The following is a 72089-nucleotide window of genomic DNA, read 5'->3' on the forward strand; positions in this document are numbered from 1 at the left end:
GGTCCTAGTCCAATTATGAAATTAATTAGGTCCCAATCTAATTAGAAAATTAGTTAGATTAAAATCTTATTGATCCAGGAATTGATTTTTCTCATCTTAATGGATATTAGGGAAGGTTTTGATAATAGGACTTGATCCAATCGAACTGATTATCCAATAAGATTTGATCTAATCAAAGCCTATATAAAACTAATTGAATCCTATTCAACTCAGAATTTGATTTGCATCCCTGAAATCAATTGAAACAAGCCTTGTTATCTAATAGGGTTGCATCCAATCAATCCAAAGCAAATCTAATTGAATCCAATTCAATTAGATTTGATCCAATCTCCATTGCTCAATCAAATTGAATCAATTAACAATCAAATTATTAATTAATTATTTTTTAATTTACCAACCATTAGTAAATAATTTATTGTAATCTTTGCACAAGATTAATCATCAATCACATTGATAATTAAATCATTCAATGATTCATAATCGTTGATTAGACATTTGATCAGATGGTACCTCTATGTGTGTGACCTCATAGGTTCGAACTTAAGCTGGTAGCACAATAATTTCTGTACTAACCAATGTTACCATCTAGCAATTATTTTGGACATTTAGATAGATCGAATGTATGCCCAGCAACACTTTAGAACCCATGTGGATATAGTTACCATATAATTCATCCCTTCGACACTCGTTGCTCAAGGATGATTTTGGATTAAACTGTCAATCCTAGATGAGTGGTCCACATTATGTCTCAACTTTAAAAATTTTATGACTCCTCACTAGGACTACTCGGGCCAAAATTTTGCTGAATTGAAATACAATGATGCATCATCTATAATTTTACTTGAAGCGATCAATCTCATCTTGACTCGTACTCAGATTTCATAAGTACTTGACTGTACCCAAAAATCTTCTGTCATCGAATTAAAAATTTGGATAGTCTGGTACCAAAGCATAGTGAGTTGCTTGCAAGTCACCGAGATAGCCTCAGGTCAGAGGGAGACTTATATCCATATCCCATCAGAGCAGTCCTTGACAGTAGAGTGCTCCAAAAGTGGTTATGCTTAGTGAAATGTACTCCTGCATATCACCCATATGCCATACCTATGTCATCACATGCCTTGGTTAAGAGAACAACCAACTAATATGGCACACAATGATCTACACTCTGTTGGATTTTGATGACATAGTGAAATATAGATTTCAAAATTTTTTAACATGCATACAATAATAAAAATTAAGTTTAACAATTAAACTCATCCATTGGAACTAAAAAAACCCTAGGAACCCCTTGACGATTACAATCAAATAACAAAAATATGCATATGAGGAGAAGACTAGAAGTCATACACCATAATGAAGACCATGAACTAATGATTTTGAGATCTCCACAAGACTCTAAAGCAAAAGTCATCCAACGGTGATCCACACAGGATTGATCAGAGCCCTTCCCAACTCATCATGGTGCGGCAATCTTCTTCCTAAGTGTGATGCCGATAGTCCTTCGCAAGAACTTGATACACCATTGCTTGTATGCCTTCATGACCTCTACTATGACTACTCTAGGAACCCTTTCTTAAAGTATCAGACCACACTCTAATCAGATTTTATATTCAACACATGAACAATCTGATTTTAGGATAAGTATCTCATACTTTCTTTTTTTTCTTCTCCCTTCCTTTCTATTTTTCTCTTCCTTTCCCTTTCTATTTTCACTTCAAATTTTTACCACGTCTTCCTCATCTAATCTTATATCCAAAACAGATTTTTAGATGATCTTTATGCCATATGGGGTGCCCTTTAAATAAGGGATGAAGAGTCACCACATAAGACACAAAGGGACGCCAACTCTTGGCGTCCCAACTACCTTACACGTTCCAAATAAATTTCAACATGGAAACCAAGGGGTCAGGGCATAGAATAAGAAGAGCTTCATCTGTAGAAGGACTCTTCCTCTGTCAAAAAAAATTTGAACGCCATAAAATGGTGCGTGGAATAAAGGGAAAAATTAATTGGCGCAAACACATCCCATGTGCCATCCTTTTCTTTTCATAAAGAATAAATTCTTTATATAGAAACTCTAGGTGTGGAAGAGCCTTCAAGTAGAAGGACTCCTCCACTTCTATGCCAACAATTATCTAGAACCATCATATGGTGCATGGAGGGAAGAAAAAATGCATGGAATAAAAGAAGAATGAAGAGTCCCATGAGAAATGGACTCTACATTTCTCAATGCCATAAATGGTGCGTCCAAATCCTTTCTGGCATGGAGTTCCTTCCTAGTGAAGGACTCCCTCTCCCCTTTCACATCCCACATCTCAAGGTGCCATCTAATGGTGCACAAAATTAATGGGACGTGTGGAACATGTAATAATTTTAAGAAGAGTAAGAAAGAAGGACTTTCCTTCTTAATACCAAAAATAATTGTGATGCCACCAAAATTTATGCATGTGGTTTGACATGGAGGAGGTTGATTCCATGTGGAACACTTCTACAAAACCAGATAAAACCAACTAATAAATTAAATGGTTCAAACCTAATCACATTAGGTCAAGTCAATAAGACTAGGTTAGCACAAACACCATTGCACGGAATCCAATTGGGAACTTGAGTTAATTCATATGTTAGCAATTTAATTAACCCATTGAATTTATAATAAATTTAAATTGATTGGACTAAGATTAAATCTTTATTTTATGTGACCCACTGGGTTCTAAATCTAGCCAGTAGTGGATCCAAATTCTCGATGAAACCCTAATCCGATTGGATTAGGTCAGCTCAAGAGTCCCAATCAACTAGGACTCTTCCTAACTGATTCTAGAATTAAATTTTTTTAATTCTGTCGAGTCCACAAGTTAAGATTAATGTCTAGCAATATGTCATGACTATCTGAAAGATTTAAAATTTGATAGAAATATCAAAATTATCCTTCCATGGTGAGTTACCGTGTAATTCAATCCTTCGATCACACAACATCCTGAAAAGGCTATGGGTATGAAACTATGTCAAACTCAAATACCTAACCATATGTATCTCGATCCAATGATGATGACTCAATTGATAAACTAATAGAAACTATTTTTACTGTTCATCCCTGTGCTGGCTAGAAACTCTTAGAGTCACCATCCTATGAGATCACATAGGATGTTCTCTCCTCCTACAAGGAGTGATCGATTTCTTATTGACCACTCACAACCTTCATGCATACTTCACCATACCCAGAATATCTCACACACATCTGAAAGTGGTGTGCTAGAGAATAAACCAAAGTAAGGGTCCATGCACACAAGGTACCATGGTGATCTCAGATCAAAGGATCACATGCACCACTCCCACTGAAGAATCATCTATTGACATGCTGTAAGGCTCCATCAGATGTTCTTTTGTAGGTCAGTTTAGTAAACTCATTATCTAATGAGCACCTATATCTTTGTATTAGTGTCACCACATAAGTGGTTGTGAGATCAACCACCCTCTCCGTCAAGCATACATAGGATGTACGAATTTTACCAGAGTCATTGATCCCCGACTCGATAATCCAACAACTGAGAATATTTTAGGTTAGGGCTATCAAGATTTTAGATTTTATCGACATGATCTCATCATGGCCCTAAAATCATTACCCTAATTTATGGGTTTATCATAATCATATATAAAAAAATGATACAGCAAATGATAAGACATAATACCTCATATAAATAAAATAACTAATATCATGCAAATGATCAAGAAGATAATAAAGAAAAATTTCATCGCATCCCCATGCAATTGGCTTGTAGGGCACTATTCTTTCAATCTCCCACTTGCACTAAAGCCAATCACCCCAATACTTGATGTCCATACAATCAGGGTGGTGATTACACTACTACTGTGTAAGGCTTAGTGAACTGATCCTATTATACTATTCTTTAATATTAACTCATTTATGATCATTCATAAATGAGATGAAAGTGCCTAGGATGTGCATGGATACTCGGTGAGATGACACCCAACTTAATGATGAACCCTTCATCAGACACCTTTCCTAAGCAATTTGTACTAACAACATTTAACTGAAACAAATACAGTATGCTGTTTGAAATTTTTTTAATTCACTGCTCCTCTAGTACATCTTAAGTGCTAGGAGAATACTTTTCACAGTTTTCAAAAGATCATATCATGGATTAGCCCAAAATCAATGATTATACATAAGGTATAATTCACATTAGGCTTGGTACATTGAATGTATAGGTAAGTAAATACTTTTATACCCATTCATGTTGAATCCTTTCAATATTAAATTCTATGTACCTAGACTGGAACAAACCTTGCATCCACTTACATATATCCCTATAGATGTCAAATATATTGGACACTTAATCCAAGTCTTTTTTCCATGAAAACTTCTATGATAAGCAAGTTATTGATCGAGTGCAATATCAGGACTACCTTCTCAATATGCTGTATGTCCCCACATACATAACCAAGAAGTTAGTGAAACTCTCACTTATTTTCTTGCACATACATAGGTTCATTTATATTTGATAAAGTCAAACATCTTGACTGTCCTATCAAAAATAGAAGTACCCACTCCTTATAAACTGTCTGAATTCATAAAAATATTTGCCCTCCCACTAGAGACAATTTCTCTAGATGGTGTGTGGCAATAGCAAGAATCTGAATAGACATTTCTGACAGCAACCTGTTGGGTCATACCCATAGGTGCTTCGACCATAGTTCACATTTGGTTAATGTACAGGGAGTCAATTTTGGATGTCAAAGTTTCTGGCCAACTGTCAGAGTCTCTACTAATAACAATCTTTGAATGGGTCAAATAAAAACATCATTTACAATGATGTATAGTGTACTGCCATTTACAATGACAAACTCATATTTTGAGTGGTATATTATACACTAAGATTGACTTTTCAATGAGGAGGTGTGTATCATGGTCGTGCCTCATCACTGGGCATATCTGGTTGAGGATTAACTTGTGGACACTCCACAGGTTAAGATATGATAATTTAAAGGTCTTGAACTTCTCAAGTTCAATTATCCTTCCACTGTTTCTTTTTAAAAAAAATATTTTTTCTAAAAGGTGGCATACCTACTGACAAAACATCTTTTTTCAAGTAGGATGGTAGAAATAGTATCACATACTATTCTTTTAGGATAACCTATAAACTAATAAAAGTCTGTTCTAGCACAAACTTATGTACATCAACTCTTTTCACATAAGTTGAGCAACCTATCTTTTACCTTTTCTATATCTCATATGGAATGCTTGTAACATATTTTTATAGTGTCTAATGCATATAGCAATTTCTAGAATATTTCTCAGAAAGAGATAATAATATTTGTGAAGCAGTTTATCATATCACATATGAAGTGTCAATCTCTGGATCAAAATATTATTAGCCTTTCAAACATCCATATGTTCAAGACCTAATACCTTGCTTGCCCTGAGATATGTGACCATTACATATTTATTTCTTATCCTCATCAACATGAAGAATATCATTGAGTGATAGAAACATAAGACCATAACCATAAAATTTATCAGAAGGAGAGTAATTTTTACTTTTAACATTAATTTAAAATCTATGTTATAATAACATAGGGATTGAAATAATGTTTCTGATAAACAATGGTCTATTAGTTTCTAAATAAATAGATTTCTACAGCCTTAGCATAAATGGACTATCCATCAGTGCCAAAAGGCAAGTAATCACCTCACCTCAGCTTTATAGGTCCAACAAACACTTTGCATAAGAAGAACCTATATTAGGTATCACATACCTAAAAATTTTAAAGCTGAAATACTCAATGATAATTAATTTGTATCACATATAAACTATTAGCAGATATAACTTTTGCATCCTGCTCTTGCTTCACACTAGTAAGACAATTCTTGTAATTTATTGCTCATCAATCCTGTATCGATATTAGATACCTATAGTGAAGACATTCTTCACCTTCTATTCCTCAACCATTCCATGACATTCGATTAATTTTAAAGATATTCTAAGTAGTGAATGTAATGATGCAAATGTATATATAAGAACATAAACAGAACTACTCATGATGACATGCACAATTTAGACAAAGATTTTTATCTAATTGTGTCTCTCACTATTTTAACGAATTTTATAGCCCTCAAGCATGAAATTGAAGAATCTTATCATGAAGTTTTTAGTAGGGTTGAGATCCCAATTCCTCACAAAATATCTTGTGGATAGCACAACAAGCTCCTATGAGTTCAAAAGTAAGTAACTCTTTACTAATTGCATCTCATGCAACTCTCAACATAACTTTTGTCTCTAAAATACTTATAGTCTTGTGGATAGCATAACAAACTATAGTATTTTAGTTAAGTCGTATCCTTCCATCCTATATGATTATACCTGAATAATACTATCTTTGTGGATAGTACAACAAGACAGCACTATCAAATATGCCATAAGCATCACTAGTTCAACATTATACCAATCACTATAGCAAGTCTTGTGGATAGCACAACAAACTCACTACAGTTTTTGATATATTTTATTGACTTAGTATGAGCTAAATATAAATAGCTTCATTATACACCAAGATAGTACTAAGCCAGTCCCCACTGCAAGTCTGTGGATAGCACAATAAGCCTACTATGGTTCTTGATATAATAGTGACTTAGCATGAAGGAAGGCATGGGTAGTATTTTTAACACTTTGTTATTATGACTTAATATCATTTACATTAGGGACTTAGGTCTCAAGCACATCCTAAACATATACATGCATCATATGCTATGTAAACTCTATTTTTTTAAAAAAAAATTTTAACTACCAGCATATCAAAGAAAACAAATAGTTATGGACTTTAAAAAAATCATCTGAGCCACAAGATGATCTTTGGGTCTAACCCAAGGTGAATTATAGATTGAACCATCTCATGGTCAATCTTAATGTGCCTCTGCTCTCCAAAAGCTTGGTAGTCCAGTCTTCATCACCATGAAGATAACCATAAATGCTTGATCTTTTATTTGAAAATAGAATGAAATAATTTTAATCTATTCTCAAATAATTTTTTTTCTATAATTTTACATCATTATGTAAAAATCCCAATCAACAGTTGAGAATATAGAAAAGAGAGGGACAACTGATAATATAATGCATCAAGGACATCCAGCCATTATTGCATCTCTTGCAAATGCATTAATATAATCAACTAGCATGTAAGCATTCATGCATATATCCATCATATGGATGTTCCATGGTCCATAACAAATCAACATAATATTTTATAATAATTATAAAATATTATAATAAATAACTCATGTTATTTCAATTGCGATATCATTCAAACACATGTCACTTATGATGTTCAAATTATATGGGCATAGGACCTATCTAGGGTTTTCGATTCGGGTTCAATAATTGACCCAATTTTAACTTTTAAGTTAACCATTTATCATTTATTTAAGTTGAGTTGATCAATTCTTAGGTTAAACCTAATTCAATTAGGTTAACTCAGATTTGATCACCCATAACTCAAATCCTAATCATATTAGGTAAATGACAAATTTGATTGACCAAAATTAAACTTAGCTTCTAATCAAATTAGAACAATAATTTTGATTTAATCTATAATCATTAAACTCTAATCATATTAGAATAATGAATTATAGTTAAATCAATCCATCAATAAAAACCCTAATTGATATCTGATGCATCTTTTTCATGATCAAAATTTTTCGGCCCTACGCATACCTTGGGCAACAACCAAGATGATCGACCCACAATGGTGAGTCATCGATAATATGATGGTTGGCCCCTGAATCTTAAGTAAATGCATCAAATGCAAAAACCTTAATCCTTGGCAATGTACATCCATATGCAGCATTCCAAGGCCCCTGCGCATCACATGCACTGAATTTCAATTCTATCGAAAAATAGATAATAGGATCTAAATTAAACTTGTCACACAAGTTTATAAACCATGAAATTTCATATCCAAAGTTTGATCATAAATCGATAATACTTTATCAAAAATAAAAATATATCAAAATCATCAATGAAACATCAATTAGAAAAATTAATTTTGATATAGTTCGAACTGGATCTAATCCATATCACAAAAATAACATAAAATTTGACTGAATCTATCAAGGATGGCTCTAATACCACTGCTAGATTTCGATGATGCAGTAAAATATAGATTTCAAATTTTTTTAACATGCATACAATAATGAAAACTAAGTTTAACAATTAAACTTATTCATCGGAACTCAAAAAATCCTAGGAACTCCTTGACGATTACAATCAAATAACAAAAACATGCATATGAAGAGAAGATCAAAAATTATATACCACCATGAAGACCATGAACTGGTGATTTTGAGATCTTCACAAAACTCCAAAGCAAAAGCCATCAATGGTGATCCACATAGGATTGATCAGGGCCCTTCCCAACTCTTCATGGTGGTGCAGCCTTCTTCCTAAGTGCGCTGTCGATAGTCCTTCGCAAGAACTTGATACACCATTGCTTGTATACCTTCATGACCTCTACTAGGACTACTCTAGGAACTCTTCTCCAAAGTATCAGACCACACTCTAATCAGATTTTATGTTCAACAAATGAATAATCTGATTTTAGGACAAGTATCTCATACTTTTCTTTTTTTCTTCTCTCTTCCTTTCTATTTTTATCTCCCTTTCTCTTTCTATTTTTACTTCAAATTTTTACCACCTCTTCATCATCTAATCCCATGTCCAAAATAGATTTTTGGATGATCTTTATACCATATGTAGCACCCCTTAAATAAGGGATGAAGAGGCACCACACAAGACACCAAGGGACGCCAACTCTTGGCATCCCAACTACCTTACACATTCCAAATAAATTTCAATATGGAAACCAAGGGGTCAAGGCATGGAATAAGAAGAGTTTCATCATAGATGGACTTCTCCTCTACTAGAAAAAATCTGAATGCCATAAAATGGTGCGTGGAATAAAGGGAGAAATTAATTAGCGCAAACACATCCCATGTGCCGTCCTTTTGTTTCCATAAAGAATAAATTCTTTATATAGAAACTAGGTGTGGAAGAGCCTTCAAGCAGAAGGACTCCTCCATTTCTACACCAACAATTATCCAGAACCATCATATGGTGCGTGGAGGGAAGAAAAAATGCATGGAATAAAAGAAGAATGAAGAGTCCCATGAGAAATGGACTCTACATTTCTTAATGCCATAAATGGTGCGTCCAAATTCTTTTTGGCATGGAGTTTCTTCCTAGTGAAGGATTCCCTCTCCTCTTCCACATCCCACATCCCAAGGCACCATTTGATGGTGCACAAAATTAATGAGATGTGTGGAACATGTAATGATTTTAAGAGGAGTAAGAAAGAAGGACTCTCCTTCTTAATACCAAAAATAAATATGATGCCACCAAAATTTATGCATGTGGTTTGATGTGGAGGAGGTTGATTCCCTGTGGAACACTTCTACAAAACTAGATAAAACCAACTAATAAATTAGATAGTTCAAACTTAATCACATTAGATCAAGGCAACAAGACTAGGTTAGCACAAACACCTTTGCACTTAACCCAATTGGGAACTTGGATTAATTCATGTGCTAGCAATTTAATTAACCTCTTAAATTTATAATAAATTTAAATTGATTGGATCAAGATCAAATTTTTATTGTGTGTGACCCATTAGATTTCAAATCTAGCCAGCAGTGGACCCAAACTCTTGATGAAACCCTAATCCAATTAGATTAGGTCAGCTCAAGAGTCCCAATCAACTAGAACTCATCCTAACTGATTCTAGAATTAAATTCTTTTAATTTTATTGAGTTTATAAGTCAAGATTGATATCGAACAATATGTCATGACTATCTAAAAGATTTAGAATTTGATGAAAATATTAAAATTATCCTTTCGTGATGAGTTACCATGAAATCCAATCCTTCGATCACACAACATCCTGGAAAGACTATGGGTATGAAAATATGTCAAACCTAAATATCTAACCATATATATCTTGATCCAATGATGATGACTCGATTGATGAATCAGTAAAAATTATTTTTACTATTCATTCCTGTTCTAGTCAGAGACTCTCAGAGTCACCTTCCTATGAGATCATATAGGATGTTCTCTCCTCCTACAAGGAGTGACTGATTTCTTATTGACCACTAACAATCTCCATGCATAATTCACCACACTCAAAATATCTCACACATATCTCAAAGTGGTGTGCTAGGAAATAAACCAAAGTAAGGGTCCATGCACATAACGTACCATGGTGATCTCAAGTCAAAGGATCACATGCACCACTCCCACTGAAGAACCATCTGTGGACATGCTGTAAGGCTCCATCAGATGATCTTTTACAGATCAGTTTAGTGAATTCATTCTCTAATGAGCACCTACATCCATGTATTAGTGTCACGATACAAGTGATTGTGAGATCAGCCATCTTCTTCGTCAAGCATACATAGGATGTACCTATCTTATCAGAGTCATTGATCTCTGACTCATGATTGAAAATATTTTAGATTAGAGCTATCAAGATTTTAGGTCTCACTGGCATGATCTCATCATGGTCCTAAAATTATTGTCCAAATCTATAAGATTTATCATAATTATATATAAAAAAAATGATACAGTAAATGATAAAATATAATATCTCATATAAATAAAATAACTAATGTCATGCAAATGAGCAGGAAGATAATAAAAAAAAATCCCATCGTATCCCCATGTGATTGGCTTATAGGGTATTATTCTTTCACATTCGATACAATTATCATTCTTATAACAATTGTATCATTTGGTCGTGAGCAGCATTTAAGAACTACATGATAAATCTTTTTTTATCATTTTGGAAGTAGCTCTAAAGACTTCATCATAACATATGAGTTCTATTTAGGAAGATGTATTCTTTATGATGAATCTGCCAGATAATATTTATCAATTTATAATTCATATACATGTATGGAGTGCAATCATCTACAATCTAGATGATTGATTTTGGGACATATTTTTCAACAACTTCTACTTGGACTAAAGCTAATCAGATCGGTATCAAATATCCATCTTTACTTTGAGATCATTGAACTCTTTAGATCCGATTGCTCTAGTCAATGGGCCAGTCAAGTTTCTCTTTCAGTCGATCTTCCTAAGATTTTAGGATCATGATGAGATCACACCAGTGAGACCTAAATCTTTGATAGCCATGACCTAAAATATTTCTAGTCATTGGTTCATTAAGTCAGGGATCAATGATACCGGTAAGACTGGTATGTCTTATATATGCTCAGAAATGAGGGTGGTTGATCTCACAACCATTTATGTGGTGACACTAATACAAAGATATGGATGCTCATTAGAGAATGAGTTCACTGAATAGACCTATGAGAGAATATCAGATGGAGTCTTATTTACATGTCAACTGATGATTCTCTAGTGGGAGTTGTGTAAGTGATCCTTTGTCCTGAGATCACCATGGTACCTTGTGTGCATGGATCCATATTTTAGTTTACTTCCTAACTTGGTTCTTTGATCTTTGTATGGGGTGTTCTGGATATAGTGAAGTATGCATAAAGATTATGAGTGATCAATAAGGGATCAGTCACTCCTAATAAGGAGAGCAAACATCCTATGTGATCTCATAGGTCGGTGATTTTTGAAGTCTTTGGCCAAAGAAAGATGATAATTAAAAAAAAAAAATTAATATATCATCAACTGAATCATCACTTTCAGATCGAGATACAAAATGCTAAGTGGTTGTGTTTAACATGTTTTTATTTTCACAGCTCATCTGGGATGTTGTTTGAGTGAAGAATTGAATTACACGGTAACTTACCACTAAAGGGTATTTTAGTAATTTTTTATCAAAATTTTAAATCTTTCAGGTAGTCATGACATGTTGCTAGATATCAATCTTGACTTATGAATTTATCAAAATTAAAAGAATTTTATTCTAAAATCAATTAGGAAGAGTCCTAGTTGATTGGAACTCTTCTGGTGACCTAATCTAATCAGATTAGGGTCACATCGAAAGTCTAAATCCATTGTTGGCCAAATTTGGAACCCAATGGGACACACACTTTGAGATTTGACTTTGATTTGATTTAATTAGAGTTTAATATAAATTTTATGGATTAATTAGATATGCTAGCACATTGTATTAACCCAAGTTCCTAAATTAGTTTAGATCAAAGTATTTGAGCTAACGTAGACCAGTTGTCTTTGACCTAATGGGATTTGATCTATCTTAATTAGTTTTCTACCCAACATAAAATAGTTTTTAGTGGAGAAGGACTCCTCTGTGCCCACTTGAAGCTATGCCAAAAATAAATTGACACCCTACTCATTTTAGCATGTGAAGATGAAGAGTCTTTCTTCATGAAGATTCTTATCTTAATGCATTGCCTTAATTTCTCAACCTGATCTCTTATGATTTAATACCAATTTAATATGAGAATTTTATGGCACATAGAAGAGCGAGAGTCCTTCTATGTGAAGGCTCTCTTGCACCATAATTCCATATGGTGAATTTATTCACTGTGTGAGAAATTGGAGTGCCAAAGGTTGGTGCCCCTTGGTCCCATGACACGTCTCTTGGTCCCTTATATATATGGGACATCCCACATGGCCTAGTTGTTGGGATTTTGGGTTGAAACCAGATATAGGTGGCATGTAAATCAGAGAAAAAATTTTAGAAAAAATTTGAGAAAAACATAAGGAGAAATTGAGTGGCAAAAGTTGTAAGAAGGGTGGTTAGAGAATTAGCAAGTATTGCTAGTGTACCCTAGGGTTTGAATTTTCCATGTGTTGGAGCCAACAATCAAATTTTAGGTTGTGAGATATCTCAAGAGTATCTTCTTAGCATGATCCTAGTGATAAGTTTGGAAGTAACTGGGCTTTGACACAATCATTTTTTGAGTTCGAAGCTGGCAGTGTTCTTGAGAAGACAAGGCTGCGGTGGTGCACCACTTAGGAAAGACCTTGACCAACTTTTGTGTGGATCACCATTGAAGGACTTCTACTTTAGAGTCCCATGGAGATCACCAATATGCCATTTTTTTTATTTTGATAAAAGTATAAAATTCTATCTCTTTTGCATGCTTGTTCTATTTTGATCGACTTCGGTAAGGTGATTCTAGGGTTTGGGTTCGGCTCAATAGTTTTAATAGTTAAAGCTATTGATTTGTTTAGTTTTAAAATTTTTAAAATCACTTTTCACTGTATGGTTGAAACCCAATAGTGGTATCAGAGCCACCCTTGTCTGATCGATCAAACAAGTGCAAAGTAGTAGCATAGAATTATTCTTGTTCACATATTGCCAAATATTTTGCATCAACTTTTAGCATCGATCTTTAAATTTAAAAATTTATTTTTGACTTTATAAGAATCATAGATTTAAATTTTAATTATTAAATTATGAATTTATGATAATTTAGAATTTATATTATCATGGTAGCTTGATGCTTAAATCGATGTATGGTTAAGGGTGTTATGCATGCCTAATATGATTAGGGATTGTTGTATTTCTTGGATTTGCTTGTCATATGTTATGACTTCAATTGCACCCTTATTTGATTTTTGGCATGATTATATGTTTACTAATATGATTGGTGATTACATGCTGTATTGCATAATATGTAAAGTACATTTTGTGTAGTCGTAGTTAGGATGTGCTGAGATCAGTTCAAAAACCCTCTTAAAAATGATATTAAGTTGTAATATCGGGATTCACTTTTTAATCAAAAATCGAATTCATTTCGATCAATTGGTGTCTAAGAAAGTATGAAAGGTGATTTTCTAATTATGTCTATATGCTGGCCTGGTCAACTTTTTTGGTGTCTAGGAAAAGCTATGGGGGGCCTCTCACCTACTGACTTGGCCAATTTGGTCTTATTGAATTTCGATCTTAGATTGATTAGTGATGTTGATATTACAAAGTTCTTCCTTCAAACTTGATTGATAAAGTATGTCAAGATCTTAGTGAGCTTGTTATGCCATCCACAAGGCTTACTACAGAAATTGACATGATGTTGATCAAGTACATTTTGATGCTTATGATATATTTGAATAGTGTTACTTTATTGTGCTATCCACAAAGGCAACATTGTTTAAGTATGACCATATGGGATTGAAGGGTCAACTTAACTGGAACACTATAGTTTGTTGTGCTATCCACAAGGCTATATATGATCTAGAGGCCAGAGAGAAAAATGTTAAGAATTGTAGAGGTACAATTGGTAAAATATTACCTACTCTTGAACTCATAAATACTTGTTGTGCTATCCACAAGGTGTTTGTGAGGAATAGGGATCTCAATTCCACTTAGAAACATTAGTATGTTTTTTGATTTTCATATTTGAGGGCTATGAAGTTTGATAAAATAGTGGGAGACATAATTAGATAAAAGTCTTAATCTAGTTATGCATGTCATCATGAGATGTCCACTTATATTGTGTTCTTATTATTGTAGATTAACTAAACATATGACATCCTCACTGTCACTTAGAGGCATACTAGATGCAAATAAATTAATCGGACCTAACTACGTGGACTGGTTAAAAAACTTGAGAATTATTTTCACTCAGGAGAAAGTTCCCTACATTCTGGATACACCTGCACCAGATTCACTTGGGAAAGATACTTTTGAGGAGAAAAGGGCCACATACAAGATGTAAAAAGATGACAGTGTGACTGTCATGTTAGATGTGTGCCCTAGATGTCAGATTAGCTGACACATTCTTGTACAAATCTAAGGGCAAATTTATAATTTTGACTATAAATTAATAAATCGGTTATTCTTCTATCACATTGTGTACATTGTGTCTGTGATACATGTTGGAGCACGATTCTGACTCTTCCCATGGACCTTGGGTGCAGCGGAACCAGCAACGAACAAATCTGGAGACTTTTGGACTCGATCGAAGGCCCTTGACAAAATCAGCCTGGTTGCTGTCTTCTTCGTCAGCCTTTCGTTCCAGATGAAGAACGCCTCTAAGATCACCTCTAAAAAAATCCAAGATCTGGTACCCAACCAGATCAGGCCTGGACCGAGGTCTTCCAATTCATAGATCTCAAATCAGGGCATTCTAGATAGGAAAGAAGGTAGATAGAACCAGACCTTGCAGATCTATCCTACTGCAGCCTTTCCTGTAGATCTGTTGATGGAGATCTCATCCGCACCTCAAACGACCTCAGATCAACTCCAGATCTGAGAGAAACTTGTACCAACCTTATAGCAAGAGATTTCAAATCCTGGACCTAATGTTTGGGTGGCTGCAAGAGAGGGAGAGGCAATATGGTTGGCGGCACAAAGGGGGAGGGGCTTAAAACCCTAGTGCCTCCCTTGCTTTTCCTGCCTTCTATGGACCTGGCGGCAAGAAACCCTAGGGTTTCTTGCTCCTGGGGCATGGAGAATAGCTGAAGAGAGAGGAAGAAGAGAGAGAGAGACTTGGGAGAAAAGGTTTTCGTATTCCTTGGCTTAATCAAACTTATACAGTGCATATATATATAAATACAGGGTCAAGTGACCCAAACCCAAAACTTCCTTGACCAACTCTATGGGAGATTATGTTAACCCAAGCCCATGTACACCCATGACTCGATCTAATCTCACCTATCCTGGGCCCAGACCTGGTCCATAAAGAGTTGGTCCCTTGAGGCCCACATAACCTAGACCTCAAGAACCCGAAAGGCCCACAGCCTTTCAACCTAGGGCCCAACTAGCCCTAGAGCCTCCATGAAGCCCTCATAAATGATGGACCTTGGCCTTAGCCTTGGTCCCCTGGGCCTTGGGCACACTACCTGGATCACAACAATCTCCACCTTGGTATCCCAAGGCCTCAACCAGCTCCACTCTGTCCATCAGCCGAATCAGCTCAACACATCTCTGAAAGCTGTCCCGTGGAAGTACCTTCGGAAGTGCATCAGCTGGGTTCTCCTTGGTGTGTACCTTTACTAGCTCTACCTCACCATCATCCACAAGCTCCCTGATCCGATGATACTGAATGTTGATGTGCTTTGTCCTTGCATGATAGACTGAGTTTTGTGCTAATTGAAGTGCACTCTGGCTGTCACAGTGCACTCTAATGGCCTCCTGAGTAAGGCCCATCTCCATCAACAAACCCTTCAGCCAAATTGCCTCCTTAGCTTCTTCTGTCAGTCTGATGTATTCCACCTCTGTAGTGGATAGGGCCATGATAGGTTGCAGACTCGATCTCCAAGAAATAGGACCTCCATACAGGCTAAAGATGAAGCCTGTCGTAGACCTCCGGGTATCCACATCTCCACCAAAGTATGCATCTACATAACTGCCAATCAGCCCTTGAGCCTCCCTGGACATGTAAGAGTATCCCACTGCACCTCCTCGCTATTCGTAGCAGATGCCAACTCCAACTGAACCTGTCAGGTATCTAAATATCCACTTCAGAGCTCTCCAATGCTCCCTACCAGGCTGCGCCATGAACCTGCTAACCTGACTCACTGCATGAGCGATGTCTGGCCTACAATAAACCATCGCATACATCAAGCTCCCAACTCCTGAAGCATAAGGAACCATCTCCATCTCCTAAGCCTCCACCTCAGTCTGTGGTGCCATGGTCTTCGAGAGTCTGAAGTGACCGGCAAGTGGCAGCTCCACCGGCTTTGCTCCCTTCATCCCGAACCTCTCTAAGACCTTCTGTATGTAGCCCCCCTGAGATAGATGCAGCACCCTCCGGGCTCGATCTCTGAAAATCTCCATGCCTAGGATCTTCCTTGCAGGGCCCAAATCCTTCATCTCAAACTCCCAAGATAAGCATGCCTTCAGATCTTGCACAACCTTCCTACTCTTGCATGCTATAAGCATGTCATCCACATACAAGAGTAGGAACACCCTATAACCATCCTCAAGAGACTGAACATAAACATAGGGATCAAACTCGCACCTGAAAAGTCCAATGCTGCGCACATAGGAGTCGAACTGCTTGTACCATTGCCTCAGCGACTGCTTCAGCCCGTACAGTGACTTTTGCAACAAACAAACCTTTCCCTCTGATCTTGGATCCCTGAAACTGGGTGGCTGCTCCATGTAAATCCTCTCCTCCAAATGCCCATGGAGGAACGCCGTCTTGACATCCATCTTCTCCAGCTCTAAATCCTAAGCTGCTACAATGCTCAGCAACACTCTGATGAAAGTATGTCTGACGACGGGAGAGAAGACCTCGCTGAAGTCGATGCCTTCCTTCTGGGAGTATCCCTTAGCCACTAACCTCGCCTTGAATCTGATACCTCCCTACTCTGAAGGCCCTTCCTTGCGACTGTAGACCCATTTGCAGCCAATGGGCCTCTTCCCCTGTGGCAACTGCACCAATCACCACGTCTGGTTCTGGTGGAGAGACTGCATCTCCTCGGACATCACCTCGACCCACCGCTCTCTGTCCTGGCTCTCAATAGCCTCCTGATACGTATATGGATCTCAATTTGCTGTCACCAGGGCATATGACAGTGTCTCCTCGAAGCCATATCGGTCCGATTGCCTGATGGTCCTCTTGGGCTTGTGTAGGGCAACACCGATATCAGTCCTCGATCCAGCTCGCTCCTGCTGGACCTCTCCGCCTCGATCATCCATCCGAGTCCTCTCCACCTGTGGAGACACCTTAGGTAGGTTCTCCACCTGAATGTCATGTCCTCCCATAATACCTGCAAGAGGCAAAATCAAATAGGTAAGCTGTCCAGCAGCACCCTGCTGGACCTCCTCCTGCTGCTCCTCCATGCCTGCTCACCTTCGTAGGACTAACTCCTCATCAAAAGTCACATCCCGACTAATGATGACCTTCTTTTCCAAGAGATCCCACAGCCTGTATCCCTTAACTCCTCGTGGATAGCCTAGAAACACCATCTTGCGTGATCTGGCATCTAGCTTGCTCCGCTCACCAGCTCCAATGTGCACATAGGCCGTGCACCCAAAAACCCGTAGATGGCCCAGCCCAACTATCCTCCCAGACCACACTTCCTCTGGAAGTCTACCATCCAACCTAGTGTGAGGTGATCGATTGACCAAGTAACCCACTGCGTCAACTGTGTCAACCCAGAACGCCTTTGGAAGCCCTGCCTGCAGCCTCATGCATCGTGCCTTTTCCACAAGTGTTCTGTTCATCCTCTCGGCCACTCCATTCTGTTGTGGAGTCCCCTTAACTGAGAAGTGTCTCCTGATCCCACACTCCTCATAGTAGTTTTGGAACTCTCTGCTGGTGTACTCCCCGCCATTGTCTGACCTCAAACACTTCACGCTCCTCCCCTGCTCCTTCTCCACCTCAGTTCTCCAGATCTTGAACTTGGTGAAGACCTCTGACTTCTCTCTCATGAAGTAAATCCAGAGTTTTCTTGAGAAATCATCAATCAGGGTCATGAAGTATCTGACCCCATTCCTAGTTGAAACTGGGGCTGGTCCCCAAACATCCGTGTGTACTAACTCCAGAGGGGCTGCACTACAGGTTGTACTGATGTTGAACTAAACTCTCCTCTGCTTTCCCATCTGGCAAGGCTCACAGATCTCTCCTGTAGCACCATCCTCCAGATCAGAGATGAGTCCTCTCTTGCTCAACTCCCTCAGCCCCTTGTCACCCATGTGGCCTAGGTGGTAGTGCCACATCCTGTAAGCCCCCTGCTGGTCCTGTGCTGCAGCTGCTGCATCAGACTCTCCAGTCACCATAGATCCCTCCATGCGATAGAGATTATTGTCCAACCTCCTGCCTCCCATCACCACCATAGCTCCATTGGAGATGTTTAATACTCCGCTTCTAGCCCTACTGCTAAAGCTGTATCCACTGCGCTCCAAGTAGCCTAGTGACACTAGATTCTTTTGCAGCTCTGGGACGTGCTTTACATTTATCAATGTCCTCACAATCCCATCAAACATCCTCACCCTGACTGTCCCTATCTCAGCCACCTTGCAAGGATGATTGTTGCCTAGAGTCACTGATCCCTCATCTGTCTTAGTGTATGTCACAAACCAAGACCTGTGTGGTGTGTAGTGATGTGAGCACGCAGAGTCTAGTGTCCACTCCTCTGTGTAATGCCTGTGACCATCTGATACCACAAGTAGATCATCCTCCACCTGCTGCCCAGCAACTGCACTCACTGATTCTGAGCCACTTTTTTCTCCCTTCTTGCTCTTCTATAGTGGACATTCTTGCTTGAAATGCCCGAACTCATTGCACTTGAAGTATTTCATCTCTTTCTTTCTCTTCCTGGACTTGGACCGCCCCCTGGACTTGCTTTTGCCTCTGCCTCTACCTATCCTCTCCCCTACTGCCAAACCCTCCTGGGGAGCCCGATCTCTGGTCAACTTTTTCCTTTGCTCATTAGACCTCAGCACCGAGACCATGTCCTCATATTCCAGAGTCTCCTTGCCGTAGAGCAGTGTAGTCACCAAAGAGTCATATGATCCTGGCAGCGAACACAAAAGCAACAAGGACTTGTCCTCCTCATCCAGCTTCACCCCGATATTCATCAACTCTGTGCACAACTGGTCGAACCTCTGAATGTGGCCAATCACATCAGATCCCTCCTGCATTTGAAGACTGTACAATCTCTTCTTCAGCATTAGCTTGTTGCACATATTCTTCCCCATATACATGGTGTGCAACTTTGACCAAAGGCCCTTCGGGGTCTTTTCTTCTAGCACCGAATACAACGCCGCATCCGTCAAACATCCTCTGATCACTGAGCATGCTTTCTTCTCCAACGATGCCCACTGTCTATCTGTCATTCCCTCAGGCTTCTCATCCAAAGCCTGATCCAGATCTGCTTGCACTAGAAGATCCTCCACCCAAATTTTTTACATGAAAAAATTTTTCTTACCATCAAACTTCTTGAAATCGACCTTCATATTACTGCCCATGACTGGATCCAAGCCAAACAAGCAATATAAAATCAAGAAGTGTAGAATATACCTTGATGGTACCTTGCTGAAAATTTTCAGCACTTGGGATCTTCAACTTCTCGTGCTTGAAACCACTTCCTTACCACTGTGGCTCTGATACCAACTATTGGAGCATGATCCTGGCTCCTCCCATAGACCTTGGGCATAGTGGACCCAGCAACAAATAAATCTGGAGACTTCTGGACTCGATCGAAGGGCCTTGACGAAATCAGCCTGGTTGCTGTCTTCTTCGTCAGCCTTTCGTTCCAGATGAAGAATGCCTCTAAGATCACCTCTAAAAAATTCCAAGATTTGGTTTCCAACTAGATCAGGCCTGGACTAAGGTCTTCCAATTTATAGATTTCAAATCAGGGTATTCTAGATAGGAAAGAAGGTAGATAGAACCAGACCTTGCAGATCTGTCCTGCTGTAGCCTTTCCTGTAGATCTGTTGATGGAGATCTCACCCGTACCTCAAACGACCTCAGATCAACTCCAGATCTGAGAGAAACTTGTACCAACCTCATAGAAAGAGATTTCAAATTTTGGACCTGATGTTTGGGTGGCTTCAAGAGAGGGAGAGGCAATATGGTTGGCGGCACAAAGGGGGAGGGGCTCAAAACCCTAGTGCCTCCCCTGCTTTTCCTGCCTTCTATGGATCTGGCGGCAAGAAACCCTAGAGTTTCTTGCTTCTGGGGTGTGAAGAATAACTGAAGAGAGAGGGAGAAGAGAGAGAGAGACTTGGGAGAAAGGGTTTTCGTATTCCTTGGCTTAATCAAACTTATACAGAGCATGTATATATAAATACAGGGTCAAGTGACCCAAACCCAAAACTCCCTTGACCAACTCTATGGGAGATTAGGTTAACCCAAGCCCATGTACACCCATGACTCGATCTAATCTCACCTATCCTGGGCCCAGACTTGGTCTATAAAGAGTTGGTCCCTTGAGGCCTACATAACCTAGACCTCAAGAACCCGAAAGGCCCACAGCCTTTCAACCTAGGGCCCAACTAGCCCTAGAGCCTCCATGAAGCCCTCATGAATGATGGACCTTGGCCTTAGCCTTGGTCCCCTAGGCCTTGGGCACACCACCTGGATCACAACAATACATTCTTTGAGTTAGTAGGAATGTCAATTCATATTTTCAAGAGTTGAAAATTTAAGGCATGAATTTACATAACTAACTCATAAACATCTCCTGACCAAAGGATCATCACGAGGATGGTAATCGATCCAGAAAGTTGATGTATGATCGCTTTCTTAGGGTAGATGTATCTTGAGTCTACGGTGTGAAGACATCGAAGTGAGAGTACAGATATTCATTGAGAACAAGAGTACTAAGCGTGACCACCTCGAGCAGTCATAAGGAAGTCTACCTTCTCATCGATGACTAGCTCGATGTTGTAGTTGTGTATCTAGTTCTTTGATCTGAGGAGCATCGATAGTTCACCTTGAGTGTGTTATAGTTTGACTACACCATAACTTGATCTCCTAGCCATTCAAAATTCTGAGGTGTATGTTGGCTGTAGCATATTCATTGTAGGAACCAGATCGCACCAAGATGAGATCTATCAACCTCGGTAGATGAGAGGAGTAGTCCTATGATGATCGAAAGATCGAGCCCTTAAGCTCATGACCATGGTAGAGTGAAATAATAGAAAAGAGTTTTTCATTGGAGTTTCACATTGGACTCAGATCGATCGATTGATTCATATGACTGATGTTGGGTTTGACGAGTTCACCTTAACCCTAATTCAGTCGGGACTCATGATAGAGGAACTCAATCACATAGGTAGCTGCATCGAGAGGTTCATCTTCAGTTCTGATGGGTTGCCACCATATACTGCTAGGCATCACTGATGGATTTTGGGAGTGATTAGAATGATCTTGATGATCGATCATTCTAATTGTCTGAATCAGAAGAGTTCTGATCCATCAAAAGGAGTTTCGATGATGTCGATGATAAGATCATGACATGTCTCATTACCATACAAAATTTAACCTAACTGGATCACACTAACAAGGGTTAGGATCTGGATGTCATCAATTGGGCTAGCCCAATTGATTTGGATTAGATCCAATAGGTTCAAGAAAATCGTGCTAGCACTCGATTGAGCTTAACTTTCTCCTCGTGTAATCTTTTCTATCTCGACTGAGCCAAATGTGATTTGACTCACCCAGAGAATCTTGAGAAGATTTCTCCCAGTCTAAATAAAGCTTGTCCAACTCAAAAAAATCTTATCTTAATTCATGAGATGAATTTAAGACAACACCTGCTAATTCCTGTCACCTGCCATTTTCATTTTAGGACATCTGTCAAATGTTGACATATGGGTCTTAAACTGAAGAGAGCTCATTGGAAGATTTTTGTGGAATGTCCACATGCCAAAACCACATTGAATTGGGTGTCATAATCAGATTATGGCGTGAGCCCAATTGGATTAAAGTGGGCACCCCAAGTGGATAAGGATGGAAGGTATCTTGATCAACATGGACTCTTGGGTGGCATCTCCCTTGTGCTTATCCATTGTTGGTGCCAACATAGGAGAGAGGGTGGGGGTTCTTATCTGATGTGATCAGATGACATCACTCCATCAATCAAATTTTTTTTGGATTTATTAAAATTTTTTGATTGGTCGAATGATGTGGCACTGTGCAGCGCAGCAGGGTCTATATAAACCCTGTCTGCGCCTAGGGTTTTAAGTTTTTTGTGAAAAACCATCAAATCTGCTGCCCCCTTTCTCTTCTCCACATCCTTCCTGGTGTTCCCTCTTTCCTCTTCATGCCCAAAAGGTTAGGAGTCCATCTGGTGAAGTATCAAGGCATGGTGATGCCTTGAACAGGAAGGCTATAGGACTTCTTCGACAGGCTGCTGCTCCAACTTCAAGAAGACTTTTGAAGATCTTCCTAATCTGATTTAATTCTAATTTTTGGAGCAAAGATTTGTGAGGAGAAGATGATCTAGATCCTAGCTAAGTGGATATTAGTAGAGGCCAGGCAATTGCATGGCTAAATCAAAACCTCAGGATTGCTGCGATCATCTACAAGGTAATCAGATTACCGTTGAGGTATTACTTGTTTCCTCATCCTTTTTAGATTTATTTTAGATTTAATATCAGATATGAAGATTAGATCTAGAGACTTAAATCTGAAATAAATATAAGATAAAATTTTTAAAAATTATTCTGCCCCAGATTTGATGGAATCTGAAAGATCCTACAAGGAAAAAGGAGGTTTTTCTTTCAACTGATATCAGAGCCAGGTTCATGGCTCAGTTTCAGATCTAATTTAGATCTGATTTTTATTTTAATTTATTTGATATTAAAGGATTTTAGATGTCACTTCAGATATGATAGGATCTGAAATCAAAATATTTAAAATTAAATCTAATAAGATCTAACATGCATGAGATGCATGACTAGACTAGGATTAGTTGAATCCATGAATAGTCTTGTAAGTTTATATTTTAATGTGATTAAAATATAAATTAGATCTAATTTATTCTCTATTTTTTTGATGTTATAAATATTATAATTAGATCAAAAAATAGAAAATAAAATTTTAATTATTCCATAAAATTGATCTATTGCATGCCTAGACTAGTTGTAGAATTATTTCAGTAACTTGTCTAGAATAGTTTTTATTTTGAATAGTTCAATTTAAATTTTATTTTTCAGATATTACATATGATGTATTAAATCTAAAAGTATGTTAATTAGATCAATTTTTGATACATGAGATGTATGCAAAGCATGTATTAGTTAGATCTTAAATTATATATGTGATATGTAAATTTAGATCTAACTAGTTTTGTAGTGAAATTTATATTTCTGATTAAGGTGTTCCTCATGGCCGTCCGGTCATAAGAATAAAGTAGGGTTTAAAGATCCTCTCCTCCCATTCAATGGGGTGTTCTTATGACGTATAGGGGTGCTGCGTGTTCATCCTTAATCAGAAATCAAAACTTATTTTTCTGCAAAATCCTAGATCCTAAAACTTTAGGATTTATTTTAGATATTTTGTTTATGAACCCAAGCTTAATAATGAATTAAGATTATGAAATTAAGTTAGGTCTAAAATTAAAAATTTTAGATCTAAGATATTTTCATAAAATTGGGTTCGGGCTTGGGTAGCTCAATTAGGTCTAGCAGTTAATCAAACCGAATTACGAGTTAGTTAGATGGGATCATGAAAGCTAATAATTGACCAGCCTAATAGAATTAAGTTAAGGTCAAGGTTGAATCACATTTAGATGTGACTCGATCAAGTTAAGACCTAATTTAGCTCAGAGGTTAGAGCCTAGATTGTAAGCTAACCCAATTAGTTCTGCTTCGACAATTTGGTGTCTAAGGTAAGTTGGGCAAATTCGACTGACTGGTTTTTATTTGGGAGCTACTCGACTCGAATGTGTTCTTATCGAGTTAATGGAATATCCCTTCCATCGGTCTCACTTACCTGGCCATATATGTCGACCCAATTCTAATTAGAGGTGGCTAACAATTCGAGCTAAGCCATGCCACTAGGTTAGTCATAATTGTTATGACTATGTCAAGTCAAGTTTAAAGAGACCTAAATCAAATCTCCCTAAGAAAATATTAAGTCTAGGTCTTCCACCATTGTGGATGTGCGGGCCCTTCACGGGGTTGATTATTCTCGACTGGATACAGTGGCTCAGTTGCATCGGAAAGATGCAACCATGTCCATTAGGCATTGGATGCTATGAATTAGAGGATGGGTTGGGCTCAATATTCTGAATATAGTGAGGAACCCAATCAGGAATCTAGTTCGTGCAAATGGTGGGTTTGACTTAACTAAGGATTGGAGCAATATTTCGGGCACGGTGAGCTTCATGAATTAGAGATCAAGTTTTGGGTGCACCATGATTAAAGAATCATTGGACAAGAGTTGTCCACTCATCGGTTGACCCATCACCAACAACTGTTAGGTGAGGTGATGAGCCAATCGGTGAGACCGCACCACCCACTAGAAATCACTAATCATGGAGATTTTCACATCTCTACCAAGGGAATGTAGGGATCTGAGAAAATAGTGGGAGCTTAATTTGTTTAAAAATGAAACCCCTAAATAAATTGGTTAAGTCTGATTATAAAATCTAACTAGAAACTTTTGACTCTCTATAGGAAACATGTCTGCCTCAAACCTCCTGACAAAAATACTAGACACCCACAGATTGACTGGATCCAATTTCAAGGACTGGTTGAGGAACTATAGAATTATTCTGGGTTTCAAAAAATTGACTCATGTCTTGGACCAGGACCCACCTGTCATGCCAGCACATCTGACTGCTGAACAGAGAGCGTCTCTGAAAAAGTGGATGGATGATGATAACAAAGCAAGGTACTACATGTTGGTTGCAATGTCTGAAGACTTGCAGTGCCAATGTGAGAATATTTTGACTATCCACCAAATGTTGGATCACCTACAAGAGTTGTTTGGTGAACAAAGTCGCGCAGCCAAGTATCAAGTCTGTCAAAGATTTTTTAAGGCTAAAATACGTGATGGACAGTCAGTCCAAGATCATTGTTTGACAATGATCAAGGATCTTAAAGAGCTTGAGAAGTTCGATATCATCTTAGATAAAGATTTTTAGATTGATGTGATCCTTCTGTCCTTGTCAGATGCATATGGTCAGTTCATCATGAACTTCCATATGCATAAGATATAGTGTACCTTGGCCGAGTTAATGAACATGCTGGTTATGGCTGAGCTTTCTATGAAGGGTTCAAAAGGCCAGTTCTCACTGTGGAGCGGACTTCTTCCAAGAGAAAGTCTTTTGAAAAGAAAAAGAAGTCTGCGAAGAAGCAGAAGGTGGATGGGAAAAAGAAAAAGATAGAACCGAAGAAGAAGGCTACTGAAAAGGAAAAATATTTTCACTGCCAATCAGACGGCCATTGGAAGTGAAACTATCCTCAGTACCTGGCCACCCTGAAGAACAAGAAGGATGGTCCTTCTGGAGGTATGCTCATTTTAGAATCTAATCTTACGGTTTCTTCTGCATCCAGTTGGATGCTTGACTCTGGTTTTAGTGCTCATTTATGTACTTCTATGCAGGGTCTTGAGGAGAGCAGGAGGTTGAGGGATGGGGAGATGATCCTACGCATCGGGAATGGAGCAAGAGTTACTGCTGTGGCCATGAGAATCTACCCTCTACGATTATCGTTAGGATTAGATTTATTTCTTAGAGATTGTTATTATGTACCTGCAGCAAGCAGGAATTTAATTTCTGTTTCATATTTAGCACAAGAAAGCCATGTGATTAGCTTTCATAAGGACCATTGTAACATATTTTATAAAAATAATAAAGTTACAGATGGTTTTCTTATTAACGATCTCTATCAGCTACATATTGATGTATCTGTATTTAATATCGAGCAAAATGTGAATGCCATAGGAATTAAAAGGCCTAGAGATAGTCTAAATGATAGGTATCTATGGCACCTAAGGCTAGGTCATATAGTGGAAGACAGGGTTAACAAATTAGAGAAATTCAGACTATTGAGTCCATTGACTTTCAAGTCATATCCAGTTTGTGAATCATGCCTTCAAGGCAAAATGACCAAGCTCTCTTTTGTGGGACATGGAGAAAGGGCCACAGACCTACTTGCCCTAGTACATACGGATGTGTGTGGCCCATTTGATGTGCCGGCTAGAGGTAACTATGTCTACTTCATTACCTTTACCGATGATATGTCTAAGTATGGGTATGTATTTCTAATGAAACACAAGTCTGAAGCCTTTGAAAGGTTCAAAGAATTCAAACATGAAGTAGAAAAATAAACAGAAAAGCCCATTAAGGTTCTTTGATCAGATCGAGGAGGTGAATACTTTAGTCGGAAGTTCCTAGACTATCTTAAGGACAATGGCATAGTCTCTCAATAGACTCCACCTGAAACACCATAACTCAACGGGGTTTCAGAATGGAGAAATCGGACTCTATTAGATATGGTCCATTCCATGATGAGCTTCACGGACCTCCCTGAGTTTCTTTGGGAAAATTGTCTCATGACAGCAATATATGTATTGAATAGAGTTTCCTCTAAAATCGTTCCTACCACACCATATGAGATATGGCATGGTAAAAAGCCAAGTCTAAATCATCTCAGAATTTGGGGTTGTCCGGCTCATGTCAAGAGACAATAGACGGACAAGTTAGAGTTCAGATCTTTTATAGCTCAATTCATTGGATATCCTAAAGAGTCATTCGGATACTATTTCTATATTTCGGAAGACCACAATGTGATTGTGAGTCAAAATACTATTTTTCTTGAAAAATAGTTTATTCAAGATGGTGGCATCGGAAGAATAATTAAGCTCAAGGAGAATGTCTCCCAAGAGCAATGAGCTAAAGAACTTAAGGAACCCAATCAATTAGAACCAGTCCTAACACAACATCTTCCACCTCGTAGATCGACTAGGATTTTTTGTCCTCCTAAAAGGTACTTAGGTACCATACAAGTGGATGTAGAGGAAATATTCCTCATGGGAAATGGGGCTCATGGTGATGATCCCAAGACCTATAACGAGGCGATATCAGATATCGACTCCAAAAAATGGTTAGAGGCAATGAGATCAGAAATTGACTCAATACACTCAAACTAAGTCTGGACCTTGGTAGTCCACCTGAAGATATTGTACCTATTGGGTGTAAATAGATCTTCAAGAGAAAGATATGTGCAGATAGGAATGTAGAGACATTCAAGGCTAGGCTCGTAGTGAAAGGTTATAGTCAGCGCGAAAGCATTGACTATCAGGATACCTTCTCGTCTGTAGCCATGCTAAAATCCATCTACACATTACTTGCTGTTGCAGCCTATTTCGATTATGAAATATGACAGATGGACGTGAAAATGGCATTTTTAAATGGACATCTTGAGGAAGATATTTATATAGAACAGTCAATTGGTTTCACATCCAGTGATGATGATCACAAGGTCTGCAAGCTGCAAAGATCCATTTATGGACTTAAGTAAGCATCTCGGAGCTGGAATACTCGTTTCAATGATGTGATCAAAACATTTGGTTTCATCAAGAACGAGGAAGAACTATGGGTGTTCAAAAAGGTCAGTGGGAGCGTAGTTGTCTTCCTCGTATTGTTCGTAGATGACATCCTCCTAATTGGGAATGACATTCCCATGTTGACCTCAGTCAAAGTATGGTTGTCTAAGGAGTTCTCTATGAAAGATCTAGGAGAGGTATCTTTTATACTGGGTATTAAGGTCTATAAAGATAGACCAAATAGGATGCTGGGATTTTCACAGAAGATCTACATAGAGGAGGTGCTAAAAAGGTTTAGCATGGAGAACTCCAAAAGAGGTTTAGTACCTTTTAGACATGGCATTCATCTCTCCAAGAAGATATGCCCTAGCACACCTGAGGAGATTAAATGCATGAGCAAGATCCCTTATGCTTCGGCAATAGGGAGCCTCATGTATGCCATGCTATATACACGACCTGATATAGTCCATGTTGTGAGTGTCACAAGTAGATATCAGTCGAATCCAGGTGAAGAGCACTAGACTTTTGTGAAATGTATCCTTAAGTACTTGAGAAGGACTAAGGATATATTTCTAGTCTTTGAGAATGGAGAACTCCAGACTCAGAGATATACAGACTCAGACTTTATGTCTAATATAGATGATCGAAAGTCAACATCTGGGAGTCTGTTCATTTGTAATGGTGGTGCAGTTAGCTGGAAGAGTTCCAAGCAGACGGTGATTGCTGATTCCACCATGGAGGCAGAGTATATTGCTGCATCGAAAGCTGCGAAGGAGGCATTCTGGTACAAAAAATTTCCCGCAGAGCTTGGAGTGATGTCATCGGATGCCATCCCTCTTTACTGCAATAATAATGGCACCATAGTCCTAGCTAAGGAGCCAAGGTCTCATCAAAAGTTCAAGCATATCGAGCGATGATTCCATCTGATCCATGATTACTTCGAAAAAGATTATGTCGAGGTTAAAAGAGTCGACTCCACAAATAATGTGGCAGACCCGTTGACAAAGCTATTAGGCCAGCAAAAGATCGAAGCCCACCTTGAGAAGATGGGACTTAGATATGTAGCCAATTGGCATTAGGTCAAGTGGGAGTTTGTTAAATGTGTGCCCTAGATGCCAGATTGGCTGACACATTCCTGTACAAATCTAAAGATAAATTTATAATTTTGACTATAAATTAATAAATGGGTTATTCTTCTATCACATTGTGTACATTGTGTCTGTGATACATCCTTTGAGTTAGTAGGAATGTCAATTCATATTTTTAAAAGTTGAAAATTTAAGGCATGAATTTACATAACTAACTCATAAACAGCTCCTGACCATAGGATCATCACGAGGATGGTGATCGATCTGGAAGGTTGGTGTATGATCGCTTTCTTAAGATAGATGTGTCTTGAGTCTACGGTGTGGAGATATCGAAGCGAGAGTACAGGTATTCATTAGAACGAGAGTACTGAGCGTGACCACCTCGAGCAGTCATAAGGAAGTCTACCTTCTCGTCGATGACTAGCTCGATGCTGTAGTTGCGTATCTAGTTCTTTGATCTGAGGAGCATCGACAGTTCACCTTGAGTGTATTACAGTTTGACTATACCATAACTCGGTCTCCTAGCCATTCAAAACCCTGAGGTGTATGTTGGCAGTAGCATATTCATTGTAGAAATCAGATCGCACCAAGATGAGATCTATCAACCTCGGTAGATGAGAGGAGTAGTCCTATGATGATCGAAAGATCGAGTCCTTAAGCCCATGGCCATGGCAGAGTGAAATAATGGAAAAGAGCTTTCCATTGAAGTTTTACATCGGACTCAGATCGATCGATTGATTCATATGACTGATGTTGGGTTTGACGAGTTTACCTTAATCCTAATTTAGTCGGGACTCATGATAGAGGAACTCAATCACACAGGTAGCTGCATCGAGAGGTTCATCTTTAGTTCTGATGGATTGCCACCATATACTGCTAGGTGTCATTGGTGGATTTTGGGAGCGATTAGAATGATCTTGATGATCGATCATTCTAATTATCTAAATCAGAAGAATTCTGATCCATCGAAAGGAGTTTCGATGATGTCGATGATGAGATCACGACATATCTCATTACCATACAGAATTGAACCTAACTGGGTCACACTAACAAGGGTTAGGATCTGGATGTCATCAATTGGGCTAGCCCAATTGATTTGGATTAGATCCAATTAGGTTCAAGGAAATTGTGCTAGCACTCGATTGAGCCTAACTTTCTCCTCATGTAATCTTTTCTATCTTGACTGAGCCAAATATGATTTGACTCACCCAGAGAATCTTAAGAAGGTTTCTCTCAGTCTAAATGAAGCTTGTCCAGCTCAAAAAAGTCTTATCTTAATTCAGGAGATGAATTTAAGACAACACCTGCTAATTCCTGTTACCCGTCATTTTCATTTTAGGACATTTGTCAAATATTGACATATGGGTCTTAAACTGAAGAGAGCTCATTGAAAAATTTTTGTGGAATGTCCACATGCCAAAACCACATTGAATTGGGTGCCATAATCAGATTATAGTGTGAGCCCAATTGGATTAAAGTGGGCACCCCAAGTGGATAAGGATGGAAGGTATCTTGATCAACATGGACTCTTGGGCGGCATCTCCCTTGTGCTTATCCATTGTTGGTGCCAACATAGGAGAGAGGGTGGGGGTTCTTATCTGATGTGATCAGATGATATCACTCCATCAATCAAAATTTTTTTAGATTTATTAAAAATTTTTTATTGGTCGAATGATGTGGCACTACGCAGTGCAGCAGGGTCTATATAAACCCTATCTACGCTTGGGGTTTTAAGTTTTTGTGAAAAACTATCAAAGCTGCCACTCCCTTCCTCTTCTCCATGTCCTCCCTAGTGTTCCCTCTTCCCTCTTCATGCCCAAAAGGTTGGGCATCTATCTGGTGAAGGATCAAGGCATGGTGATGCCTTGAACAGGAAGGCTGCAGGACTTCTTCGACAGGCTGCTGCTCTAACTTCAGGAAGACTTTTAAAGATCTTTCTGATCAGATTTAATTTTAATTTTTGGAGTAGAGATTCTTGAGGATAAGACAATTCAAATCCTACCCAAGTGGATATTGGTAGAGGCCAGACGATTGTGTGGCTAAATCAGAACCTCAGGATTGCTGCGATCATCTACAGGGTAATCAGATTACCCTTGAGGTATTACTTGTTTCCTCATCCCTTTTAGATTTATTTTAGACTTAATATCTGATATGTAGATTAGATCTAGAGACTTAGATTTGAAATAAATATAGGATAAAATTTTTAAAAATTATTTCATCCCAGATTTGATGAAATCTGGAAGATCCTACAAGGAAAAAGGAGGTTTTTCCTTCATGTCAAATGCATCATGCTTGCCTCCATGAGCAATGAGCTTTAGAGGCAGCATGAGGACATGGATGTTCCCTCTATACTCTTTAATCTTAAGAAGTTATATGGGAAACAAAGCTGAACTACTTGATATGAGATATCAAAGCTATAGTTTCGTGTCCGCATGACTGAAAGCACCTCTGTGCAAATGCATGTCCTGAAGATGATTGATTTGATCATTTGTCTGGGATAACTGGGCTTTGCTATGAATGGTGAACTGAGCCAAGATTTGATCCTGTAGTCTCTCCCTAACTCTTTTTCTTAGTTTGTTATAAATTACTAAATGAACAAACTTAACATCAACCTAGTAGAGCTGCTGAACATGTTGAAAACAGTAGAGAGCCATTTCAAGAGTGAAAAAGCTCCAGTACTTCTTGTCGATAAGATCAACAAGAAGAAGATAAAGAAGGATTTCAAGAAAAAATGGAACCCTAAGGCTAGCATCTCCAATAAGAAGGCGAAGAAGGTCTCCACCAAAGGTACTTGCTCTCACTATGGCAAGGACAACCACTGAAAGAGAAATTGCAAGGAGTACCTTGCTACCGTGAAATCGACAAATATTGCTAAAGGTTTGTATATGATACAAACTAACTTATCATTAAGTACTTCAATTTTAGATTTTTGGATATTGAATACTGCCTGTGGCTCATCCCTTTGAAAATCATTGCAGGGTCTATAGAAAATAAAGAGTTTGAATAAAGATGACTTTGAGCAATTCGGTGCTAGTGGAGAGTCCATTCAGGTCGAAGCCGTAGGAACCAAGATTTTGAAGTTACCTTCGGATAAAATTTTAGATTTGAAGATCTATTATTATATTTCAAATATCGTTAGAAATATTATTTCTATACCATTGTTATTGGAACAAAGTTTTGAAATAAATACAAAAAATAATAGTTATTCTATATATTTTTCTAATGAATATTATGAAAGTGCTTTTGTTGATAATGATCTTTTATTTTTTTCACTTAATGATAATGTATTTCATATTGATAATATGAAGAAAAGAAAGAGAGATAATGTGAATATCACATATCTCTGGCACTACCGACTTGGCCATATAAGTGAGTCAAGAATTAACAAGTTATACAAAGATAAATTCTTTGATCTTTATGATTATGAATCATATAAAACTTATGAATCTTATCTCATGAGAAAAATGACCAAGACTCCATTTACTGGACATAGAGAAAGGACAAATGACATATTGGATCTTGTATATACTATTGTTTGTGGTCCAATGTCGACTCAAGCCAGAGGTGGATACTCTTATTTCATTTTATTTACAGATGATAGGTCTAGGTTTGGATAAGTGTATTTAATAAAATATAAATCTGGAGCCTTTGATAAATTTAAAGAGTATCAAAGAATGGTTAAGAAATAAACTGGTAAAAGTATTAAAGCTCTTCGATCTGATCGAGAAGGAGAATACTTGTCTAGTGAGTTTCTCGATTATTTGAAATAAAATAAAATACTCTCTTAATAGACACCTCCTTATACTCCATAATTAAATAAAATTACAGAAAGGAGGAATTGCACCTTATTAGATATGGTACGATCCATGACGTCTATTACAGATCTTCCGATATCCTTCTAAGGATATGCTCTCAAGGCCACAACGTATGTCTTAAATAAAGTACCTTCTAAATCTATTTCTAGTACTCCATATGAAATATGAAAAGATAAAAAACTCAATCTTAAGCATCTTAAGATTTGGGGTTGTCTAGTTTATGTAAAAAATATTGATGGACATAAGCTGGATGCTAGATCAAAAAAATGCAGGTTTGTAGGTTATCCTAAAGAGAGTATAAAATACTACTTCTATAATCCTACTCAACAAAAGGTGTTTATTGGTAGGGATGCTGTATTTTTGGAGAAAGAGTTTATCCAAGAAGGAGGCAGTGGGAGGTCCGTTGAACTTGAGAAAGTTCAAAACCTACAACCCATCCAGGATTCACAAAATTATTCTCAACCAGATGTGCTCATTGTTGAGGCACAGCCACTACACACATCTCCTCTCTGAAGATCAAGTAAAGTGCATAGTGTACCAAAGATATGGGTTTGTCATTGAGAATGACAATACATCCCACATCATTGAGAATGATGATCCCACGACCTATTCGAAAGCTGTCATGAGTAGTAACTCTGACAAGTAGCTCAATACCATGAAATTCGAAATGGACTCCATGTATGTTGGAGTGGATATCTGGCTAGGACACCACCTCCCAGGATCTTTCCAGTACTATACGATACAGTAGGAAGAAAGGAGAAATAGAATAGAAACAATCAAAATATGTGGATCAGCCAAAAAAAAGACTCGCCTCTATGGGGTATGAAAACTTTACTATGAGAAAAAAAATATTACAAGAGAAGATCTCACCCACAACTCTCGTACACTCAATTTCTCTCTCACAAGAAGTTCTCCCTCACAAAAGCTTTCTTTTTAAAAAGACCCCCCTGAACCCCTAAAGTGATCGTTGGTTGCTGTCCAGGAGCCTCCCTGCTTCTTTTCTTAGCATCGCGTGCTCTCTCTCTCTTTGGGTTCGGGTTTTCCATAGCCACGCAACACTAGGCAGTCCACACCACCACACAACCTCTGTTCCAAGCATCAGGCCGATTAAAGACCTTAAACATCAATTAGAAATAGATTAGGATTCCTAATCAAGCTCAAATCAAGTCCCAAACCATTAGATCGAGACTGCAAGCTACCAGAGCCATCCGATCGTGATCGGTCTATGGAACAATATCGTGGACCGTGAGAAATGTATGGAAAATATCCATGCAGTTCATGAGGTGGGCTGTGCACTGCCTGATCCATGGTGGACCAAGCAAACGGGCTCCCAGCGGGTGCTTGGGCCTGGGTCGGCCTATGCGTGCTGGTGCCTGGGCCTGGGCTGCACCCCGCACACCTAGGCCTGTGCCGGCCCGTGCGCCCACACGCTTGGGCCTGGCTGTGCCCTGCGCACCCAAGCTTGGGTCGGGCACCGTGCCCTGCCATGCCCCGCATGAGCGACTGCACCGCCGCCGCTCCATCGGCCCACCGCCGGCCGCCGACGGTCCTCATCGCTTTGAGTTTCGTGCCAACTTCTTTCGTGCATATCTCCTCCATCTGATCTCCATTTGAGGTGATCTTGATCTCGTTGGACTCCATTTTTTATCACGGACTTTACTATGGGCTCAATATAGATCGAATCTTGAGGCATCATATCTTAAAAATTTTCATTACTCGATATTCAACCTCCTCCTAACTTCGAGAGCTTCTGAATTTCCTCGCCCCCATACCTTGGGCCAATTGCCTGCTGATCATGGTTGGGCAAACATGGGAGTCGAGCCAGACTGCTCAATCCCATCTCCATCATATGCTATGCTCCTCCTAACCTGATACCTAATCGAGGAATCATCCTGTGGTAATAGGAATCTCACCTTGCGACGTCGCTTCTCATCCTCCCGAGTCTCCTATCTCATGCCCGATCCACCTCCACCTAGAGCTCCACCTCGCTCTAGGCTCCACCTAGCTCCTGAAGCTCCACCTCACACTAGGCTCCCCATCAGCTAATAATGTCCTCTCCTCCCCTTCTTCTCCTTCAAAACAATCCTATCACCGTGTAGCACCTTCAGGATTCCTCCACCAGCTACTGTCTTGTAGCCTCTCGAATCCAGTCTACTCAGTGAGATAAGATTCTGCTTGAAATCAGGTATGTATTGGACCTCCTCCAATTTTCTCACTGCACCATCATGTGTCCTCCAGCTGACCATCCCGATGCCTCTGATTGCACAGCTTGATCCATCCGACAGATAAATAGTGCCCTCACTATTCTCTAGAGAGTCAAACTGCTTCTCTCTACAACATACATGATACGTGTATGTAGAATCTAAAATCCATTACTGAGAAGAAGTAGATACCTCATCAGATATCTTCAGGATATCTTCCTCTAAATCGCTGCTAGCCGTCACTACAACAGCCATTATTCGATCTTTGAGTTGAGAGCAATCTCTAGCTAGATGCCCCAACTCTTCACACTAGTAACACCTAATATTACTCAAGTCCCTTCTGGACTTAGACTATCCTCGTCGTGATCTCCTGTCACTCCATCTACCGCCTCCTGCTCCTTCAGAAACCACCAAAGCTGAGCTATCGCCATTTGAGCTCGAAGCTGGGTTCTCCCTCCTGAGAACCTCATTCTAGAGTATCACTGTGGTGATCTCATCCATCTTGATGGTGCTCTTCCCCATTAGAAGAGCAGTCACCAAGGACTTATATGAAGGTGGAAGCGATGCTAGCAAAACCAGCACCCTGGTCTTCTCCTCAACATTCTTGCCAATACTAAGAAGGTCGAGGATCTTCTGGAAGTGGCTTAAATACTCCTGCATGCTCTGTTCCTCAATCATCCGTAGCTGATAAAACTGCCTCCAGAGAAAAAGAGTGTTGGTGAGAGATTTCGTCATGTATAACTCCTCGAGCTTCGACCACAGCACCATTGGAGAAGTCTTGCTAAGCATATGGATCACCACCTCATCCACTAGGTACATACAGATGGTACTCATCACCTACATCTGTAGTCATTTCTAATCCCGCACCTCCATGGTGGTCAGCTTCTTCTGACACAAGAGAGCATCGATCAACCTTTGCTGGATGAGCACATCCTTCACCGTTGCCTGCCATAAGAAAAAATTACTCTTTCCATCAAACTTGTTGATCTCCATTTTGATTGATCCTGTCTTCTCCATCTTCAGTCTTGCTCACCACCATTGTAATCTGCATCCTTATACTACCTCGCTTTGATACCGCTTCTTGGGGTGGATGTCTGGTCAGGACACCACCTCTCAAGATCTTTTTGATACTGTATGATGTAGCAGGAAGAAAGAAGAAATAGAACATAAACAATCAAAATATGTGGATCAGCCAAAAAAAAAGGCTCACCTCCATGGGGCATGCAAACTTCACTATGAGAAAAGAAATATTACAAGAAGAGATCTCATCCTCAACTCTCGTAAACCCAATTTCTCTTTCACAAGAAGTTCTCCCTCACAAAAGCTCTCTCTTTAGGAAGATCCCCCTGAACCCCTGAAATGACTACTGTCTGCTATCTAGGAGCCTCCCTACTCCTTCTTTTAAGCATCGTGTGCTCTCTCTCTCCTTGGGTTCGGGTTTTCCATAGTCGCATGACACTAGGCCGTCTGCACCACCACACAACCTCTATTCCAGGCATCAGACCTTTTAAAGGCCTTAAACATCAATTAGAAATGGATTAGGACTCCTAATCAAGCTCAAATCAAGTGCTAAACTGTTGGATTGAGACTGCAAGCTACCAGAGCTATCTGATTACAATTGATCCAAAGAATAGTGTCATGGACTGTGAAAACACATGAAAAATGCCCATGCGGTCCATGAGGTGGGCTGTGCACCATCCGATCCATTGTGGACCGGCAAATGGGCTCCCAGTGCACCTAGGCCTAGGCCGTGCCCCATGTGCCCGAGCCTGGGCTAGGCACCGCATGCTGGGCCACACCCTGCCGCACCCAGCCATGCACTGCCGCACCCCACAGCATGTGGCCGTGCCACCACCACTCCGCCGGCGGTCCTCCACCGCTCCAAATTTCGTGTCGACTTCTCTCACGCATATCTCCTCCATCTGAGCTTCGTTTAAGGTGATCTTGATCTCGTTGCACTTTATTTTTTATGATGGACTTCACTGTGGGCTCAATGTAGATCGAATCTTGAGGCATCAAATCCTAACAATGTATACTAACCAAGTTTGGACTTTTGTTGATGGCCGGAGGGTGTGACCCCAATAGGCTACAAATGGGTCTTCAAAAAGAAGATTGGAGCAGATGGCCAAGTAGAGACCTCTAAGGTCAGGCTGGTAGCAAAAAGTTTCAAACCAAAATAAGATGTTAATTATGAAGAAATCTTTTCATCGGTAGCCATGCTCAAGCCTATTCGGATAATGCTTGCTATTGCAGCATACCATGACTATGAGATCTGACAGATGGATGTCAAGACTGCCTTTCTCATTGGAAACCTTGAGGAAAAAGTCTATATGACTCAGCCAGAGGGATTTGTCCCTAGTGGGAGAGCAAATCAGGTATGCAAGTTGAATAGATCTATTTATGGATTAAAACAAGCATCGAGGAGCTGGAACATCCATTTTGATGAGACAGTTAAATCATTTGACTTCATCAAAAATATGAATGAACCTTGTGTGTACAAAAAGACTAGTAGAAGTGCTATTATCTTCTTGATCTTGTATGTGCACAACATACTGCTTAATGGAAATGATATCCCGATGTTGCAATCGGTCAAGACATAGCTATCACAAAAGGATGCTAGGCTTGTCCCAGACTAGGTACATTGACCTTGTGTTGAAGAGATTTAACATGGAGAAAAGTAAAAGAGGTTACATACCCATAGGTCATGGCATACAACTCTCTAAAAAGATATCTCCTAAGACACTTGAAGAGAGAAATAGAATGAGTTCTATTCCTTATACTTCAGCTATAGGATCAATTATGTATGCTATATTATGTACTGTTGGTGCAAAAATCCGCCTGCGCCGGAGAAGCTGGAGTTGAGGAAGCCACGGTCGCCACCGGGACCTGCAAGGGAAGTCTAAACCGGAGGTGGGGTTGCTCCGGCAAGACCCTCCGACGCTCAAGTCAGTTCTCTGCCTCAACAAGAATGGAGTGCTCGAACGGAGAATTTAGCAGAGTTTTGAGATAAGGCAAAAGAGCTTAAAGAATAACGTATCTGAGTCCCCCCTTTTATAGGCGGGGGAGGCAACGGACTGATGGCGACGTGTGTAACTGCCTGGTAGTGGGCCGCCCATGGTCAGGGGAATTGATTGCGAAAGATAATGGAGCAGACACGTGGGTATCACCTCGACTTGCCACGTGGAATCCGTTATGAGGGGTGGAGCAGCGTCCGTCGTCAGGAGAATCGCATGGTATCCGTCGCAGGAGGTGGAGCAGGTCCGTGGCCGTTACTGTGGCCTGCCAGGGGGATAATGGAGCTGTGCGGAGTCCGCCATAGGAAGTGGAGCAGGGCGGCTATGGCTGCTACGGCTTGCCAGGGAATGATGATACTGCGTGGAGTCCGCCACAGGAGGTGGAGCAGGGTCGCAGCCATTTTGAGGGCCTGTCAGGGGGCGTGGATCTGTCGATTGAAGCTCGGCAATGGTCGGAGCCGTCGTGAGCGGAGCCTGGCTCCCGTAGGAGTCCGGGCGGAGCTGTTCTGATGTCGGCGGCAGAGTCCGCTCCCGTAGGAGTCCGGGCGGAGCTGTGATGATGGCGGAAGAGCCCGGCTCCCGTAGGAGTCCGGGCGGAGCTGTACTTGCTGATGGCGACGGAGCCCGGCTCCCGTAGGAGTCCGGGCGAAGCTGTGCCGATGTCGTCGGGGGAGCCCGGCTCCCGTAGGAGTCCAGGCGGAGCTGCGCTGCAAACAAAGTCAAGGGTGAAGTCCGGCTCTGATAGGAGTCCGGATTGAGCTTACCAGCAATTGATATTGAGAGCGGAGCTCGGCTCCCGTAGGAGTCCGGGCGGAGCTGTTTTAATGTTGGCGGCGGAGCCCGGCTCCCGTAGGAGTCCGAGCGGAGCAGCGCTTGCTGATGGCGGTGGAGCCCGGCTCCCGTAGGAGTCCGGGCGAAGCTGTGCTGATGTCGTCGGTGGAACCCGGCTCCCGTAGGAGTCCGGGTGGGGCTGTACTTGCTGATGGCGGCGGAGCCCGGCTCCCGTAGGAGTCCGGGCGGAGCTGTACTTGCTGATGGCGGCGGAGCCCGGCTCCCGTAGGAGTCCGGGGGAAGCTGTGCCGATGTCGTCGGTGGAGCCCGGCTCCCGTAGGAGTCCGGGCGGAGCTGCGCTGCAAACAAAGTCAAGGGTGAAGTCCGGCTCTGATAGGAGTCCGGATTGACCTTACCAGCAATTGATATTGAGAGCGGAGCTCGGCTCCCGTAGGAGTCCGGGCGGAGCAGCGCTTGCTGATGGCGGTGGAGCCCGGCTCCCGTAGGAGTCCGGGCGAAGCTGTGCTGATGTCGTCGGTGGAACCCGGCTCCCGTAGGAGTCCGAGCGGGGCTGTACTTGCTGATGGCAGCGGAGCCCGGCTCCCGTAGGAGTCTGGGCGAAGCTGTGCTGATGTCGTCGATGGAGCCCGGCTCCCGTAGGAGTCCGGGCGGAGCTGCGCTGCAAACAAAGTCAAGGGTGAAGTCGGGCTCTGATAGGAGTCCGGATTGAGCTTACCAGCAATTGATATTGAGAGCGGAGCTCGGCTCCCGTAGGAGTCCGGGCGGAGCTGTTTTGATGTTGGCGGCGGAGCCCGGCTCCTGTAGGAGTCCGGGCGAAGCTGCGCTTGCTGATGGCGGCGGAGCCCGACTCCCGTAGGAGTCCGGGCGAAGCTGTGCTGATGTCGTCGGTGGAACCCGGCTCCCGTAGGAGTCCGGGCGGGGCTGTACTTGCTGATGGCGGTGGAGCCCGGCTCCCGTAGGAGTCCGGGCGAAGCTGTGCTGATGTCGTCGGTGGAGCCCGGCTCCCGTAGGAGTCCGGGCGGAGCTGCGCTGCAAACAAAGTCAAGGGTGAAGTCGGGCTCTGATAGGAGTCCGGATTGAGCTTACCAGCAATTGATATTGAGAGCGGAGCTCGGCTCCCGTAGGAGTCCGGGCGGAGCTGTTTTGATGTTGGCGACGGAGCCCGGCTCTCGTAGGAGTCCGGGCGAAGCTGCGCTTGCTGATGGCGGTGGAGCCCGGCTCCCGTAGGAGTCCGGGCGAAGCTGTGCTGATGTCGTCGGTGGAACCCGGCTCCCGTAGGAGTCCGGGCGGGGCTTTACTTGCTGATGGCGGTGGAGCCCGGCTCCCGTAGGAGTCCGGGCAAAGCTGTGCTGATGTCGTCGGTGGAGCCTGGCTCCCGTAGGAGTCCGGGCGGAGCTGCGCTGCAAACAAAGTCAAGGGTGAAGTCCGGCTCTGATAGGAGTCCGGATTGAGCTTACCAGCAATTGATATTGAGAGCGGAGCTCGGCTCCCGTAGGAGTCCGGGCGGAGCTGTTTTGATGTTGGCGGCAGAGCCCGGCTCCCGTAGGAGTCCGGGCGAAGCTGCGCTTGCTGATGGCGGCGGAGCCCGGCTCCCGTAGGAGTCCGGGCGGAGCTGCACTTGCTAATGGTGGTTCCGTCGTGGGTTCCGGCTGTGGGTATTTTATACCCAACACCTACCAAGCCTGATGTGGCTATGCCTTGGGCATTGTAAGCAGATTTCAGGCTGATCCTGGAGAAAATCATTAAAAAGCTATGAAAAATATACTCAAGTACTTAAGAAGGACTAGAGATATTTTTTTAATATATGGTGGATCTGATTTAAAACTAGAAGGTTATACATATTCTAGTTTTTAATCTGATCCGAATAATAGCAAATCTATATTTGAGTATGTGTTCACTCTGTATGATGGTGTAGTAAGTTAAAAAAATTTCAAATAGTAAATTATTGCTGACTCGATCACTGAGGCTAAGTATATTATTGCAAGAGAGGCTGCTAAGGAGGCCATCTGGATGAAAAAATTCATCACAGAGTTGGGTGTGGTTCCAGAGATTGAACAATCTGTGCTTTTTTATTGTAATAATACTGGGACAGTTGCTCAAGCCAGAGAACCAAGGTCTCATCATAAATCCAAGCACATCCAAAGACGGTTCCACCTCATTCGGGAGATAGTCGAAAGATGCAATGTGATCATGGAGTGAGTTGACATCAAGAACAATATAGCAGACCCGTTCACTAAGATCTTGTCAATGCAGCAGTTTGACCACCATCTTGATAGCATGGATATCAAGTATAAAGGTGATTGGCTTTAGTGCTAGTGGAAGATTGAAAGAATGATGCCCTACAAGCCAATCGCATATAGGATGCGATAGGGTATTTTCTATAATTTATCTTTCAGACTCATAAAATTGATACTAATTTATTAATAAAATAGATATTTTTGATTCATTATATGCTGCATCTTATTATTTTTAAGATTATAATGAACCCCTTAGGTCTGGACAATGATTTTAGGGCCATGATAAGATCACGCCAGTCAAACCTAAATTCTTGATAGCCATGACCTAAACTATTTCTAATCGTTGGTTCATTGAGTCAGGGGTCAATAATATCGGTAAGACTGGCATGTCCTATGTATGCTTAAAAATGAGGGTGATTGATCTCACAACCATTTATATGGTGACACTAATACAAGGATATGGATGCTCATTAGAGAATGAGTTCACTGAATAGATTTGCAAGAGAACATCAGATGGAGTCTTATTTATATGTCAACTGATGATTCTCTAGTGAGAGTTGTGCAAGTGATCCTTTGACCTGAGATCACCATGGTACCTTATGTACATGGATCCATATTTCGGTTTACTTTCTAACTTGATTCTCTGATCCTTGTATGGGGTGTTCTAGATATGGTGAAGTGTGTATAGAGGTTGTGAGTGATCAATAAGGGATCAGTCATTTTTAATAAAGAGAGAGAACATCCTATGTGATCTCATAGGTTGGTGATTCTAGAAGATTTTAATCAAAATAGGATAATAATTAGAAAAAAAATTTTAATATATTATCAACTGAATCATCACTTTCAAATCGAGATACATAAAGATAAGTGGTTGGATTTAATATGTTTTCATAGCCACAGCTCATCCAGGATGTTGTTTGATCGAAGGATTGAATTACACAGTAACTAACCATTAAAGGGTATTTTGATAATTTTTTATCAAAATTTTAAATCTTTCAGATAGTCATGATATATTGTTAGATATCAATTTTAACTTGTAGACTTGTTATAATTAAAAGAATTTAATTCTAAAATCAATTAGGAAGAGTCCTAGTTGATTAAGACTCTTCAGGTGACCTAATCTAATCAGATTAGGATTACATCAAAAGTCTAGGTTCACTGTTGGCTAGATTTAGAGCCCAATGGATCACATACATTAAGATTTAGCTTTGATCTAATTTAATTATAATTTAATATAAATTTTATGGGTTAATTAGATATGTTGGCATATTGTATTAACCCAAGTTCCTAAATTGATTTAGATCAAAGTGTTTGTGCTAACCTAGACCAGTTGTCTTTGACCTAATGGGATTGGATCTATCTTAATTGGTTTCCTACCTAACTTGAAATAATTTCAAGTAGAGAAGGACTCCTCTGCACCCACTAGAAGCTACATAAAAAATAAATTGCCACCCCACTCATTTTAGCATGTGAAGATGAAGAGTCCTTCTTCATGAAGACTCTTGTCTTAACGCATTGCCTTAATTTCTCAACCTAATCTCTTATGATTTAATACCAATTTAATATGAAAATTTTATGACATGTAGAAGAGGGAGAGTCCTTCTATGTGAATGCTCTTTTGTGCCATAATTCCACATGGTGAATTTATTCACCATATGAGAAATTGGAGCACCAAAGGTTGATGCCCCTTGATCCCATGACACGTCTCTTGGTCCCTTATATATATGGGATGTCCCACATAGCCTAGCTGCTAGGATTTTGGGTTGAAACTAGAGATAAGTGGTGTGTAAATTAGAAAAAAAAATTTAAAACAAATATGAGAAAAAGGTAAAGAGAAATTGATTGGCAAAAGTTGTAAGAAGGGTGGTGAGAGAATTAGCAAGTGTTGCTAGTGTGCCCTAGGGTTTGATTTTTCCATGTGTTGGAGCCAAAAATCAAATCATAGGTTGTGAGACATCTGAAGAGTGCCTTCTTTGCATGATCTTGGTGGCAAGTTTGGAAGCAACTGGGCTTTGGCACTTTTATTTTTTGAGTTTGAAGCTGGTAGTATTTTTAAGAAGATAAAGCTGCGACGGTGCACCGCTTAAGAAGGACCTTGGCCAACTTTTATGTAGATCACCACTGGAGGGCTTCTATTTTGGAGTCTCGTAGAAATCACCAATGTATCACTTTTTTATTTTGATAAAATATATAAAATTCTATCTCTTTTGCATGCTTGTTTTATCTTGATCGACTTCGGCAAGGTGATTCTAGGGTTTGGGTTCGGCTCAATAGTTTTAATAGTTAAAGCTATTGATTTATTAAGTTTTAAATTTTTTAAATAACTTTTTGCTGCATGGCTGAAACCCAATAGAGCACATAACAAGTAGTCTCTAAACATAATCTCAGGCAGACCAGCAAACCCACAGTGGACCAAACCAAATCTAACAAAGTTTGATTCCTCCTTTCATACACCATTTTAAACAGTGGTGTCCCAAGAGAGGTCCATTGAGAGAAAATTCAATTCTCTTCAAGATATATCAAAACTTACTATAAAGATATTTACTTCATCGATCTGACTGATGAGTTCTAATACTCTTTGTAGTTTATTTTTCTACCTCATTACGGAATCATTTGAATATTTCAACCGATTCGAACTTGTGCTTCATAAGCAAGATGCACCCATGCCAAGATAGATTGTCAGAGATTTTAATGAAGTAGTAAGCTCTCTTCTGGTACTAATATTTATGAGTGCAAATATATCAATATGTATCAAACTCAGAATATCACTGGCTTATTCACCCTTTTCAATAAAAGGTGACTAAGTCAATTATGCCAAAAGTGGGTTTCAATGATATTATCTAATCTAAGATGCTAGTTAGATGTATACTTTACACCAACAGGATATGGTACTGAGTATATGTCATTTTTAATTATCCACTCATTGTTGCAGTATCATTCACAATGGTATCACAATAATCATTCTTATTGACACCGTCAATAAGATTGGACAATAGTGGCAATCACTTAAAATGATATCTTCAGGATTGAAAATAAGATCGATGATTCTTAATGTTAAGACTAAAATAGACTTCCATCTCTAACATTCAAGAGTCTCTTGCCATTTACAAATCTTTTACTATCCTGAAGTCTTTTGTAACTATTTGCAAATATGACTTGTACTGTCAGTATCCTATATCCAGGTAGTAGTATTACCAATAGAAAAATTTCAAAGAGTTATCATATAACTAAACCAGCAATCATTTACTAATTTTTTTTAAGCCTATTTGGGTTAGCCTGAGACTACTTGATCAATTCACTCAAAAACTATATTCTGTAGGATTTCAGGGTGGGCATGCACAGTGAAAACATAATGGATTTTAAAATTTTAATAAAAAAATCTTAAATATTAAATTCTTAAACTAGTATCTTCTTAATGATTAACAATCATATATAACATAAATTCAAGATTAAATTTAAGTTATAGAAGAATACCTACAGTGCTTAATTCAAATTTTAGCATAACCTCCATCAGGCGCCCAAGTGTTCGCCCTCCAACGGTGATCCACACAGGGCTATGATCAGGACACTAACTCTTTGAGAGGATTTCTTCTCTAAAATTCTCACTTTAAAAATTTTCTTAAACATCAGGATCTCAAGACCCTCTTCCTCTTCTCCTAGCCTTCCTATCCCTACCTTTCTTCTCTCCTTGTCTTCCTTAATTCTCTTCCTAGACTCTTGTCCTAAAATTGAACTTGTCCTTACTATTTTTAGACTTATCCTAATAAGAGAAGGAAGAGACTAATTGGACAATAGGGAGAGGATGTTAGAAAGAAAGGAGGAATTAGAAATTTGAATAAATCTAATCCTCCGACACACCACCCTTTAAATACATAGCGATGGGTTGCCTTCGAGAATTTTGCGCACCCCTTCCACATGCCATTTCTCATCCATCAGAAAATCTCACACCTCTTGATGAATTTTCATACCCATATGAAAGTTTTTGATACATGACAATCATCAGAAAAAAATCCAAGAGATGCTTCATGTAGAAGGACTCTTCAGAATATTTTTCTCGATGATTCTCTGATGAGTCGCGCAGCTTCCCATGGAATAATTTTTTTTCACCACCCGTCAATGTAATTTTGTCCATCAAAATTCCAAAAATCAAGGCATTAACATGAGAATGTCATGAAAAAAAAAATCAAATTAAGAAGTGGTGTGACAAATGGGTTAGAGTCCTTCACAAGTTGGACTCTTGGTCAGGCACATGGATCAGGCTGATAGGATTTCCAACTTCAACAAATTTCCATGATTAAACCAGAAGGAATTTTAACTTCAAAAAAATTATTTATATTCAAAATAAAGTTACAAATCACTAAAAAATTTATTTCATCATGGAACATAGGATACACTCGAGGATGAGGCATCCCATCTCATGGGATGCGAAAGCTATTTCTGCACACAAAAACTGCACCCACACACAAGAAAAATTCTTGACTCATGGAGACTTGGTTTCTTGGTACTAAATTTTTGATACATGTATCCAAGGCTTGAAATAACTCAAACCTAAAATTGATTTTAATTAATTTATCTTTAATTAGCCCAATCTAAAATCAATTTTAAACCTAATTCAAAACAAGGAGCTAGTTTTTTGCAATATGTGCTAGCATGTCAATTTTGCAAACATGATCTAATCCAATTAGACCCTTGATCAATACCCTTTGTGTGTGACTCATTGGGTTCCATATCTAGCCAGCAATAGGTTTGAGTTCAAGTAAATTTGATTTGATTAGAATTTAATCTAACCGATCTAGATCCAATCGAGCTAACCTGATTTCAGCAATTAGAACTCTTTCTAATTGGTGATTGAATTAAACTCTTTAATTTGATCAAACCTATAAGGCAAGATTAACGTCTAGCGACATATCATGTCTACCTGAAAGATATAAAATTTTTGATGAAAATATCAAAAATATCCTTCAGTGGAAAGTTACCATGCAATTTGATCCTACGATCTCCCTGCACCCCGAATATGACTCTGGATATGGAATGATGTCAAATCCAATATCATACTCATATTTCTCTCAATCTTATATGATGATTCAATTAATGAAATATTAAAAACTCTTTCTAATTTTTATTTTGCTTTGAACAAAGGCTTCCTGAATCATCAATCGATCAGAGCAAGTAGGATGCGATCTCCTCTTACCAGGAGTGATCGATTCCATGTTGACCTACTCACAACCTCCATATACATTCTACCATATCTAGAACATCCTGTATATGACTAAGACATGAATGAGTATGAACCAAAAAATATGGATTCATGTATACAAGGTTTTATGGTAGTCTCAGGTCAAAGGATTACATGCAGAACTCCCACTATAAGAAAATATCTCTTGACAGGTAAGTAAATTCCATAAGATGTTTCTTAAGTTGGATCAATTCAGTGAACTCATTCTCTAATGAGCACCCACTTCCTTGTATTAGTGTCTCACACAAGTAACTTATGAGATCTGCCACCCTCTCCATCGAGCATACATAGAAAGTGCTAATCTATCCGGAACATTGATCCCTGACTCAATGCTTCTATGACTAGGAATATTCTAAATCAGGATTTTTAGAATTTTAGATCTCATAGGTATGATCTCATCATAACCCTAAACCCATTTTCGTGATTTATGAAGTTCATCATAATCATTACTAAAGTAAGATGCAGCATATGATGAAAAATACCTTTTATTATTTAGAGAGTCAATACATAAGTCTGGAAGATTACAAGAAAAATCCATCAAAATACAAATTTTGATTGGCTTGTAGGGTATATTCCTTTCAATCTCCCATACAATCAAGATGGCGATCGAACTGCTGCTGTGGTAGAGCCTTAGTGAATGGGTCTACTATATTATTCTTTATTTCTACTCGTTCAATGACAACATCTTATCTTTTGATTATTTCACGAACGAGATGGAAGCATCTTAGAATGTGCTTGGATTTATGATGAGACCTTAGTTCCTTTGCTTGAGCAATTGCTCCAATATTATCACAATAAAGTGGTACTGGATTCTTAATTTCAGGAATGACACCCAACTCAGTGATGAACTTCTTCATCCAGACAGCTTCCTTGGCGGCTTCACTTGCAGCTATATATTTTGCCTCAGTGGTTGAGTCAGCTATAGTTTGCTGCTTGAAACTTTTTCAACTAACAGCTCCACCATTAAGAGTAAAGACATATCCTGAAGTGGACTTGCTATCATCAGGGTTTGATTGGAAACTAGAGTCAGAATAATTTTCTAGTTTTAAATCAGATCTTTCATATACCAGAAAAATATCTTTAGTCCTTCTTAGGTACTTAAGAATATTTTTCACTGCTTTTCAATGATCCTCTTCTGGATCAGCCTGAAATCTACTAACTATGCCTAAGGCATAGGCAACATCAGACCTAGTACATAGCATAGCATACATGATCGATCCTACTACCGAAGCATAGGGAATAGAACTCATTCTATTTCTCTCTTTCGGTGTTTTAGGAGACATCCTTTTAGAGAGATGTATGCCTTGACTCATGGGTAAATAACCTCTTTTACTTCCATCCATGCTAAACCTCTTTAGCACTAAGTCTATGTATCTTGATTGGGACAAGCCTAACATCCTCTTAGATCTATCCCTATAGATCTTTATACCTAGTATATAGGATGCTTCACCCAAATCCTTCATGAAAAACTTACTCAATAGCCATATCTTGATCAATTGTAACATTGAGATATCATTCCCAATAAGAAGTATGTCATCTACATATAAAACTAAGAAGACAATGGTACTCTCACTAGTCTTCTTGTATACACAAGGTTCATCCATATTTTTGATAGAGCCAAACTCTTTGACTGTAACATCAAATCGGATGTTCCAACTCCTCGAAGCCTATTTTAATCCATAAATAGATTTTTTAAGCTTGCATACCTGATTTTCTCTCCCTTTTGAGACAAAACTTTCTAGCTGAGACATGTAAACCTCTTCCTCAAGATAACCATTAAGGAAGGCGGTCTTCACATCCATTTGCCAAATCTCATAATCATGGTATGCTGCTATTGCAAGCATAATCCGTATAGATTTGAGCATGGCAATAGGTGAAAATATTTTATCAATATCAATATCCTATTTTTGTCTGAAACTTTTTGCTACTAATCTAGCTTTATAGGTTTCAACTTGGCCATCTGCTCTAATTTTTTTCTTATAGACCCATTTGCATCCAATAGGGGTCACACCCTCTGGTGCATTAACCAAAATCCACACTTGGCTGGAATACATGGAGTCCATTTCGAATTTCATAGCCTCTAGCCATTTGTCTGAGTCTCTTCTCATGATGGCTTCCGTATAGGTCAAAGGTTCATCATTCTCAATGATGTGGGCTTTATTATTCTCAATAACGAACCCATACCTTATAGGTGCATTCTGCACCCTATCCGACCTTCAGAGAGGAGGTGTACTTTATGTTTGTACTTTATTAATGGATATTTTTGGTTGAGGATCATCTTGTGCTTGCATTTGTAGGTCTTGAACTTCTTCATGTTCAATTTTCTTCCCATTGCCTCTTTCTAGGATAAACTCTTTTTCCATAAAAGTGGCATATTTACTGACAAACACCTTATGTTCAGTAGGATAGTAAAAAAGATATCCTATACTCTTTTTAGGATATCCTACAAACAAGCATTTATCTGCCCTAGCACTCAGCTTATATCCAAAATTTCTTTTAACATAAGCTGGACAGCCCCATATCTTAAGATACTTAAGATTAGGCTTCTTTTCTCTCCATATCTCATATGGAGTACTTGGCACTGATTTTGAAGGTACTCTATTCAGGATATAGATAGCAGTTTCTAGGGCATGTCCCTAGAAAGAAATTGGCAAATCTGTAAAGCACATCATGGACCGCACCATATCTAATAAAGTATGATTTCTCCTTTCTACTACACCATTTAGCTGTGGTGTATAGGGAGGGATCCATTCTAAGAGAATTTTATTTTCTTTAAGATGATCTAAAAATTCATTGGATAAGTATTCTCCTCCTCGATCAGATTGAAGGATTTTAATATTTTTTTCAGTTTGTTTTCCGATGATACTTTGATACTCTTTAAATTTATCAAAGATTTCAGATTTGTGTTTCATAAGATACACATATCCAAACCTAGATAAATCATCAGTGAACGTTATAAATAAAAGTATCCTCCTCTGGCTTCTGTTGTCACAGGACCACACACATCAGTATGTGTAAGTTTTAATAACTCACTTGTCCTTTCTTCATGTCCACTAAATGGAGTCTTAGTCATTTTTTTCATAAGACAAGATTCACAAGTATCTAATGATTCATAATCATAAGGATCAAAGAACTCTTCTTTATATAACTTGTTAATCCTTGTCTCACTTATATGACCAAGTTGACAATGCCAAAGTAAAGTATTATTCAACTCTTCTTTCTTTTGCTTTTTACTTTTATTAATATAAAAAATATTATCATTAGATAGAATTAGAAGACCATTATTAACAACGCCATGACAAATAATTTCATTAGAAAAAGAAATTGAGCAACTATTGCTCTTTTCATTTATTTCATAACCTCGTTACAATAGTAACGATACAGAAATAATATTTCTAATGATTTTAGGCATATAATAATAATTTTCTAGCTCTAAGATCTTTTCAGAAGGTAACTTTAATATATATGTCCCTACAGCCTCTGCTTGGATTGACTCTCCTCCAGCATCGTAGAGTTCGAAGTCACCCTTCTTCAGTACTCTAATGTTCTGCAGCCCCTGCAACGACTTGCAGATATGAGAACTGTAGGTGGTATCCAATATCCAAAAGTCTGAATTGGAAGAACATAATGACAAAATTATATGTATCTCATACATACCTTTTGGTGCATCGCTTGCACCTACCTTTACAGTTGCAAGATATAACTTGCAAGTTCTTTTTCAGTGTCCGATCTTGCCGCAGTGAAAGCAGGTACCCTGTCTGGAGACTTTCTTTTCCTTCTTCTTCATCTTGCCACCTTTAGGATTCAGTGCTTTCTTTGAACCCTTAAAACCCGACTTCTTCTTAGAGGTTTTACCTGTTGGGAATAGTGTCCCAAAGCCAATCGTCAGCCTGTTGACGGTTGTGCTCATTTTTGTATATGTACATGAATTATAAATTAATAAAAATTATTTTGATATTTTTCATCACAAAATATTTCATCTTCTAATGAACTCCTATGTTGTGGTGAAGTCCTTAGGACTATTTAGACTCGACAAAGGAGGATTTGTCGTTTAGTCCTTAAATCTGTTCGCGACCAAATGATATGTTGTTACCAAGGACGACAATATTTATCAAGCATAGATCGTTGTGTGCCATATAGGTTGGTTGTCCTCTTAACCAATGAGTGTAGAGACACTGGTATGGCATACAGGTGAGATGTAAGGGTACATCTGTACTGAACGTGACCGACTTCGGAGCTATTTCTATTGTCAAGATTTGCTCCGATGGAATATGGGTATAAATATCCCTCTGACCTGAGACCGCCATGGTGACTTGTAAGCAACTCACTGCACTTAGGCACTGGACTACCTGAATTTCTAATTCAGTGACGGAAGGCTGCTGGGTGTAGTCAAGTATTTGACTTGTCGGTGCGTGTGTCAAGATAGGATTGACCACTCTAGTTTAGGAGATGTGTACAGTCATGTTTCAATTTAGCAAAATTTTGGCCAGGGTAGTCTTTGTGAGGAGTCACAGGACTGTTTGAGTTGAGCACGATTCGGATGATCTAATCAGGGTTGATAGTTTAACCCTGAGTCATCCTAAACACAGAGGTCAAAAGGATGAATTATACAGTAACCATATTCACGTAGGTTCTGAGTGTTGCGATTGCGACCATTCAACCTATCCGATCGTCAGGTACCATTGCTAGATGGTCACTTTGATTAGTACAGGAATTGATTTTTGTGCTACCGGCTTAGGTTCGAACCTGCGGGGTCACACACATTAGAGGTTCCTATCTGATCTGATAGCTGGTGAAGAGTTCTTCATGTTTGAGATTTTGTGATCGAGAATCAAAATTCTCTGATCATGAATTTCACACATTTTGGGTACCGGGGTCAAGAGTCCCACTGGTTTAGGACTCTTCGATCAGGGTTACATATCGATGAATTCTGATACCGATTACCCATCGAATTTGGACTCAATATTTATGAGAGATTTAATTAATAATTTGATCACTAATTAACTCAATTTGATTGAGTAATTAATTTTGGATCAAGTTCAGTTGAATTGGGTTCAGTTGGGTTTGACCCGATTAGGTTAAGAGTTGACCTAATCGTCGAGATGGTTTGGTCCCTGATATGATCAGGGGTTGGGCTTAATCAATTCTTGATTTGATTAGGATTTTATTGAGCCTAATTAAACCTAATTAAGTTGGGTTTAAATTAGTCTAATTGGGCCTAACTTATTTGGTTCAATTAGGTTGGTTTAAATAATGAAACCACCTTGACCCATTCTCCCTGCGCCACCTCACTTCCACTGCGCCCATTTGAATTCACGAGAAGAAAGTTCTCATGAATTTTTTCTCATGCAAAGCCCTCCTCACACCCTACTTTAATGCACCAAATGAGTGGATAAGGATGATTGGTTGGCCATTCAAATTCAAAACAAAGTTTGAATTTGAATGAGCAACCAATCTTAGCGCCTTGACCTTATCCTCTTTTAACGTCCCATTTATTACACGAGAAAATGTTTCTCATGAAATCACTAATGCGCAAATTAAGCCACACCCTCCTCTTCTCACGCCCTTAGTGGATAGGGATAAATTGGTTTCCATTTGAATTCAAAATTTGATTTGAATTCAAATGTGCAATTACTCATCTTTATCCTCTCACATGGATAAGATGTTTGACATTGTTTTAAAAGGAGGAGAAGAGTGGGGCGTGTGTAAGAAAAATTTTGGAGAGAAAATCTGGGCATGAAAAATCCTTGTGTGCAAGGTGAAGGTCAAATCCTTCCGAGAGAAAAAGAAAGAAAAGAAAGAAAAAGTGTGCGCAGGGTTTCAATGAGTTCTTCAGGGTTTCAGCCTGGAGTTCAGAAAGTGAGAAGGTGAGCTACGAGTATCGTGAGCCCACCAAATTTTAAGGAGATCTTCAACATCCTCTCAAGCATGTCTGTTGATGATCCAGAGCATCCAAAGAATTAACAGTCATTGATTGAAGGAGTTCGATCAGCATCGACTGTTGAAAGGGCTCTACAATGAGCTAGCACTCGTGAGGAGTCAATCAGATCGGGAGCTTCGTGTGGATGATCCGCAGAGGCCAGACACGCTGTGTAGCTGTATCGCAATGATCAGACTCTTCCGACAGTGATCAGATTGCAGCGATCTACTACCTGCACAAAGGTATTATGTTCTGAATACATTACAGTAAAGTGTTTACTGTTCAAATTCGAATTTCAAATTTAAATACATGTATGCTATATATCATATTTAGATCCTAGTGTAGGATAAATTTTTATTAATTAATTAGATTAATTAATAATTTTTGCTATAAAATAGTAATTTTAAAAAAGTTTTAAAATTATCATTTTACCCCTGCACTGATTTTCCCCACAAATGATATCAAAGCGGATTCTTAGATATGATATATATATATTTGCATGCGTAGATTAAGTTGTAATCTAAAAGTTTAAATTTAAAATTTAAAATTTAAATTTTGGAAGTTGTTCAAAATTTAAAATTCAAAAATTTGAAATTTAAAATTTGAAATTTAAAATTTAAAATTCAAAATTTAAAATTCAAAAAATTTGAAATTCAAAATTTGAAATTCAAAATTTTGAAATTTGAAATTTGAAATTTATATGAAATTTGAAATTCAAAATTTAAAATTTAAAATTTGAAATTTGGTTGAAATTTCAAATTTGAAATTCAAAATTTAAAATTCAAAATTTGAAATTCAAAATTTGAAATTCAAAAATTTGAAATTTGAAATTTGAAATTTGTTTGAAATTTGAAATTCAAAATTTAAAATTTGAAATTTAAAATTTAAATTTTGAAATTGGTATATTTAGATATACTTGATCCAAGTAGCAAGTAATCGAATTGGGTTGGTTGCCATGGCCGTCCGGTCATAGGAGAAAAGTAGGGTTTAAAGGTCCTCTCTTCCCATTCGATGGGGTTTCCTATGGCGGTAGGGATGCCGATGCAATTATATCCCATGCAGATGAAGTAGCGAAAGGAATATTCATGATTTATTTTGATTAAATTATTTTCTATTATGTAATTAGCAATAGGATTACTATTTATGAAATGTGCTGATCTATTTGTGAAATGAGTCAACATATTTGGTGAACAAAAAATAAAACCTTTCAAATTTAAAAATTATTTTTGAAATGCCAAACCCTGACCTATCAGCCCAAATACTTAATTAAAAGAATTAAGTGTTGTCTAGTAGGTCTAGAATTGTGAATTAAGATCTAAGACAATTGCATAAACTTGTGGGTCAATAGGTTAGATGGATTAGGTCCATAATTGGGTTAGACCTAAGGTTAGCTTAAAGAAATGGACTAAATTAGAGTAATCGGTCAAATCTAATCAAAAGTTGAATTAGATTAGGTCAAGGATACTCTAGACTCAACTCCAATAATTGTAGTTGAATGGGTCCATATCTTTAACAAGACCAAGATGGACTTAATTCATGGCTACGCGGTGGAACCCTATTTACTAAGTTGATCAAATTAAAACTAATGAACTGGTTGGTGTCTAAGGTAAGTTTGGTAGTTTGACCAGTGATTTTTAAGCGGGAGCTATTCGCAGTGATTCGATCTCTGACGAGTTAATGGCTTATCCCCACCACTGATCTCACTTACCTAGCCAACCTGGTGAATTAGGTTTTGATTAGATCACTTGGTGATTAGGGCTCACCCATGTCATTAGGTAAATCAGTTTGACTGATTTAGGTGCTCCTAATGCCAGCTTTAAGTAAATTCTTTTTTTTAATCTGACTTGGTAAAGTCAGTGGAAGGATTAAAATTGACTGGATATTTTCTTCTCATCTATTCTTTAATAAAATTCTCAAAAAAATTATTAGGTCTTAAAAATGATTAAGTTATATTGATAACTAAGTCATAGCCTCCCATTAAGTGAGTGATAATGAGTCCATTAGTTTAATAATCATTGGAGGCCCAAAGGCCTGGTGCTTATTGACTAATGGAATTATCATTCATAGTATGATAATTTGGTTTGAGTCTTTCTGATGGTGGTTAGGTTGGCCGACCAAAGTCGGGCTTGATCATTTATTGGTCCGATTCACCAAATCAAATCATGTTAATGGTTGGACCTAACCAGATTTTTTCAGTGGAGGCCAAAGCCTACTGATTAGGTTCTGGGGCAAAATTAGTTACTAGAAGTTGTTTAGAGAAACAACTAGTTATGAACCTACCCATAGATGCACATGGGTTGACCAACCAAAGTTGGGCTCATGTGTAGTCTGTGTAGATTCTAGTATCCACTAAGGAATTAAAGTAATTCCTTAAATTGGAGGTTGAGGCTATCAATTTATAAAAATACTGGGAGAAACTTTAGAATAAAGTCCAAGTCTTTAGTATTAATAATTTATGTACTAACATAGGTCTGGTTTTTCTTTATGTAGCTATGACCACTACCCTTTCGCTCTGGTCATTATTAGATAATGACAAGCTCATAGGACCTAATTTCGATAGCTGGTATCAAAAATTAAAAATCATCCTTGAGCATGAGCAGATCCTTTATGTAGTAACGGATCCGGCACTTGAGGAGCCAGCCCTGAACGCTAAAGGGGTGGTCCGAGACACTTACCAGAAGTGGCTCAACGATCGCACCACCATTTGGTGCATTATGCTGGCGGCAATGAATGATGAGTTCAGTCGCAGGTTCGAGAATGCCCAACCATAGGAGATGCTTCAAATATTGAACGACTCCTTTGGCACACCTGATGACGTTGAAAGGCACAAAACTAGTTGTACCATTTTCAATGCTCGGATGAGGGATGGAGCCTCAGTCACTGATCATGTACTATACATGATCGAAATGATTAAGTGCCTAAGTAAACTGGGCTTTCCCCTGCACGAGCAGCTTGGTAAGGATGCGATCCTTAATTCTCTGCCCAAGTCCTACCCTCCCTTCCTTACTCATTTTTGAATGACAAAGCCTGCAGTGAACTACCATGGCTTGTTGGGGTTGCTGCAGAACTTTGAGAAGGACCACCAGCTCCATAAGGAGTCGGTAAATATTGTGGGAGGGTCTTTTTCTGGTCGTCGACCCTTTAAGAAAGGGAAGAAGAACAAGAAGAAGAAGAATAAGGTGCAGCCACATGCTGGGATGTCTGTACAGGGTCAGACCAAGAAGCACAAGCCCGACCAGAGCCAGGCAGAGTGCTTCTTTTACAAGAAGCAGGGGCACTGGAAGAGAAACTGTCCTCTATACATTGCCTCACTGGACCCGAACAGGCTGAAAAAGAAGCAAGGTACTTATATGATAACACCTTGCAACTTTTCCTTTTGTGATACTACTGCCTGGGTATTGGATACCGGAAGCCCTTATCATATTTGTAATTCGATGCAGGGTCTGCAGGTCAGTAGGAGATTTGATGTAGGCGAGAGATTCCTGAACGTTGAAGATGGAAGCAAAGTTTCAGTTCTACCATTAGGAATTATGAACCTGGTAATCAATTCTCGAAATATAATTCTGAGTGAATGTCACTATTGTCCAAGCTTTTTATTAAATATTATTTCTGTAGGCCTTTTGGCCATGAACGGTTATCAATTTTTAATAAAAAAAATATTTGCAATATCATTTTGAATGGTGTTACAATGTTTGTTGGACAACTTAATAATGGAATTTACTTTCTATCACAACCTGTTAATGTGGTTCAAACCTCTGGTAAATATCCTAGAATAGATAATTTGTCAGAAGTCTACCTTTGACACTGTAGGCTAGGTCATATCAATAAGAACAGGATAAATAGGTTGGCTCAAGAAGGAATTCTTGAAGTAGGTGATTATGAATCACTTCCAACCTGTGAGTCCTGTCTTCTTGGTAAAATGACCAAGTCACCTTTTACTGAAAAAGATGAGCGAGCCAGTGAACTCTTGGCTCTGGTACATTCTGATGTATGTGGACCCTTGAGCTCAAGTGCAAGAGGTGGATATTTCTACTTCATAACCTTCACAGATGACCTATCGAGGTATGGGTATGTCTATTTAATGAAGCATAAGTCGGAGTCATTTGAAATGTTCAAACTATTCTGAAATAAGATAGAAAAATAAACTGAAAAGTGTATTAAAACTCTTCGATCTGATCGAGGAGGTGAATATCTTTCCAATGATTTTTTGACATATCTTGAGGAGAATGGGATTCTCTCTCGGTGGACACCTCCTGAAACACCACAGCATAATGGTGTGTCTGAAAGGAGGAATCGGATCTTGTTGGACATGGTTCGATCCATGATGGGGTTTGCTGGTCTGCCGATCTTTCTTTGGGGATATGCGCTCGAATCGGCTTGTTACCTTCTAAATAGGGTTTCGAGTAAGTCTGTAACCAAAATACCATATGAGATATGGATAGGACGTAAGCCAGTACTCTCGCACCTTAGGATTTGGGGGTGACAGCTTATGTTAAATGTTTAATTACTTACAAGCTTGGACCTAGGTCTGACAAGTATAATTTTATAGGGTACCCAAAAGAGATCAAAGGGTATTACTTCTACCTAGCTGATGAGCAAAAAGTGTTTGTCAGCCTTAAGGCAATCTTTTTGGAAAGAGAGTTCCTTGGTGAAGGGACTGTTGCCTCTAAGGTCGAACTTGACGAAATTCGACAGGTGAAAAATTCGATGCAAGTTGCTGAACCTGAATCGGATTTGATTAGATCAGATTCAGAGCCCATTGTTCAAGCACCCTTAAGGTGATCTGGTAGAGTACCACATCAACCGGACAGATACTATGATTTCTTGGTCCGGGACGACGATCCTATCGAACTTGACAAAAATGATGAGGATCCGATCACCTATATGGATGCAATGCAGAGATCCGACTCTGAGAAATGGCTAGATGCCATGAAATCCAAAATGGAGTCCATGAAGGTCAACGATGTGTGGACATTGGTTGACCCACCTGAAGGAGTAAAACCCATAGGGTGTAAGTGGGTCTTCAAGAGGAAGAGGGGCACAGACGGAAAGGTGAAAACCTATAAAGTCCGTCTGGTTGCCAAGGAATATCGTCAACGTTATGGTATAGACTATGACGAGATATTTTCTCCTGTGGCAATGCTCAAATCCATTAGGATTATGCTTGCGATAGCTGCCCATCTGAACTATGAAATCTGGTAGATGGATGTGAAGACAGCTTTCCTAAATGGAGAGCTGGATGAAGAGGAGTATATGATACATCCTGAAGAATTCACATCCACTAATGAGTCTAAGGTTTGCAGACTACAAAGGTCCATTTATGGACTTAAGTAGGCATCCCGGAGTTGAAACATACGTTTTGATAGGACGATCAAGACGTATGGCTTCGTTAAGAACGGAGAAGAGCCCTGCATTTAAAAAGTGGGCTAATGGTCCAGTAGTAGTATTTCTTGTATTATATGTGGATGACATTCTCTTAATGGAGAATGATATCCCTGTATTACAGGGAATAAAGATTTGGCTGTCGTCATAGTTCTCCATGAAGGATCTGGGAGAAGCTTCCTACATCCTAGGGATAAGGATCTATAGGGATAAATCTAAAAGGTTGCTTGGTTTATCTCAGTCTACGTACATAGATACTATGCTAAAGAGGTTCAGCATGGAGAATTTCAAGAAAGGCTATCTACCGATAGGCCATGGAATTTCTCTCTCGAAGGGGGATTGTCTGACAATACCTCAAGAGAGAGAGTGTATGCGTAGGATTCCATATGCTTCGACAGTGGGATCTATCATGTATGCCATGACTTGTACATGACCAGATGTGGCATACTCACTAGGGGTAGTGAGTAGATACCAATCTGATCCAGGGGAGAATCACTGGAAGGTTATTAAAACCATCCTGAAGTATTTAAGAAATACTAAGAACCAGTGGCTTGTTTATAGTGAATCAAACTTGAGACTTATAGGGTTTACAGACTCTAATTTCCAGTCTGATCATGATGACAGCAAAAGTGTGTCGAGATTTATTTTTACCCTTAATGGTGGGGCTATCTGCTGGAAGAGTTTCAAGCAACACACTGTGGCTGATTCAGTTTGCGAGGCGGAGTATGTTGCTGCATCAGATGCTGCCAAAGAAGTAGTGTGGCTAAGGAAGTTCATCACCGAGCTTGGAGTAGCACCCTCCCTTGTTGGTCTAGTTCTGCTCTACTGTGACAGCTCTGGAGCCATTGCTCAGACGAAGGAACCAAAGGCATACCAGCGGACGAAGCATATTCTATGCCGCTACCATCTCATCTGGGAAATTATGGATCGAGGTGACGTCGACCTTCAGAAGATCGACGGAAAGGAGAATCTGGCCGACCTATTCACTAAAGCCATTGCAGTGAAGGAGTTCGACGACTACAAGTCGAAGATGGGTATTAGATACTGCACCGATTGGCTTTAGGCCAAGTGGAAGATTGTTGGGAATAGTGTCCCAAAGCCAATTGTTAGCCTGTTGACGGTTGTGCTCATTTTTGTATATGTACATGAATTATAAATTAATAAAAATTATTTTGATATTTTTCATCACAAAATGTTTCATCTTCTAATGAACTCCTATGTTGTGGTGAAGTCCTTAGGACTATTTAGACTCAACAAAGGAGGATTTGTCGTTTAGTCCTTAAATCTATTCGTGACCAAATGATACGTTGTTACTAAGGACGATAACGTTTATCAAGCATAGGTCATTGTGTGCCATATAGGTTGGTTGTCCTCTTAACCAATGAGTGTGGAGACACTAGTATGGCATACAGGTGAGATGTAAGGATACATCTGCACTAAATGTGACCGACTCCAGAGCTATTTCTGTTGTCAAGATTTGCTCCGATGGAATATGGGTATAAATATCCCTCCGACCTGAGACCGCCACAGTGACTTGTAAGCAACTCACTGCACTTAGGAACTGGACTACCTGAATTTCTAATTCAGTGACGGAAGGCTGCTGGGTGTAGTCAAGTATTTGACTTGTCGGTGCGTGTGTCAAGATGGGATTGACCACTCCAGTTTAGGAGCTATGTACAGTCGTGTTTCAATTTAGCAAAATTTTGGCCAGGGTAGTCTTTGTGAGGAGTCACAGGACTGTTTGAGTTGAGCACGATTCGGATGATCTAATTAGGGTTGACAGTTTAACCCTGAGTCATCCTAAACACAGAGATCAAAAGGATGAATTATACAGTAACCATATTCACATAAGTTCTGAGTGTTGCGATTGCGACCATTCGACCTATCCGGTTGTCAGGTACCATTGCTAGATGGTCACTTTGATTAGTACAGGAATTGGTTCCTATGCTACCGGCTTAGGTTTGATTTGCTAGAGTGGGGCATGTGCAAGAAAAATTTTGGAGAGAAAATTTGGGCGTGAGGAATCCTTGTGTGCAAGGTGAAAGTCAATATCCTTTCGAGAGAAAAAAAAAAAGAAAAGAAAGAAAAAGTGTGCACAGGGTTTCAGTGAGTTCTTCAGGGTTTCAGCCTGGAGTTTGAAAAGTGAGAAGGTGAGCTACGAGTGTCATGAGCCCACCAAATTTTAGAAAGATCTTCAACATCCTCTCAAGCATGTCTGCTGATGATCCAGAGCATCCAAAAAATTGACAGACATCGATCGAAGGAGTTCGATCAGCATCGACCGTCGAAAGGGCTCTACAACGAGCTAGCACTCGTAAGGAGTCGATCAGACTAGGAACTTCATGTGGACGATCCACAGAGGCCAGACACACTATGTGACTATATCACGATGATCAAACTCTCCCGACGGAAATCAGATTACGGAGATCTACTATCCGCACAAAGGTATTGTGTTCTGAACACATTAAAGTAAAGTGTTTACTGTTTAAATTCGAATTTCAAATTTAAATACATGTATGCTATATATCATATTTAGATCCTAGTATAGGATAAATTTTTATTAATTAATTAGATTAATTAATAATTTTCATTGTAAAATAGTAAATTTGAAAAAGTTTTAAAATTATCATTTTACCCCTGCACTGATTTTTCCCACATTACCCACAAGAAGAAGTGGAGCCTTTTTTTTTCTTAATATGACTCTCAGCTATCTTAAGCATATTTAACAGCTCAAGCAAAGAGGTATTCAGTTTGTTCATATGATAGTTCACAACAAACTGAAAGAATGACTTAGGAAGAAATTGCAGGATCAAATCCTGACTTAATTCTCCATCCATCACAAAACCAAGTTGACCTAATCTAGTGATCAGATTAATGACCTTCAGGACATGATCTTGTACGGATAATCTCTCAGTCATTCTAGCATGGAATAACTGCTTAGATATCTCATATCTAACAGTTCTGCTCTGTTCTTCATACAACTCTTTAAAATTGAGGAGTATGGATTGAGTATCCATGCTCTCATGCTGCCTCTGTAACTCATTGCTCATAGAGGCCAATATGATGCACTTGACAGTCAAACTGTCATTCTTCCACATCCTGTATGTGGATACCTTTTCTTCTGTGGCATCATCCCCAACCTCTTGTAGTTCAGGGATGTCAAAAATATAGGAGAGCTTCTCTTGAGTAAGTACAATCTTTAAATTTCTCAACCAATCCACATAATTGGGATCGATCAACTTGTTGGAATCTAAAATTTTTTGCAATGATAGTGAAGATGCCATTTGTAAAATTTAATCTACAATAATTAAAGAATATTACATAAGCAAACAACTCATATTAACTCATACAATTAAATAAGATCTTTAGATTTAATTGTGCCTCCCACTATTTTATCGAACATCATAACCCTCTACTATGATGAACGAGACATATTTCATATTTATCTTAGTGGGATTGAGATCCTAATTTCTTATAATGATCTTGTGCTAACACAACAAACCCTTATGAGTTCATAGGTAGGAAACTCTTTCCAATTGCATCTCATGCAATTCTCAATATTATATCTTGGCCTCTAAAATATTATTAGCTTTGTGTTAACACAACGAGCTATAATATTTTAGTTAAGTTAGACCCTTCATTTCAATACAGTCAAATTCTAATATAACTGCCCTTGTGTTAATACAACAAAGCAGGATTATGTTATATCAATCCTTATGACAAGCCTCATGTTAACACAACAAACTAGCCATAGTTCATGATGTAACATTAACCTAGCATGAAGGAAGGCCCTTAATAGTGTTTTCAACATTAGGGTTTTTCAATATCAATATCGCTTAATCAAATTAGCCAGGTAAGTAAGGTGGGGGTTCCCCCGTTGCTTTTCTTAGATACTAATAAATTGGTCAGGTCAAACAATGGAATCAATTAAAGAACCACCTATAGCACTTTTCTAGACACCAATTGATCAAGAATTGATTAACCCATAGTTGCATATCACTACCACTTAATATAATTTTCTAATAAGGGCTTTTATTTGGTCTTATGCACATTCCAACTACATAGTACCCATTTATGTATCAACATTAAAACTTTTTACATGTGCAAGTGTAACATATGGACATTCATCATCCTAGGACAACCTTGCAGCATAACCCTGTTATGCTAGGACAACCTTACGTCAAGATGATGAAGTGGTGAATCATATATGCATTATTTCATATCATCATATAAAAGCATAAATTATTTTATAATATAAATCATACTATAATTCATATAAATATTATGTATATATGATTGAACCAAACAAGGCCGGCTCTAATACCACTGTAGGATTTCAGGGTGGGCATACACAGCGAAAACATAATGGATTTCAAAATTTTAATAAAGAAATTTTAAATATTAAACCCTTAAACCAGTATCTTCTTGATGATTAACAATCATATATAACATAAATTCAAGATTAAATTTAAGTTATAGAAGAATATCTGCAGCGCTTAATCCAAATTTCAGCATAACCTCCACCAGGCGCCCAAGTGTTTGCCCTCCAACGGTGATCCACACAGGGCTATGATCAGGACACCAACTCTTTGAAAGGATTTCTCCTCCAAAATTCTCACTCTAAAATTTTTTTTGAATACCAAGACCTCAAGACCCTCTTCCTCTTCTCCTAGCCTTTCTATCCCTACCTTTCTTCTCTCCTTGTCTTCCTTAATTCTCTTCCTAGACTCTTGTCCTAAAATCGGATTTGTCCTTACTATTTTTGGACTTATCGTAATAAGAGAAGGAAGAGACTAATTGGACAATAGAGAGAGGATGTTAGAAAGAAAGGAGGAATTGAAAATCTGAATAAATCCAATCTCTCGGTGCACCCCCCTTTAAATACTTAGCGATGGGTTGCCTTCGAGAATTTTTCGTACTCCTTCCATGTGCCATCTCGCATCCATCAGAAAATCTCACACCTCCTGATGAATTCTCATACCCATCTGAAAGTTTTTGACACATGACAATCATTGGAAAAAAATCCAAAAGATGCTTCATGCAGAAGGACTCTTCAGAATATTTTTCTCAATGATTCTCTGATGAGTCGCGCAGCTTCCCATGGCATAATTTTTTTCTACCATCCATCAATATAATTTTGTCCATCCAATAGCTAAAAATCAAGGCAATAATATGAGAATGTCATGGAAAAAAAAATTATATTAAGAAGTGGCGTGACAAATGGGTTAGAGTCCTTCACAAGTTGGACTCTTGGTCAGGTGCATGGATCAAGCTAACTGGATTTCCAACTTCAATGAATTTTCACGATTAAACCAGAAGGAATTTTAACTTCAAAAAGATTATTTATGCTCAAAATAAAGTTATAAATCATCCAAAAATTTATTTCATAATGAAACATAGGATAAGCTCAAGGATGAGGTGTCCCATCTCATGGGATGCAAAAGCTATTTCTGCACACAAAAACTGCACCCACGCACAAGAAAAATTCTTGACTTATGGAGACTTGGTTTTCTAGCACCAAATTTTTGAGATGTGTAGCCAAGGGCTGAACTAACTCAAACTCAAAAATTAATTTGAATTAATTTGGCTTTAATTAGCCCAATCTGGAATCAATTTTAAACCCAATTCGAAACAAGGAGCTAGTTTTTTGCAACATGTGCTAGCATGTCAATTTTGCAAACATGATCTAATTCAATTAGACCCCTGATCAATACCTTTTGTGTGCAACCCATTGAGTTCTACATCTAGCTAGTAATAGGTTTGAATTCAAGTCGATTTGATTTGATTAGAATTTAATCTAACCGATCTAGATCCAATCGAGCTAACCTAATTTTAGCAATTAGAACTCTTTCTAATTGGTGATTGAATTAAACTCTTTAATTCGATCAAACCCATAAGACAAGATTGATGTCTAGTAATGTATCATGTCATCTGAAAGATATAAAATTTTTTATAGAAATATCAAAAATACCCTTCAGTGGAAAGTTACCGTGCAATTTGATTCTACGATCTCTCTGCACCCCAAATATGACTTTGGATATGGAATGATGTCAAATCCAATATCATACTCATATTTCTCTCAATCTTATATGATGATTCAATTAATAAAATATTAAAAACTTTTTTTAATTGTTATTCTGCTTTGATCAAAAGCTTCCTGAATCATCAATCGATCAGAGCAAGTAGGATACGATCTCCTCTTACCAGGAGTGATCGATTCCATGTTGACCTACTCACAACCTCCATACACATTCTACCATATCTAGAACACACCGTACATGACTAAGTCATGAATGATTATGAACCAAAAAATATGAATTCATGTATATAAGGTTCTATGGTAGTCTCAGTTCAAAGGATTACATGCACAACTCCCACTATAAGAAAATATTTCTTGACAGGTAAGTAAATTCCATAAGATGTTTCTTAAGTCGGATCAATTCAGTGAACTAATTCTCTAATGAGCACCCACTTTCTTGTATTAGTGTCTCACATAAGTGGCTTATGAGATCTGCCACCCTCTCCATCGAGCATACATAGAAAGTTCTAATCTATCCGGAACATTGATCCCTGACTCAATGCTCCTATGACTAGGATTATTCTAAATCAGGACTTTTAATATTTTAGGTCTCATAGGTATGATCTCATCATAATCCTAAATTCATTTTCCTGATTTATGGAGTTCATCATAATCATTACTAAAGTAAGATATAGCATATGATGAAAAATACTTTTTATTATTTTAAGAGTCAATATATAAGTCTGGAAGATTACAAGGAAAACCCATCAAAATACAAATTTCAATTGGCTTGTAGGGCATATTCCTTTCATATTCAACTTTCGATACTAGCTATCGAAGTTAGGTCTGATAATATTATCACTGTCTAACAGTAGACAGAGCGATAATATTCTAGCTATTTCTTAAAGAAAAATAATTAACCTATTAGTATATGAACTATTTTAAGTCTTAAGACTTGGACTTTAGTCTAAAGGTTCTCTCACTATTTTATATGAATTGGTAGCCTCTACCTCTAATCCGAGGAATTACTTTAATTTCTTAGTAGGTAATAAAATCCACACAGACTGCATTCGAGCTCGAAGTGTGGCTCGGCCAATCCTAGTGCATCCATGGATAGGTCCATAACCGATTATTTCTCCAAATAATTTCTAGCAATCAGATTTTGCCCTAGGTATCTCTTCAGCAGGCGTGTGGTGCCTCCATTGAAAAATCTGGTTAGGTCCAACCATTAATATGACAACATCAAGTGTATCCAACATATGAATGTCCAAATCTGAGTATGGCTCGACCAACTTGAGCATTGATCTGAAGGTACAATAAGATGGTCATATGATGGATGATAATTTCAATACATAATAGACACTAGGCGTGTGGCACCTCCAATGCCTATTTGGAATATTGGACTCATTATCATGTATCTTAATGGAAGGCTATGATCTAGTTATCCCTATAACTAGCTCATTTATGGATTTAATAATTTAGAAGATTTGGTTAATATATTTTATAACACATCAGTCAACCTGTAAGTCATAAATCTTCTCACTAACTTTACCAAATCATGAAAAGGATTAGTGTTGCTCCTAGATTGATTTTGATGATTACAAAGCAGATTGAAGGGATACAAATAATTTTAAAATGAAAAAGTCCTTATGCTCTTCAAGGGCAAAATCATAATTTTACTAAAATCCTGATTTGATAGTACTATTTGGTAGAACAAATGATTTGAAATCTATTGGTGAAAATTTCATTGTGTTTGGACTTATATTTTTGAAGTTATGAAGGTTTGAAGTGCATGAGTCGACTCATGAGTCAACTCATGGCACTGTGAGCTGATTGGCACGCAAAAATTCTCCTTGGCACACTAGTTTTCTGGCTTGGCACGACCTGTGAGTCGACTCATGAGTCGACTCACAAGGCATGAGTCGACTCATGAGTCGACCCCTGCTAATTTGAGCCAAGAATTTCCAGAAACGCATTCTCTTGAGTCGACCCACAAGGCATGAGTCGACTCATGAGTCGACCCCTGCGACGGGAAATGTCAGCAACGACTATTTTTTTGCCCATTTTAATTGCCATTTATGCTTCCTAAAAATCCTCTAACGGCTCTTTATCTACCTAAATTATTTTTTCTTGCTTCTAATGCTACAAAATGCTTAAAATGATGAAAGAAATTACAGATTAAAAAGTGGATCAAACGTGAAATCAAAAAGAGAGAAGAATAGAAGAAAGGATCCGAAATTTGCAAGAAAAAGCCTGAGATCAACGAAAAATCCAAAAAGAAAAAGAGAGAGGATCCACAATATACCAGAGAGATTGTGACAGAGAAAAGCAAGATCTTTCAAGGAGAGAATTCTTCACGCCTATTGTTTCAACCTTAATCTAGAGATCGTTCAAAGCTTTCAAGAGATCTTCAATCAACAATCAACCTCTTCTCAAGCATTCAAGCGTTCATCCACTTTGAGAAAATTCGAAAAAGGGGTTCTTCATTTGAGTAAAGCTTTTATTGTTATATTCGCTCATTTAAGGAGCTGTTATTGTATTAATCTGTGCTCAAAATTTTCTAACTCTTTGTGAGTTTTTGTTCTTGTTTTTGGAGGATTTCCAAAACAAGGAAAGGTTGATCCGAACCTGAAATCGAAGTATTTTGGGTTTACTTGTACCCGGAAAACAAGTGATCTAGCTTGGGATAGCTAGTGTCGGAGTTTTCGATGTTTTGTATTCGGGTTGAATACAAAGAATAGTGGATTGAAATTCCCAAGTAGGATCTTGGGGAGTGGATGTAGGTGCAAGGTTAGCACCGAACCACTATAAATCCTTGTGTTTGTGGTGTGCTTTATCTCTTCACTTTATTTCTTTATTATATTCTTACATTCCTGTCTTAGGGAATTAATATTGAATTAAAGTCTTTGTTTTGTTCTTCATAAGTAATCTGTTGGGCTTAAAATTTTTTAGAAACCCAATTCACCCCCCCTCTTGGGTTGCATAGCTGGGCAACAAGTGGTATCAAAGCCGGTGCTCTAGCCCTTCTTTGATCTAACAATCAAAGAGCCAAAGATCTATGGCAACCCATGTTGGAACTTCTCTAGCCGAGGGGCAATCAACAAACTGACCTCCACTTTTCAATGGGTCTAATTACACCTATTGGAAAGCTCGGATGAAGATTTTCATACAAGCACTCGACTATGATATGTGGAGTATCATAGTGAACGGTCCTCACACACCCACCAAGATTATAGATGGTGAGGAGTCAACCAAACCCGAAAAAGAATGGGATGAGGTTGACAAGAAATTGGCACAATTAAATGCCAAAGCCATGAATGTTCTTTATTGTGCACTAGATGCTAGTGAATTTAATCGCATTTCTACTTGTGCATCTGCTAAAGAAATATGGAATAGGTTAGAAGTAACCCATGAGGGAACAAATCAAGTAAAAGAGTCTAAAATAAACATGCTTGTACATAAATATGAATTATTCAAAATAGAGCATGATGAGTCCATAACTGCTATGTTTACTCGTTTTACTGATATAATCAATGGTTTAAAGAGTCTTGGCAAATCTTATACTAACAGTGAACTTGTAAGGAAGATTCTCAGGTCACTACCAAGAACTTGGGAAGCCAAGGTGACTGCCATCCAAGAAGCAAAGGACTTGAACACTCTACCTCTAGAAGAGCTTCTTGGATCCTTGATGACTCATGAACTTAGCATGAAGCAACATCAAGAGGATGAAGTCAAAAAGAAAAGAACTATTGCCCTCAAATCCACAACTTCGCCTGATTATGAAACGGATGACTCTGAAGATGAAGATTAGGATAAAGAGATGGCTCTCATCACCCGGAAATTTAAGAAGTTTCTAAGAAAAAGGAAACAGGGGATGAGAAAGAAATTCACAAAAGGGGATCAAAGCAAAGAAAAGGAGAAAGATCAACCCCCTATATGCTACGAGTGCAAGAAGCCAGGACATTTCAGATCCGAATGTCCACAATTGAAGAAAGGTCCAAAGAAGTTCAAAAAGAAGGCAATGATGGCGACCTGGAGTGCAAGTGATGACTCAAGCTCCGACGAGGAAACCTCAACAAAACAAGCCAATCTGCGCCTGATGGCACATGAAAATGAGGTAACTTCTGAATCCACTAGTGAATTTACTTTTGAAGAATTGCATGAAGCATTCTATGATTCAATTGATGAATTAAAGAAACTAGGGAAAAAAAACAAAGAGCTGAAATTGGAAAATCAGTCCTTAGTGAAACAAGCTGAAAATCTTTCAATTGAAAAATTCACCTTGATTCAAGAAAATCAAAACTTAAAGGATGAAATGAACAAGCTAAAATCTATAGTAGATAAGTTCACCTTAAGCTCAAACAAACTAAATATGATCCTTGAAAATCAGAAAGCTATATATGATAAGGCTGGACTTGGTTATAAACCCCTGAAGAAACAAAAATTTCTGAAGGATATTTATGTAAATCATTCAAGTAACAAGTCTACAAATATTATTTGTTTTAAATGTGAAAGAATAGGACATAAATCATACACATGTCTTATTAACAAATATGCAAACACAAAGAAAATATGGGTTCCAAAAGGAACCATTCTGACTAACCTGAAAGGACCCAAGAAAGCTTGGGTACCTAAGATAGAAACGTGACCTTTGCTTGCAGGTGTGTCTAGCATCCCAAGAAGAAAACAGGAAATGGTATCTTGACAGCGGATGCTCGAGACACATGACTGGTGATGAATCACAATTCATCACGCTTGATGCTAAGGATGGAGGGATGGTCACCTTTGGAGATAATGGCAAAGGAAAGATCATCGGGATAGGTAACATTGGTATCACTCCCTCCAAATACATTGAGAATGTTTTATTAGTTAAAGGTTTAAAGCATAACTTACTTAGCATTAGTCAATTCTGTGATAAAGGATATAAAGTAAGTTTTGAATCATCTGTTTGCATTGTGACGAGTCCTATTAACGATGGCATTAAATTTATAGGACATAGGCATGGCAATGTTTATATGGTAGACTTGAATGATTTAACTAAATTAGACATGCAATGCCTAGTTTCCTTAAGTGCTAAAATAAATGAGACTAGTTGGCTGTGGCATCGTAGACTTGCACACATTAGCATGCATTCTCTCTCAAAATTAATTAAAAAGGATTTAGTTCTCGGTTTGCCAAAACTGAATTTTGAAAAGGATAGAATTTGTGATGCATGCCAATTAGGTAAACAAACTAGAGTATCATTTAAATCCAAAAACACTGTTTCAACTTCTAGACCTTTAGAGCTCTTACATATGGATTTATTTGGACCAACTAGAACCACTAGTCTAGGAGGAAAATGATATGGATTTGTAATAATTAATGATTACTCTCGTTTTACTTGGGTTTTCTTTTTAGCTCACAAAAATGAAACTTTTCAAATTTTCACTAAATTTCATCGAAAAGTCACTAATGAAAAAGGGTTTTCAATTCAAAATATTAGAAGTGATCATGGAACAGAATTTGAAAATCATGACTTTGAAAATTTTTGTGATGAAAATGGAATTGGCCATAACTTCTCTGCTCCTAGGACACCCCAACAGAATGGGGCAGTTGAAAGGAAAAACAGAATATTAGAAGAAATGGCCCGTACCATGCTTTGTGAAAGCAACCTTCCAAGATATTTTTGGGCAGAAGCTATTAACACAGCATGTTACATTTTAAATCATGCTTTAATTAGACAATTTTTAAAGAAAACCCCCTATGAACTTTGGAAAGGAAGAAAATCAAATATTGCATATTTTCATGTTTTTGGTTGCCGATGTTTTGTATTAAATAATGGCAAAGAAAAAATTGGTAAATTTGATGCAAAATCAGATGAAGCAATCCTTCTAGGTTACTCCTCCACTAGTAAAGCATTTAGAGTTTTCAACAAAAGAACTTTAGTAGTTGAGGAGTCCATACATGTTGTCTTTGATGAATCTAACGATCTTCCTTCAAGGAAGAATGAGGGTGTTGATGATGCAGATCCACTAATAGAAGGTATGAAGGAGATCACTCTGAAAGACTCAGCAACTCCAGAAGACAAGGATCAAGAAGTCAAACAAAATGAGAAAGGTGAAGAAATTCAAGAACAACCTCAAGGTACAAATGACTTACCCAAAGAATGGAGGTATGTTCACAACCACCCTAAGGAGTTAATTATTGGTGACCCTATGCATGGGGTAAAAACCCGTTCGTCACTTAGAGATGTACTTAATCATTGTGCATTTGTATCTCAACTTGAACCTAAAACTTTTGAAGAAGCTGAAAATGATCATAACTGGATTAATGCTATGCAAGAAGAACTTAATCAATTTGGAAGAAATAATGTTTGGACCTTAGTAACAAGACCTAAAGATTATTCAATAATTGGCACAAAATGGGTCTTTAGAAACAAATTAGATGAGCATGGAAATGTAATTAGAAATAAAGCAAGACTGGTTGCTAAGGGATATAATCAAGAAGAAGGAATTGATTTTGATGAAACCTTTGCACCTGTTGCTAGATTAGAAGCCATTAGACTTCTACTTGCTTATGCTTGCTTTATGAAATTCAAACTATTTCAAATGGATGTTAAAAGTGCATTTTTAAATGGATATATTTCTGAAGAAGTATATGTAGAACAACCCCCTGGATTTGAAAATCATGCTTTTCCCAATCATGTCTTTAGATTAAATAAAGCTTTATATGGTCTAAAACAAGCACCTAGAGCATGGTATGAAAGGCTAAGCAAATTTCTACTAAATAATAGTTTCTCAAGAGGCAATGTAGATACAACCCTATTTATTAAAAGAAACCAAAATGATATGCTAATTATACAAATTTACGTTGATGACATAATTTTTGGGTCTACTAATGAATCCCTTTGTCAAGACTTTGCTAAGCTTATGCAGGAAGAGTTCGAGATGAGCATGATGGGAGAACTCACCTTCTTCCTCGGACTCCAAATCAAACAATCAAAAGAGGGAATCTCCATCACCCAAAGCAAGTACACCAAGGAACTACTCAAAAGATTTGGAATGGAGAACTGCAAACCAATTGGCACACCAATGAGTCCCTCAAGTAAGCTTGACAAGGATGATGAAGGTAACAGCGTAGACTTAAAATACTACAGAGGTATAATTGGCTCATTATTGTATTTAACTGCAAGTAGGCCTGATATCATGTTTAGTGTTTGCTTATGTGCAAGATATCAATCTAATCCTAAGGAATCTCATTTGAATGCTGTTAAAAGAATCCTTAGATACTTAAATGGTACACAAACTATAGGGTTATGGTACTCTAAGGACTCACAAATTAATTTGTTAGGATATTCTGATGCTGATTTTGCTGGATGTAAATTAGATAGAAAAAGCACAAGTGGAACTTGCCAATTTCTTGGAGTTAACCTAATCTCATGGTTTAGCAAGAAACAAAATTCGGTGGCACTGTCTACGGCTGAGGCCGAATACATTGCAGCCGGAAGTTGTTGTGCTCAAATCTTGTGGATTAAGCAACAACTCGAAGATTTTGGAATCAAACTTAATGAAACACCAATAAAATGTGATAATACAAGTGCCATAAATCTATCTAAAAATCCAATTCAACACTCAAGATCTAAACATATTGAAATAAGACATCATTTCATAAGAGAACATGTTCAAAACAAAAATATAATTCTTGAATATGTTTGCACTGAAAATCAATTAGCCGATATCTTTACAAAGGCCCTTAGTGAGGATAGATTCTATGAAATTAGGAGAAATCTAGGAATTCTAGATCCATTTGTCTGAAATTTCTCAATTTTCAAAGAATAGATGTCAAAAACTCTTAGAGCTCAATTTTCAACATCTATCCTGGTCCCAAAAGCTCAGATTTATCGCTCTAAAAACTTATCATTGAGCAAAATTCCTTCTCCCAAAATTTTGAATTTTTTTGGAATTTATTTACATTTTTCCTGAATTTCTGAACTTCATGAGTCGACCCCCATGAGTCGACTCAATGGCAAACTTGTAAATCCCACCAACTTTCAACGGGTTCATTGTTTTTATAAGGGTTACTGTTTGTGAGACGACTCATCTTCCCATCGTTCTTCTTCCAAAAGCCATCTTCTCCAACTCTTCTTGCTCCAAATCCAAGGATCAATTCTGAGGCAATTCTCCCTCCTACTCTCCACCAAAAATCACCTCCTTCAAAAGGATTTTCTCGTGATTTCTCGCTTTGCTTGGCGCGGTTTGAACATGCCCTAGCACTTCACCGAACTTCCAAAATCCACTTCTTTTCTCCACTAAAATTCCTCTTTACTCTCTTGTGATCCCTCCTCCTCTCAATTCAAGTCTTCTTGTCTGCTACTTTATTGGATATGGCTCCAAAGATGAAACTTCCCCAAAGAAGGAAATCAATCCGTGAGCCTGAGGAGATTGTCCGAAAGAAAAGGCATGCTCAGTCTTCCAGTGTTCTCGATCCAGTTTC

The sequence above is a fragment of the Elaeis guineensis genome, chromosome 6 (assembly GCF_000442705.2).
Source record: "Elaeis guineensis isolate ETL-2024a chromosome 6, EG11, whole genome shotgun sequence".
NCBI lineage: Eukaryota > Viridiplantae > Streptophyta > Magnoliopsida > Arecales > Arecaceae > Elaeis > Elaeis guineensis.